The following is a 60,948-nucleotide window of genomic DNA, read 5'->3' as shown; positions in this document are numbered from 1 at the left end:
CCCCCCACCCCCCCACACGACCCCAGGCTATCTGTCTGACAGTCAGCAATTAGAACTTCAGCAGTAACTACCCCAGAGCCTCATTACCAGTTCATTAAATCTGGTCTATCAGGAATTATCAGGAGGAACACCGGAGGAGAGTGGCAGCAGAGCTTTCGTTCGAGTGATTCCCCAAACTTCTGATCATGCTCCATCTCTGAGCCTTTGTTCCCCATGCTGAAGACTAACCACCTAAATATGAAATCTATGGGACACATGACCTCCCAGCATGACCAGGAAGCAAACAGAGACATGTTTCACAATCATAATATACAGTTTTTATTCCAAAGAGCAGCGTGTACAAGCAGAAGCTTATACACATTCAAATTCAAACAGCAAAAAGGTTAAAATCCTCCATAATTTAAATTCATCTCGGAAAAATAACATCCATTTATTCATCCTTAAAACAGGTAATAAAAGCTACAAAATGACTAGAGATCTATGCACAGAAATAAAAAGATAGAAAAGTCAGAGTGGACTCCATCTGCTCCTCCTCTTCATCACCTTCAGGTGAACTTATATGTGGGCCTGTCAAGGAAACTCACTGTGTCTTCTGAATGTGATGAAAAGGTGTCAGAAGAATGTCTTCATTCACAGTAAGGCAGGATTCTTCATATCACAAATATGCTGTCTACATCACTATATACTCAGTATATAGTACATACTGTGGACATATTCAGGATCAAAGTGGATCATTAGGAAGCATCATGTGACATGCAAACAGAATAAATCAAATGTCAATGGAAGTCACAATATTGACTAGTGTGTATTATGTGCAAATATCATTCTGCAGGAAGTATTGTGGAGCTGCAGTGATCCAGATCCATATTCAACTGACTAAACAAATCATCTGTATTTGGTACAGATCCTCTTCAATCATAAGAATAATGGATCTGTGTGTGTGTGTGTGTGTGTGTGTGTGTGTGTGTGTGTGTGTGTGTGTGTGTGTGTGTGTGTGTGTGTGTGTGTGTGTGTGTGCTTCAGGGCTATAAAGCAGTGCTTCTCAAAGTGTGGTCCGCGGACCACTGGTGGTCCATGAGTGCCCCCTAGTGGTCCGTGAGTATATTGGTAACATTTCACATTTTAAATAAATAAATAAATGTAAGCTATCCGCACTCTCGCGGGAATATCTCTGCAATGGAGCGAGCTTAACTTTCACTTCCGATTGCATGATATAGCCCAGCGCAACACCTTCATCAAACATGTTGCCACTTGTTTGTACCATTTTCAGGCGATTTGTAATCTGTTCTAGAAAAACGATGTGATTTTGGATATTTGTGGAGTTAGGTGGTCCGCGAGTGTTTTTTTTATTGGTTAAGTGGTCCTTGGTATGAAAAAGTTTGAGAAACACTGCTATAAAGGATATGAGTCGTAGTCCAGCTTCTGGGTGAGGACTCCGGTCAGGATGAACTCAGCGTTGTGGACGTCTGGAACAGAGACAGCAGAGACACAACTTCACACACAATGCTGCTGACCATGTGTCACACAAACACTACCCCTCCTCACGCCATCACTACCAATGACAGTGTGTGTGTGAGCAGCTGTGCTTCTACTCCATAAAGGCATAGTGTGCATGCCCACCATAAATTCCTCTTATATGCGCACTGCAAATACCAGTGCTCCTGCCGGTAACACTACTTAAGGCAGGGGTGTCAAACATGTAAACATTTTAGAGAAGACATTACCTGCAGCTTTCACATCTTTGATGGATTTGCAGAGGTGGGACCAAGTCATTGTTTTGCAAGTCCAAGTCAAGTCTCAAGTCTTTGCGCTCAAGTCCAAGTCAAGTCTCAAGTCAGGATGGGCAAGTTCAAGTCAAGTCCAAGTCCTAAACTTTGACAAAACGAGTCTTAAACAAGTCCTTATGTGCTTTTCACCAAATGTAATGACATCGATCAACAGAATAATACTTAATAATTAGGGATGCACGATATTGGTTTTTTGAAACCGATACGGATACCGATAACTTCCTGCTTCTCAAGACCGATACCGATAACCGATAATAATATAATATATATATTAAATGTACCTGTAGTTTTTGCACACCTGGTGTGCCTGGAGTCGTCTCTGGCAAACTTCTTGCCTTTTTCAAAAGCCTCGTCGATAGGTAAAAGCCCCGGTGCCTTTGCAGCTGGCTTTGGATTCGCCGCTAGTTTAGCAGCGCAGGCGTCTTCGTACGCTTTTAACACGCCATCGTAGCGATGGCGATGTTTCAGGTGACTGATCAGGTTGGAAGTATTATAGCTCGTTGCCTTTTTCCCTCCTCGTGGAACTTCTGCATTTGTTAATACAAATAGCAAGCGAACTATCTAACTCTGAAACTTTGAAATAGTCCCATACTACTGACGACATGTTTGTTTACTGTCCTGGCTTCACGGCCGCACACCATTTACGTCACAGCCAGGCATGAGTTAGGGAGCGCTGGATTTGTGAAGAACTCCCCTCTTCCTAAACCACTAATACCACAGTACTGGCAAAACGGGAGGAGCCGAGTGAAAAACAAGCGCCCCTCATCCCAATCCACCCACACCGCAGTATTTTTTTCTTTTTTTTACCCAAAAAATATATTGTATATTATCGGGGCTATTAATACTTTTATCGGGTTTATCGGGATGACGTCATAATTCCTAATATAATTATCGTGCACCACTATTAATAATCAAACCGCTCTTTATTAGTCACATTAATAATTTAGTAATCCATTTTCTCTCTGCTGGTAAAGTAACGTGTTTTTTTCTAATTTAAGAGGGATCGGTAAGGTAAGGCTACCGTGACGGTTTGATTCAGAAGGAGTTTAATGTATAAGACCCCTGATGTTAAGGTGACCAAAATGTTTATTTCCACTGTGTACAACATGTTATAAGGAACCCACAATCTATCTTTATGCAAGGGATAATGTGCAGCGAGGCGGTCTCTATGGGGAAGAGAACACCTGAATCTAGATCCCTCTGCAGGTGGTACTTTAACTATATTTTGATGATAATACTTTTCTACTTTTACTTGTAACATTTTGAATGCAGGACTTTTTATTGTAACCGAGTATTCCTACACTCTGGTACTTTTACTCAAGTACAGGTTCTGAACTTCTCCCACCTCTGACAATACATCCTGAGTAGTTACCAAAAAGAAAACCTGCTCTGAAGGTTATTTTCATTTTAGAAATCCTGCACTCAGCTTTGCTTTCTCCAATATCATTGAAAAGCAGCCAGATGCTGCTTATTTTTTCGGTTTTCGCTCATTTCTTGAATTTTTCCGACGCGCTTGCATTTAAATCCGTCTCCCCGTCGCTCTGTGCAGCTGGCCTGTACCACTACAGCTGCTGTGCCCCCCACCCTTCTTTCACATAATGGTATGATCCTAGTGTGTCCTCGCATATGATTGGCCACATGGTCGCACAGCTAAATAAAGACCCGCCCCTGCCTGCATGGATTCACAGCAAGAGTAGAAGCAGCTGAAGATTCTGCTCTCCCCGACGGGAGTCTGCTCTTCTAGCTGCAGCTCGCGATCGGCGTGTTGGAGACCTCTGAATTAAAGTATCAAGTCACCTCAAGTCAGAAGGCTCAAGTCCAAGTCAAGTCCCGAGTCATTGGTGTTCAAGTCCAAGTCGAGTCACAAGCCTGTTGCGATTTTGTCAAGTCGAGTCTCAAGTCATCAAATTGGTGACTCGAGTCCAAGTCATGTGACTCGAGTCCACACCTCTGGTATTTTGTATGTATACATTTGATAAATTAGCAAGGCAAGGGATAAGTTAACCTTCTTCTTTAATAGTTCCCACTTTAGCTTGTATGGTGATGTGTCAGGATTACTACACACAGGGTTCCTGCAGGTTTCGCCAACTCAAATGTAAGACCAGTTAAGACCTTTTTAAGACCACTTTGAATAGAATTTAAGACCTGTTTCACGGCAAGAAAGTATGAAGGAAAATTGCTAAGAAAGAAGAAATACATCCCATAATCACTTACAAAGTAAATGTATTCATGTTCAACATAAGAACAATGACTGAACATAACAGCATAACAGTACAGAACTGTGTTAGCGTGTTAGACAAAAAGTGTGTATGTGTCTCTGTGTGTGTGTGTGTGTGTGTGTGTGTGTGTGTGTGTGTGTGTGTGTGTGTTCGGGCTGTGCAATTAATCATATTTTAATCGCAATTACGATTTTGGCCTGCCACAATTACGAAAACAACATAATCGGGGAAAAAAAGATTATTTTGCTTTGCTAGGTTGTGACAGTGCACTACAACATATCTCATTAATTTTAGTCTAATTAATTTTTATTTATCATATTTATATATGTTTAGTAGCTTGTGGAAGTGCGTTCCAAAATATTTGTTGATCTTGTTTATTGGTATTTATTATTTTGATACTATTTATTTAAATGTATCATTTATTTAATTTATTTTTGTATTGGTTTTTCAGTTGAATTATACGTTCAGGGTAATCAACAGTTAAAAAGATACTGTTCAAATTGTTATTTGTTTTAAAGTTCAATACATGGATATTTTTATTTAATAATCATGATATTAATTATTGACCAAAATAATCGTGATTATGATTTTTGCCATAATCGAGCAGCCCTAGTGTGTGTGTGTGTGTGTGTGTGTGTGTGTGTGTGTGTGTGTGTGTGTGTGTGTGTGTGTGTGTGTGTGTGTGTGTGTGTGTGTGTGTCTTACCAATGTTTTTCAAGAAGTACTCTCTACAGAGGTGCAGGTCGTTGTCGCAGGAGATTAAGATGATCTCTGGGAGGTTCTGAACAACACACCAACGTGGAGTTTGTGAATAAAAGAAGTCCAATAATCTTTATGAATAAAATGCTTATTACTATATTATTATATTCTACCTTATATGAAAATGAAATGCATTATCATGATTCCTTCATAACATCCCTACCACCCAGTAAGGACTTTATATCATGTGATGAAAGTGTGTGAGCACCTTGTTCTGTTTGTGCTCCATGATCTTCCTGTAGGACGGCTGTTTGGCCAGCAGCTTCCCTCCTGCACTCTCCAGGATGGGCTTCATGGTGCTGAGGCTGGGGCACATTCCCGGGGTGAGGTAGAAATACTTCCCCTGCACCCCCATCAGACAGACAGACAGATGGTGGAGGACAGGGACACACTCATTAGAACCAATCCATGCCCATCAAAGCATTCCCCACTGTGTTTAAACTCTGGAGTAACCAGACCAATGGCAGACTTGTTGTCTCACCTTGAAGAGCGGTGCATTGTGAGCCCTCTTCAGTGAATCTTCCAGACTGAAGCCAAACAACACCTCTGCCTCTGCATCTCTCAGGGTGTAGCTATGCTCATCTACAACACACACAAACTTTTTTTGTTAAATTGCATACATCCTTATTCTTTTCAGTAAGAAAATGTGTAGCCTTAATGTAAAAACATACCCACAAACTTCTGGCTCCTCCAGCTCTCCTCCAGCCACTCGGGGCTGACGATGTGTTTCACCACAGACATGGCGCTGAGGAACTTGACGGTACGAGTCACCTTACAGGCCACCAGGTGAGAGACCTTCTGACTGCCGTCTGCTACCTCCCCCCCTAAAGCATGTAACCTCTGCAGGGGGAGAGAACTGTTAGCAGCAGGAGACAGAGGAGCTAATGCTAAAAGGAAATATCACTTTCTTTTTGTTTATAGTCCTATATCTGCCTCCCCTGTTTTTGTACTGCTTTTGGGTCGCGCATCCCGACCCACCCCGTAACAGCTTTTGGGTCGCGTAACCCAACCCACCCCGTAACAGCTTTTGGGTCGCGCAACCCGACCCACCCCGTAACAGCTTTTGGGTCGCGCAACCCGACCCACCCCGTAACAGCTTTTGGGTCGCGCAACCCGACCCACCCCGTAACAGCTTTTGGGTCGCGCAACCCGACCCACCCCGTTACAGCTTTTGGGTCGCGCAACCCGACCCACCCCGTTACAGCTTTTGGGTCGCGCAACCCGACCCACCCCGTTACAGCTTTTGGGTCGCGCAACCTGACCCACCCCGTAACAGCTTTTGGGTCGCGCAACCTGACCCACCCCGTTACAGCTTTTGGGTCGCGCAACCTGACCCACCCCGTTACAGCTTTTGGGTCGCGCAACCTGACCCACCCCGTTACAGCTTTTGGGTCGCGCAACCTGACCCACCCCGTTACAGCTTTTGGGTCGCGCAACCTGACCCACCCCGTTACAGCTTTTGGGTCGCGCATCCTGACCCACCCCGTTACAGATTTTGGGTCGCGCAACCTGACCCACCCCGTTACAGCTTTTGGGTCGCGCAACCTGACCCACCCCGTTACAGCTTTTGGGTCGCGCAACCTGACCCACCCCGTTACAGCTTTTGGGTCGCGCATCCTGACCCACCCCGTTACAGCTTTTGGGTCGCGCATCCTGACCCACCCCGTTACAGCTTTTGGGTCGCGCAACCTGACCCACCCCGTTACAGCTTTTGGGTCGCGCATCCTTACCCACCCCGTTACAGCTTTTGGGTCGCGCATCCTTACCCACCCCGTTACAGCTTTTGGGTCGCGCATCCTGACCCACCCCGTTACAGCTTTTGGGTCGCGCATCCTGACCCACCCCGTTACAGCTTTTGGGTCGCGCATCCTGACCCACCCCGACCCACCCCGTTACAGCGTTACCTTAGTTTGCTTATTATGTTTAGGATACAGTTTGTTTAATGAAACCATTCAGTTGATAACTTTTACTTTACTTGTATATGACTTGTGACATATTAAACCCATATCATTTTGTTCGCATCTGGATATTCCTATTTTTATAAAACAAGTGTCAATTGACAGATGAGTGGATCAGAGAGATTGCACTCTCATTGGTTGAGGCTCATGCTTTATCAGCTGGGAGAACTGAGTCTCCACTGACCGCACAATGTCTGACGGAGATAGCTGGCTAGTGCTGCCATCCAGTGGAGACTCAGACAAAAGGTTTCCTCCCCTCTTACACATACGCAGGGTGTTTCTCAATCTCGAGTATGCTTGCTTGGTAGCACATGTCTTCCGAGCGTCTTGTTTCAGAAGCGAGGCAAGAATACAAAGAGTGGAACAGGCGAGCAAGTGTGGAGGTGTGCGTCATATGAGAGGCCCCGCCTTACATTTTCCGCCACAGATTTGGGGAAATTGGTCCGTGCGCAAAGGATTGTGGGGATTTTAAGACCACGGAGTCTACACATGTGCAGCATCGGAATTTCTCGCTACGAAGTACGCCGGCCTCGGTAGAATTCCAAGTATCCTGGACATTGGAACAGTACTTCGGCGGCACTCTATGATGTAGTATGCTTGAAATAGTGGCTCTGGAGCAGCCTTCCTCGACATTGAGAAACACCCAGCGACCTACAACAGGCTCTAGATGTTTAACAGCAAACTGTAAGGTCAGCATCCTGTCTGAAGGTCACTGTCACATAGCATCCTGTCTGAAGGTCACTGTCACTGTCACATACAGCTGTGTGAAGTCTCATGCTTATTTAACCTGTTAAGCCCCAAGGTCCCCGCCGGCGGGTACCCTTGTTTTTTTTCCTCACAACACTGTGTCTCAGGGGATCTTAATATTTAAGAACCTATTAATGTGTTATACCAGATTAACGGGAATAATCTCAGCTAACTGACGATACAAACCATTTTTACCAAAACAAAACACAAGTCTCATAAGAAGCATCTAAATGACCCCTGAGCGAAAAATGCTAACCTATTACTGCACCGATAATCACTCCTAGCTCCCTTATTACTTATCCTAGGTGCACATCCAACACATCGTTTATGATCGCAAGGAGACACAGAAAGATACAAACTCGCGACGTTATCAACAAAAACGTACATCAAAACAAGTGGCGCTAGGTAGCCCACAACGCTAACATGGCTTACCTTCGTCTTTGTCTGGTCTAAACTGATCTTCAATGGCATTAAAACGATAAAAAACTATGGTGTAGTTAATCCATAGGTTAATCCAATGTGTCTGTGTCACTTTGAATGATTTCTGATAATCCATGAGCAATAAATCTGCTTTTCGGTTTTGAGATGTCAGACCTAGAGACAGCTTCACTCTGGAGCAAAACGGTTCCCGCGAAGCCCCCACCTTTTCGTTTTGCCATGTGTGTGTGTGTGGGGAGATTCCCCTTCGATTCTCTTGGCTCTAACGGTCAGAAAGAGATGTCACATGTCAAAATCGAAGAAGGGAGGCCAGAGATAAGGAAAATCCACCCAAATGGCCCCAGAAGAGTTTTTTTTTGCTAAATCTGTCTAAAAAGGTCAAATGTCACTTGTTTTGCATCAATCTTGATACAGGGTACTTATTATATGTTGTACTTTGGATTCCTAAAGCTTTTAGTGTACCTTACCTTCATCCAAGGGTGGTTTTCACTATAAGTACAAAATATTTTTTGGACAGACGCTATAATTTACAGTTTTTTACCATGTTCAATCTGAATTATTTTCTTTAAAATAAAAAACATCTATATTGATTCTGACTTTTCTACATCCAACTCACAGGTTTATCATTACTTTGAGAAAAAAGATTATTAATTTTCCCCTTTTAGAAGGGAAGATATGGTCATTTGTTCTGGGAATGTCATTTTTGAGCCTGAGACCTGAAAAACAGGCTCAGGGCTTAAAAGGTTAAATGCATGTGGTTTGTGTGTGTGTGCTTGCATGTGTGTGTGTGTGTGTGTGTGTGTGTGTGTGTGTGTGTGTGTGTGTGTGTGTGTGTGTGTGTGTGTGTGTGTGTGTGTGTGTGTGTGTGTGTGTGTGTGTGTGTGTGTGTGTGTGTGTGTGTGTGTCTGTGTGTCCAGCCAACCTTACCTTTGTGTACTGCTGCACTTGTGCCGGCTCAAAGCCTGTGAACATGACTCGGGGAGTGGACTCTAGAGGAAGCTTCTTATTGGGCGACTGGATGTCTTCCAGCCTGCACACACACCATTTAGCCACAAAATGACACATCATAACACGGTACTCTGCAAAGCTCCAACTGTGTGAGTGTGTGTGATACAGAGTGCACTGACCTGGCCTTCTTGTTGGTGGGCTGGCTGCTGGAATCGCTCATCTTCTGCTTGTGGAGCAGCTGCAGGCTCTACACAGCACACATTAGGACAGAACCACACTCAGATGAGCCAACATACACACTCAAACAAGCAGAGCAGCATCTACCATCCACTGTTTGCTCTTTTCTTTCTGTAATAATAATAATAATATATTAATTTTATATAGCGCTTTTCTGGACCCAAAGACGCTTTACATTTGGGAGGGGGGGTATACAAACAAAACAACAACAACAACAAAAAACAAAAAAACAGAGACAAAGCCAAAAAGAAACAAAACACAACAGAAAAGCAGTCAGGAGGAAGTTGATTAAGAGGGGGGGGGGGCTTATAGATAAAGAGTTGAAGAGGTGGGTTTTGAGGCGGGACTGGAACAGGGTGTGGGACTCAGACTCACGGAGGTCTTGGGGGAGTGAGTTCCAGAGCTTCGGGGCTGCCACAGAGAAGGCTCTGTCCCCGAAGCTCCGGAGTTTGGCCTTGGGGATTGAAAGCAAACCGGCTGAGGTGGATCTGAGGGACCGGGGTGGTTGGTAGAGGGTGAGGAGGTCAGTGAGGTAGGGGGGGGCAGATGGTGGAGGGCTTTATAAGTGAGGACCAGGAGTTTGTAATTGATGCGGTGTGTAACGGGGAGCCAGTGGAGTTCTTTGAGGACCGGGGTGATGTGATGCCATGATTTGGTGTGGGTGAGGAGTCTGGCGGCTGCGTTCTGGACACGCTGGAGTCTACTGAGGGAGGTGGAGCTGATGCCGTAGAGGAGGGAGTTGCAATAGTCAAGGCGGGAGGAGATGAAGGCGTGAATGAGTCGCTCAGCTGCAGGGCGGGTGAGAGAGGGCCGGAGTTTGGCAATATTGCGGAGGTGGAAAAATGAGATTTTGACAACATGACGGATGTGGGGCTCGAGGGAGAGGGTGGGGTCAAATATCACGCCAAGGTTGCGTGCCTGGGTGGAGGGGGAAACAGGGGTGCCATCAATGGTGATTGTCAGGTTGGGGGTTTTGCTGAGGGTGGATTTTGATCCGATGAGGAGGAGTTCAGTTTTATTGCTGTTGAGTTTGAGGAAGTTGTGTTGCATCCAGGATTTTAATTTTAATTTTCTGTGCTGACATCTTTCACATTGAGATAAATGTGAAACACTACAGAGCATTGCATCACATCAAAGAAGAAGTAGGCAATAGTGTAAAACACGTCATCATAGACTTGCAATTAATAAAGGGTAAATAGAATGATTTAGGGTAGCATTACAAACATATCATTATAATGTCGTTGAACTTGATAAAAGCCATTTTATTTTGTATTTTTCTTTGAATTATTCTCCAAAAGCCCAGCCAGCCTGATTTGACTGTAAGGCTGCTCCTGTGTGAGTCAATGTGCAGCAACAAGGCAAACACAAAGAGTCAAATCGTCAGACTCACCGCCACAGCCTCAGGAGACACTTTGATTGGCGCTCTCCAGGCGCCTGCAGAGGGAAACACAGAGGTCAATGCAGATCATAATCTTTCCTGAGATAGAATATTCACAAAATGTAGACATACATACATTTCACTGCAAGTCCATACACTTTAAAAGCACCGATTACAGGGCTGATCCACAAGGAGCAGTGCTGTTATTAAAGGAACGCACTCCAACAGAGGAGTGTGTGTGATAACTGCCTCGCTTATTGTAAGATGACCCAGATATTATCTTTAAGGAGTGTGAAATAAGGCCTGCAGGATTTGTGAAGAAAAAGTATTCGCTCCATGACTAATGGTATTAGAGGGATTAAACAACATAAACAATTCTTATTCTTATTATGATTGAAGATGATCTGTAACAAATGGGGATGCTCCGATCGCCAATTTCGGGGCCGATCGCCGGAATCAGTATCGGCCGATACCGATCGCCGATCCGATCGAGTGGGCGGGGCCTAAATGGAAGATTTAAACATCACTTTAAATCTTCATTTAAAGTGATGTTTAAAACTCAGTTAATGGGGCTCATTCACTGGAGCTTCCACAAACAACAATCAACTTAATTATTACATTCAAATGATGTACATTATTCAAGTTTACATTAACTTTGGAGAATAACACGGGAGAAATTAGCCGAAGCGCTCTCTTTTCCTCTCTCTCTCTCTCTCTCTCTCTCTCCTGACAGCCTGTCAGCATCTCATGCAGCTCACTGATCCAGTAATGAGTGACCCGACAGTGAAGAATAAATATATTTATAATAACTAGTTTAGCTTGTTCCAGAGGTAGATCAAATAGCTAAGTGTGTTAGGTCTAACTCTTGTGTGTCGCTCCGCTCACCGGTCCGTCACAGCGGGTGGAGCTGCAGGAGTTCTGCTTCACACACGTTGCATACCGCTATTTTACTGTCTTTTTCGGACACCTTAAAATAATGCCAGACCGGTGAAGCCATTTTGGCGAGCTTGTTTTGCCGCACACAGAGAAAAGTGTCATGTATTTTACGTCATGCGATCGGCTCTCGATTCGGCATGTTTAGAGAGCACCGATCGATCGGTAGAGAGTGAGTATCGGCCGATCTCCATCGGTGACCGATCGATCGGAGCATCCCTTGTAACAAATATTGATGTTTTATTTAGTCACAAGAATATGATTTGTAAACGGATCACTGCTTCCTGCAGAATGACATTTACACATATTCTACCTGTGAGGAATATTGCGCTTCCTGGCATTTGGATATTGCACTAGTCCATATTGTGATTTCCATTGACATTTGATAGTGTGATCCTTTCTGTGTCTCACAATTTGATTTAGATTTTTGGAGCCAAGATTTGTCTTTTAATTCAAAATGAATCCCGCTCCTGCTGTGTGCTAATAAAGACGGTGAGGCATACTATGGCATGAAAGCAGGGTTAAGTGTGCAAAAGATTATGGCGTGTTTCAACAATAAAGATATATATTGAAATAATAAAACACACCCAAGCAAACCCTAGAACAAAGGTAACATTAATAAATGCAAGCCTTTTTTGGGTGGATTTCTGAATTCTCAGTTACTAAATAAATAAAATAGGTAGGCCCAGGCTAGCTCACAAAAATGCTTGACATTGATGTTACTTTGAATAGGTGACCTTTCTGTTTTTTTATTTCCCCATTATTTTACCATTTGCCAATTTCTCCATTAAAATAACACTCATTATCCAAGATAAAACGTGTGTGTGTGTTTATGACAGTATCCATTTACTCACCCAGCAGGTTCTGGACCAGCTGTGTGTTGGGCACCAGGGGCTCGGGGTGTGTGTACATGCAGTATCTGCTGTGCTGGACCTGCCGCAGGGCTTCAAAGTTGCCAAGCAGGATGTCACACAGCCACTGCGCGTTCACACACGGGATCTTCCACTCCTTAGCCTTCTCATATTTCAGCCCACTGGGTCTGAGGAGAGATCAGCAAGATGACCATATGACTCACACGGTTCTGCTAATAAGTGCTACACAACACATAGGTTTTGCCTTCTTACATTTAGCAGTCCTTTATCACTTATTAATGTAACAAAATCAAACTCGACGGCAGCGGGGACATTTCTATCCAGGTATTTGTTTGTGTTTTTACAAAGTTAGGAAAGGACAGTTTGAGGTAAGCTTGCTGTATCCTTATGGATGAAATAAGTTAGCTCAGTCTCCTAACTCAGTGGTTCCCAACCTTTTTGGTCTGGTGTACCCCTTGAGCTGGTCTCCATTCTATAAGTACCCTTTCACTCATCTGTGATGATTCGCCTGGATTTGTTCTTGTTTTAAACCCTTTGTAATCGTATTCAACCCAACTGCTCCTTAGATGAAAGTTACTTGTCTAACTCACCCTTAAGCCCCTGAACCTGATTTTCAGGTTTCAGGTTCGAAAATGACTATATCCTCACTTCTAAAAGGGGTAAATTAATCATCTTCTTTCTCAAAGCAATGATAAACCTGTGAGTTGGATATAGAAAAGTCAGAATCAATATAGATGTTTTTATTTTAAAGTAAATTTAGATTTAACATAGTAAAAAAATGTAAATTATAGTGTCCGTCCAAAAAGAAAACCTTACTTATAGTGAAAACCACCCTTGAATGATGGGATAGTAGACTAAAAGCTTTAGGAATCCAAACTATAACATATAATAATTACCCTGTATCAAGATTGATGCAAAAAAAGTGACATTTGACCTTTTTAGAGAGATTTAGCAGAAGAAACCCACTTCTGGGGTCATTTGGGTGGATTTGCCATATCTCTGGAACCCATTGGTCGATTTTGATGATTGACACCTCTTTTGAACCGTTAGAGCCAATAGAATGGAGAGGGAGTTCCTAAATCCACCTACACGTTACCATTGAGGAGTGAGAGTGATGCGCACACAGTTTGCCCAAAACCGAAAGCTATGTTATGCTCTGAAAACTGAAAACTAGGCTGAAGTTGAATAGTCCATTTAGCTTAGGAACCTTCCTAACGGAGTGAAATGACCCGGAAGTCCCTCAGTGGCAGCCATGATAAGTGCCGTTCCAATTCTCGATGATAGGAAAGGAGGTTTCAAGCTTCCTTTATAACCTCCTTTAGCTTAGGAACCACTGGACCTCCCTAACCGAAAGGAGAGGAGAAAATGCTGCCCCACAATGCCTTGCAGCCGCAGCATTTGCCGTCACACAACAGTCGGCCGTTCACGGAAACAACCGATTATGACCGAGAAATGATATCATGAAAGTTATGGTGCTTATTAAGCTTTTTAAAACGTATGTGGTAAGTTGCCAAAGTGCTTTGTTTTGAACGTTCATCAGTATTATAATCAAAAAGAGAAATATGAACGTTAGTTTTTACTGAAATGATCAAATAAAGTCAACATTTCACTGAGCTGTGTGGGGTTTGTTCAACTTTTAAAAGATCTTTGAATGGTGATATACAGAGTGATAGATGTTAAGGACTAATGTTTATAATAAATACATCTGTATTGATTTTAAGATCTTTTCATACAATCATACGTATTGGGATCATTTGTATTAATGTGGACCGGAGGGAGAGGGTGACGAGCATAAGTTTCACTTTCATTTTTTATTTCAATTCCAACTTTGGTCATGAAGAATATGTTTCTCTGTTGTCCACGTTCATAAAGCATAAAACAACAGCATCAGAGCACGGTGCAGAGTCTCTAGATGAGTTTACAGTAGTCCCTCGTTCTTATTAAACATCCATGTTGTAGTCCGCTGTATAGAAAACTGTAGTTTCCATACTTTCCCCACAGCAGCAGACGCACATTCATGACGTCCGCTGGCGCATCATAAACACGTCGGATAGTGAAAGTGCAGTCGATTCTCTAAAGTACCGCAGTCTCTTCTCCTAAGTCCTTTTGAATTCTCCTATCCACTATCCCTTAACCCCGTGACCTTAAACTCAGAGGTCAAGGAATAGACGATAGGGTTAGACGTTAGGAGCTGATTTTTGGATTATCCGACCGCAGCCCTGGACTTATTGCCATAAATATGATGGATTATCAGTAATAATTTCAAAGTGACACAGAGACATTGGATTAACCTTCAGCAGCGTTTATCTGCGTTTTAATGTCCTTGAACACAACTTTTGATCAGAAAACAGCAAAGGTAAGACGTATTTTCTGTTTTGGCTCAGTAAAGTGAAGTTGTGTGTTATCTTTGCTGGCTTTCGCTGCCCTGAGTTTTGGTCGCGCAGTGATGATACTTATACCATTGGAATCCGTGGAATCTCAGCTTTCAGATGATATCTTGTTTATGATCGATCCGATGAAGTATACAATATTTATACCGTGAGTTATGTGCCAAGTGTGTTAGCACTCTTTCGCTTAGTGCTAATTCAGAGGCTTGGCGTTAGACTTGTGTTTTGTTTCGGTAAAAATGGTTCATATCGTCAGGTAGCTGAGTTTCTTCCCGTTAAGTGGGTATGACACATTCATAGTTTGTTAAATGTTAAGAAGCATTTAAACTTGATACTTACACTTATTGTCAGTGAAAATAATAATAGCAGTTTCTACATCTGTTGTTAAGACTTATTAAGTCTTCAGGCTTAAGTGTTAAGGCTTTTGAAGGAGATTTGCGGTTGCTTGTCTTTCATAATCTTTGATAGTTCTGGGAGCAGGACACCAGGCTTATGAACATTGATTTAGTGGTTTTTTTTGTAGAAATATATTGTAATCCCCAATCCTTCAGCACTGTAGCCAGGCTGACAGAGAGCCACAGCTCGATTGAGCCTTCTATTCCCATAGCACTCAGTAGTAATGATTTTATGTGCTTTTTTAATGATAAAATTGTTACTCTTAGAAACAAAATTAATAACCTCTTGCCTTTGACCAGTATAGTGTTATCAACAGCTCCCGGAAACGTAAGTTCTAATATTACACTAGATAGTAAACTAGAATGCTTTTCAGCCATAAACCTTGAACAATTAAATTCAATGATTCTCTCTTCCAAACCATCAACGTAACGTGCATGTTAGACCCAATTCCAACTAAGCTGTTGAAGGAAGTGTTTCCATTAATTAGCACTTCTTTATTAAATATTATGAATATGTCTTTATTATCAGGCTATGTTCCACAATCATTCAAAGTAGCAGTGATAAAACCGCTTCTTAAAAAGCACAACCTCGATCCAGAGGTTTTAGCCAATTATAGACCTATTTCCAATCTTCCGTTCCTCTCAACAATTCTTGAGAAAGCGGTCGCAAAACAGCTGTGTGATTACTTAAAAAACAATGATTTATTTGAAGATTTTCAGTCTGGCTTTAGAACACATCATAGCACAGAGACAGCTCTGGTTAAAGTCACAAATGACATTCTAATAGCCTCTGACAAGGGACGTGTCTCTATTCTTGTTTTGCTCGATCTCAGTGCTGCATTTGATACTATCGACCATGATATCCTATTGCAAAGACTACAGCACTTATGGCGCGTTTCCACTGCAGCGGGTAGCTCGCTTTAAGCGTGCCGAGCCGTGCGGGGCCCGTTTTTGGTTGCGTTTCCACTTGGCCTAGTTTTGGCCCGGGGCTACTTTTTCACCTTTTTTCTGGCCCGACTAAATCGTGGTTCTAGGGCCAGGAACAACCAGGCTGAGTCGGGCTGAGTATGCTAAACTAGAGAGAGAATCGCTGGCAAGGGGGCTACAACTACAACAAGATGAACATATTTGACCGTGATTTAATTGCAATACACGTTTCAAAATGATGCCGAAGTAACAACATACTGATACCGGTTAGTAAAAACCATGAATTAATGCTTTGACAAGTCTGCAGACAGACGGCAGGCGAAAAACCCTTTTAAAATGCGTGCTTTCTAAATGGAGCTTGGCTAAGCTAACGTTATATATACAGACATAAATAAACCAGCGACTGTATTCGCCATGACACAGGCAGTCTGTGGTTTGTACTTGTTTAACTTTTGTCTAGTTTCTGAACAGATATGAAGAGCTGTGAGCTCTGAGTGCTAAGAGCTAACGGCTGTGTTGTTTTTTGGGGTGCTCATTGAAGATGACGTCACGGGTCCGCCTACACTGCGTTACTATAGTAACTACCCCAGTTCCTAAATTATAATGGAAGCGCAGCATTAAAGTGAGCCGGGCCTAATAAGGCCTAACCAAACCGAGCGAGGCCGAGCGAGGCCTGCAGTGGAAACGCGCCATTAGTTGGCATACAGGGAACTGCTTTAGGCTGGTTTAGGTCCTATCTATCTGAACGCTCTCAGTTTGTACGTGTCAACGATGAATCTTCCATGCAAACCAAAGTGAGCCATGGAGTGCCACAGGGCTCAGTGCTCAGGACCTATTTTGTTCACATTATATATGCTTCCGTTAGGCAATATTATAAGGAATCATTCTGTAAATTTCCACTGTTATGCGGATGATACTCAACTATATTTATCAATCAAGCCTGATGAAACCAATCACCTAAATATAATTCAAGACTGCCTCAAGGACTTAAAAACGTGGATGACCTTAAATGTTTTGATGTTAAACACGGCTAAAACTGAAGTTATTGTACTCGGCCCAAAGAATCTACGAAACAAACTATCTAAAGATATAGAGATATAAAGATATAAGATATATGGATGGCATTTATTTGGCCTCCAGTGAGACTGTAAGGAATCTTGGTGTTATATTTGATCAGGATTTTTCCTTTAACGCCCACATAAAATCAATTTCAAGGACCGCCTACTTCCATCTACGTAACATTGCAAAAATCAGGCATATCTTGCCTCAAAACGATGCAGAGAAACTAGTCCATGCATTTGTTACTTCACGGCTGGATTATTGTAACTCCTTATTATCAGGGTGTACCAAGAAGTCAGTCAAGTCGCTTCAGCTGATTCAAAATGCTGCAGCTCGTGTACTAACCAGAGTTAGGAAAGGGACCACATTACTCCTGTTCTGGCTGCCTTACACTGGCTCCCTATAGCACACAGGATAGAATTTAAAATTATTCTTCTCGCCTACAAAGCCGTTAATGGGCAGGCGCCATCTTACCTTAAAGAACTCATTATACCCTACTGTCCTACTAGGGCATTGCGTTCCAAGAATGCAGGGTTGTTGGTTGTTCCTAGAGTCTCTAAAAGTACAATGGGAGCCAGAGCCTTTCTTATCAAGCTCCACATTTGTGGAATCAGCTTCCAGTTTGTGTTCGGGCGGCAGACAGCCTATCCGTTTTTAAGAGTACGCTTAAGACCTTCCTTTTTGATAAAGCTTATAGTGATAAAATAATCTAATAAGAGTGCATTGACGTAGATACGTTGTGCCTCTTCACCTATACATTTTAGTTCTTGCTCTTTCACTTAAATCCTAAAAACTTAGATCTTATATTTAAAACTTTATCCAAAACCTTTCCCCTCTCTGACCTCTCGAGGTTCTATTAGAGGGTAACAGGTTGCAGAGATGCCTATTCCGGCCGGGGAGTGTGGAACGTAGTCACAGACCTACTCCTCACCTCTCACCAATTCCAATTCAGGTTCCAGTGGGGACCTTTCTCCCTGCGTGTGCCTCTCCACCTCCGTTTCTTACTTCTTACTTGCTACCCTTTTCCCTCAACCTATCCTAAGGGAGTGCATGTACGTAGACACGTTACTTTAGCTGCTATAGGCTTGGACTGTTGGGGGGGGGGACCTTACTCCGTCTTTCTGTCTGTTTGTACCTGTGTACTCTCATGTTCCGATTAACCCAGTTTCCCCCAAATCTCTTTTTTGTGTCTACATATACGCCGGGATCCTGAGTTGAGGCTAATCCTGTTGCTGTGGTCGTGTGTCCTGGATCCTCTATCCTGAGTACTGGATCGGAGTCCTGGAATTCGAGTCGTGCTGAACCTGTCTCTGTGGTCCTGCCTGACTCTCATCATACTACTTCCCTGATGGCTCCCACAGGACTGCTGACATCCTTGTGGATTCATCTTCTTATTATAGACACATGCATTTCCAAACATTTGGTCTTTTCAAACATTTGGTCTACCTACGCTGTAAAATGTATTATCTCTTCGATTTACACACGGCATCTATTGCACGTCTGTCCGTCCTGGGAGAGGGATCCCTCCTCTGTTGCTCTCCCTGAGGTTTCTCCCATGTTCCCTTTAAACTGTGGGTTTTCTCCGGAAGTTTTTCCTTGTACGATGTGAGGGTCTAAGGACAGAGGGTCTAAGGACAGAGGGTGTTGTATTGTCATACTGATATTCTGTACAAACTGTGAAGTCCACTGAGACAAATGTAACATTTGTGATATTGGGCTATATAAATAAACATTGATTGATGGATTGATGGATTGATTGATTGATTGATTGATTGATTGATTGATTGATTGATTGATGGATTGAATCCTCTCAAGTACCCCAGGGGTCCTCAAACCCCCGGTTGGGAACCACTGTCCTAACACAGTTGGCAACAAGTGATAAATAAACTCGCATAAATGGTCAACCACCAACTACGGATGGACGGGTACCCAGAGCCCAGGTATCAGCATGACATCGACTGAAAGTGTATGATCAGAGCTACAATTGACACCTGCAGCAACCCCCCCCCTCCCCTCACTCTTTGCAGATGAGGACGGTGTTACTGCGACATAGATATCCTGTGTATCTGGCACCAGCCAGGTAGGCCATCAGCTTCAGGTCGTCCCTGTCAGCGTCCACAAAACCCGTCACTGAGATTATCTGATGGAGAGGACAGGCAGACAGCATCAGACATACAATAGTAATATACATAAGACACTGACAATGGCAGAAATGAGCAGAAAGTGAAATAATAAATTAGTATTACTTATTGTCTTAGCCTACAATGCCAAAAAGAAAAAAGGCACTTCCTTGTGTTGCTATATCCAGTACACCATCAGATAACACTCATGAATGATAGCAGCAGACATGTGTCGGCTGGACCTACGTGCTGAGAGCAGGGTTTGGCCCCAGGGGGGAAGGCGAAGGGCAGATGTAACGTTCGATGAGGAGGAACCATCCTCTTCCTCTTCAGGACGGTGTTGAGCCAGTGGGCAGTTACACAGCGCTTCCCCTCTCTGAGAGCCTGCCACAGAAAACAACATAATCATCAACGACACGGACAAAGATGGACAAAAGCGTGAACTGTGGGCTCGCCGGAGCATCGCAGCGGGGGTAGTACGCAGGCTACTGTCCCGCAGCTGCTGCCTCTCTGTTGGACTCCGGTACTGCACATTACTGACGAGACGTTTCTCAGTGAAACATTCGGGGCTTTTCAGAAAACATCCGGGGCTTGAGCCCAAGTAGCCACCCCCTAGCGCCCCCACTGTCACCGATTAACATCTGAAACTTCTATGTGTTTTAAAAACTCTGGACGGCTAACATCTCGCTGTTACTTAGCCGCCTTTAGCTTAGTAGTGGTGATATTTGCGACCGTGATGTAGATTATTTATAGCCTAAGGCAGAAATGTGTGAGACACAGAGCTCATTTCCTGCAATTATTTATTTTGGGTCTGCCTACAGAAAAAGTCATCACTGCACCACTCTACTAATGCAAAATGAATGTACACATTACATTGAAGGAAAGTCTCTCGGGAATCGGGTTACATTAATGCAGAGTTTCTGGACAATTTAGACTTTTTGCACATTACACAATATTCATACCATGCACATTCTTTAAACTTTGTTGTATAGCTCTTTTGTGTTTAAAAAATATATTCAACAAATATCACCAGATTGTTTTCTCTTACTATGTTTACTGTGACTGGTATGCACCTAAACACCAAGAAAAACTTGGGATTCTGATTGGTTCGGACGGTCTGCAGTGTTTAACTTTGGTAGAGTTCTGTTCTGATAGCACACATTACCTGAACATACATGCTGCTGACTTGACTCTCACACAGCAGGTGTGTGCAGCGGCTGGTCAGGGTGGGGTCTACAGCACCCCCACATGCCTGGATCACCTGAGGAAGGGGTTTGGCAAACATGAAATAATCCACAGCAGAATTAAAAACAATTCTCCATCTTTGCTTATTGGCACTATTTTAAAACACATGTTAGATGCATTAATGTCTTACTCTCTTCCATGTAGCAAGGAGTTGTTTGTCAGCCATCTGTTCTGGGTAGTCAGCAATAGCAAACACACAGCCGAGCAGGAAGCCATCCTGTGGAACTGAGAGTTGGAATAGTAAGAAAGTGAATCTGCAGGTTCTTGTTCTAGTCCTCAATTCATGCGATTAGTTCAGTGCATGACATTAAAGAGCCTGTGACACGAGTTTCCCCCATCATCCAAACACATCAATTTGAGTAAATATTGTCCCCTTGAAAACCGTTATTGAACTGATTTTGGATATTTGTACTTTGATAACCATTAATCTGCCCTTCAATGTTGACCATTTCCTGGATCTTCTCGGGGATTCTTCAAGTCCCGCCAAATTACGTGTGACGTCATTGCGGGCACAGCGCTCCAGCTGCACCGTTCAGGATCCCAGCATCTGCATGCAAACGCACGATGGTGCACACAGCAGCAAGCTCAGACAGCGATGACAGTTTAATGTTGAACGTGTCTGAGAGCTCATATGAGGCTGAAGGATCGCTTTATGTTGTATCTGTTAGAAGTTTAGGAATTAGGTGCGTCAATATGGGCGATCATACAGTCATGTAGCCAGTGGTGGAATGGGACTAAAAATCATCCCGGGACTCTCGACCGGCCCACTTCGGTACCGCTAGTAAGTTGTCAACCGGGGGAGTGGGGGATGTCAGGGGCGGCGGGTGCTGTAGATAGTACATGTAAATATTTAAATATTTGTGTCACTGCATCCTGGTAAAATACAAATATAATGCAATGTGTGTGTCTTTGACATTAGCGCTGCCAGCCACCTGTGCCCTGTACTACGAAGCCAGTTCAACATACCCTGGATATGTTTGAGTAACAAACTAACTAACAACAACAAACTAACAAACGAGATCTCGCTAAGCGGTCCTACGACGCTGGTTATCAACTCGGTAAATCAAGCCAGGGTTTCTCTCACCAGCTGAGAGCGCGTTCACGTCTAAGACACGAGTGGATCTGACTTTAATTACATTTGACTCGAGTGTTTCGTCAACATAATGTGTTGCTAAAAATAATACTTCTGCATACAGTATGTGACACTGTAAGTGTTGCACGGCCAGACACGGCAGATAAGGAAATATATGATATATTATGATTAGGGCCGGGACTTTAACGCGTTAATTAAGATTAATTAATTACACAAAAATTAACGCGTTAAAAAAATTAACGCATTTTAATCGCACTTATTTTTGCACCGCGGAACGTTTCTCACTGGATGAGTTTCAGGCGTACCGATTATACTGGAGCACCAACTAACGTTCATGACTTCAGACAACAACAAACCACAGTGAACAACAGTGGGAAATGTTGTTTTAAAAAACGGACGGATGGAAGCGTCGATAAGAGCACGGTTGTGTGCAAATTATGCAAAAAGGAATTCGCATATCACCGCAGCACATCAAGCCTCAAGTATCACCTCAATGCAAAAACATATAGCAGCTAGCGTGGAAGCTAGCGTGGACGTTAGCCTCTTTTATCGCGTTCACACCAAAAAGAGCCGGTACTAAAATTAGTTCATGAGAACCTTTTTACCCCCACGAAAGTCCCTGCTAGAGAGCAGAGAGCTGCTAGAGAGCAGGGACTTTCGTACGGATCTCTTGTGAGAAAAGAGCTATATGTCTGATTGGCTGGGTGGATTGCAAACCACGCCCCGTAAAACTCCCAAAAAGTTTTGTGAAGCCGCCATTTTATTATCCTCGCATTAGCATTATTAGCATTAGCCCAGCGCAGAAACGCGGAGAGACTAACTTATGGCAACACAAAATAAAACATGGGAGCGGTGGAGATGAGGAGGTGTCGGCGTTCTGGCGATTTACTCGGAAGGCTTCTCACTGTTCTCAGGTCAAATATGTATATGCGATTAAAAATGCGATTAATTTCGATTAATTAATTACAAAGCCTCTAATTAATTAGATTAATTTTTTTAATCGAGTCCCGGCCCTAATTATGATATTATATGATCGATGATCTGATTGATGATGTAATATGAATGATAAGTGCGACACGTCGGCGTCTTCTCTGCATACGGCAGTTTAAACTGTATTTCCTTTATCCTGTAATATGACTTGAGAGATTTAAACTCCGCACACTGAGTTGATCTCTTTTCTATAGACGCCGGAGGCGGGCAGCGTCAGGTAAAAAAAGTTATTTAGCCTTCCCAAACCTGAGCCTCACGCGCCGCCTATGGGGGATGTGCTAGTGACTTATCCGACCGGCCCACTTCGGTACCGGCCCATCGGGATTCGTCCCGATGGCCAGTCCGCCACTGCACCCAGCCCACGTAAACTGTCAACGGGGGGAGCCTCGCTGCGGGTAAACGGTGGACCTGGTGTCCCGATCGGAGTGGGAATAATCATAATAATAATCCGTGCATTTTATCCATGAATTTCCCCAACATTGTGGTGAAAAAAACACACGTTTAATCCATGTTGGTGTACTACAACTACAAAAAGCATCGGTTTGTTTTCTCATCAGGAAATGCAGACCGGCTCAAACAAACTATTTGTAATCATCATCCTCACGATCATTTAATGTATCATATGTTCGCCGAATTGACATGAAAGCACTAATACATGTAGTTTCATCCACTTGAGTTTACAACTACAAAAATAATCGATTTGTTTTTATATCACATCCTACGGGAGAAAATTCAGTAGCTCTCACTACCGATTTTTAATCCTAATGTAATCATCATCTTCACCACGATCATTTATGTTTATGTTCGCCGAATTGACATGAAAGCACTGACAAATATGAATATACTGTAGTCAACTTCATTAAAACGTTATTAACGTGCCTAAACTCAGTAATTCACCATTTCTACGCATGACAACACACTTTGTCCGTGTTTGGCTCTCTCGCCGCACAGTGAAGCGTTCCCGCATTGACGTCACTTCCGGCTTCCCCCAAAACTTCAAAATGAGTCGAAGGAATTTCCCCGCGATGTTCGAAATTATTGATATTTATCGGAACGGTATCGCTTTTTCTTTTTTAAACTGACAGTTCGAGATTACTAGTAGCCCAATATTTCATTGCACAACAGTTGTTGGGATGCTGTCACAGGCTCTTTAAGGATTTTGGGAGATGGCCCTATGGGCCGTCTAAGCTAATTTAAAGATGGCCCTGAGCCCAATAGAGATTGCCCTGAAAAATGCGCGCGGACGAAATGACGCACGAAGGGTTTGGGGGGGCCTCCCCCTAGAACATTTAGATTTGTGCAGGTCTTAGATGCTGTCTGGTGCATTCTCTAGACTGAATTATAAGATGAACCACCACAATATTATATTGTACAAAGAATTTTTATTCTTCATTTCACTTGTTTGTTTGTTTGTTTGTGTTTGCTCGCTTGCATGCCCTGCATAGCTATAAGAAACAATTAAGTTGTTGGTCAAGACACTTTCCATCTGATGAAGGCAAATGGCTTCCCAGATGTAAAAAAGTAGAAAACATTACATTCAGTTATTAATGCCAAAACAAACATTATTTACACTATTAAAAATGTTTGTAATGTTATCTACTGTAAGTTGGTCGAACGAATGCCCCTTCATCCGGAAGCTGACGGAGCAGACCCGAGCAGTAGTCGAGAGGAGCCGAGCGCATCCGCGAAGCACACAAAATGGCGACGTCAGAGTTCCCGTTAGCCGGCAAATCTAAATCTCTTCGTTCAAAATAATTTCCCTTTAGCGCAATACCGCTTCAGTTGCGCCACTTATGTGACAGACCAGAAGAGTATGTGACAGACGAGAATAGTCAATTCTAATGTCTAACACTTAATGTGGAGAAAGAGATGTCCTGTGTGGGTTGATTGTGCGTTGATCTGTTGGTAATGCCTCGGGGTTCCGGTGGGCATGTAAACAAATGCATAATGCTGCGCTATACTTTGTGGTCTCACCCAGTTGCATAGCGACACTTATTGTTTAGGTGTCTTTTAATAAGCAGGTAGTCCTATCATTAGCTAGAACTAGCTGGATCTGATCGATATGGACATAAACGCGAGTGAAGTCTAATCTGACGGGAGAGAGAGATCAGCTGCTGCTGACGAGTTGATACGCAGCTCTGCATGATCAGCGGTGAGCGGACAAAACACACACTTCAGGTTAGAATATCACACGTAGCTATTTTAATGACCTCTCAAACTACCTAAACTAGTTATAGATATGTTTAGTTTTACTGTCGGGTCACTCATTACTGGATCCGCGAGCTGCATGATACTGGCATAATAGATTGCCCGATGGGGCAACCAGCAGGTGAGGCTTCATTGCCCGAGCTAAATACTAGATGGCCCCGGGCCATCGGGCAGCCCTTAATGTGGAGCCCTGGTGTTTTATATATTTTAAGTGTGAGTTTCTAGAAAAGCGTTGTATAAATAAAATGTATTATTATTCATGTTATTACTCACTTTCTTGACCGGGCTCGTGTCCGAACAGCTGGGAGATGTGTGGAGCCTGCTGTAGCTGCGGCTGCAGGGCAGTCTGCTGCTGGGTCTGCTGGGTCAGCTGGGTCTGCTGTTGCAGAGCCTGCTGCTGCTGCTGATGATTCTGTAGGTGCTGCTGCTGCTGCTGGATCTGCTGCATGTGTTGCTGCTGCTGCAGGAAATGCTGCTGCTGCTGCTGCTGCTGCAGATGCTGTTGGTGTAGCTGCTGATGATTCTGCTGCTGCTGCTGCTGCTGCTGCTGCTGCTGCTGCTGCTGCTGCTGCAACATCTGCATGCGTTGCTGTTGTTGGAACTGCTGCAGCTGCTGTTGCAGAGCCTGTTGCTGCTGCAGCTGCTGCAGCCCAGGCCGGAGGAGCTGCTGGGGCCGGAGCTGCTGCTGGGAGAATGCATGTTGTTGCTGCTGCTGTTGTTGTTGTTGTTGTTGTTGTTGTTGTTGTTGCTGCGTAATCATCTGCTGTTGGTGAATTTGTTGCTGCTGTTGTTGCAAAAACTGTTGCTGCTGTTGGGGTAACTGTGCAAACCCTTGTTGAGGGACCTGTGGCTGTTGCTGCTGTTGGTGGTGGAGCTGCATCATTTGATGCTGCTGCTGCTGCTGCTGCTGCTGGAGGTGCATAATGGGATGTTGCGGTTGCTGTGGTAACTGTTGCTGCTCAGCTGCCTGGTGTGACTGTTGCAGTAACTGCTGCTGCTCTGCTGTAAGGGGCTGGCCGGCCGGTTTAGACGGGAAGAGAAGAGGGTTGGTACTGTTAGGGGTTTGAGCATGGCTCTGATTGGTCTGTTGCTCCAATGGCTTTGTCTGATTGGCTGTCAGATTCTGGATGATCTGCAACAGAGGAGGACAAGGGAGAATTAGCAATGTAGAAAGGTCCCAATGATATCAGTGTGGTAATTTGGTGTCATTGTTTGTTTACATTCATTAAATTGTACAATTACAGCAGGCAGGGATTTTTTTACATGTGCTACGTTGGCAGGTCGATTGGCTGGCTGCATGTCAGAGTTGTTGGTTATGTTGCGGAGGGTTCTAGCAGCTGGGCTCCACCCAGGGACGCCCTCTGGAACTGGTACACCTAAATATCAGACAGAGGTGAAACGTTAATTTACAGCATACTGGGTTAGAAATATGTAATGCCTTCAATAAAAAAGTCCTGCCATTGAACCCATTAACATTCTGGAATAGGAGGTGGAGAAAGTGGAGAAATCTGCCAGTAGACTGGACTGAAAAACTTCAAAGACATTCATCACAAAATCTGAAATCATGGTCTGACAGAGTGAGGCCTCTTTGAGCTGTCAATGTTACTTTGGCCCAATCCAAAACCACACCCTACACCCTACTAGGGATGCCAGTGATTATTCGATTATTCAAATATTCGTTACAGTCTCCATAATCGAATATTATTTTTAAAAATCGATTTTATTTATATATTTTTTTATTATTATTTATGTATTTTCTATTTTGTTTTGGCTTAGTTTCAACCAAAATATAGACTAATGCTAATAGTCAATAGTGGTGGTCACACCACCAGTTTGTTTTACTGTAAATTTGGAGGAAGCCTGCGTGCAGAGCAGACTGCTAGATCTGATGGATATAAACATAAACTCGAGTGAAGTCACAGCTGCTGCTGACGGAGACACACGCTCTACATGATCACCTGCAGCGGTGAGCGGAGCAAAAACACACACTAAGAGTTAGAACATCACGCTTAGCTATTTGATCTACTCTGGAACTAGCTCAACTAGTTATAAATATGTTTATTCTTTACTGTCGGGTCACTTATTACAGGTTCTTCAGCGAGCTGCACGAGACTGACGGGCTGTCAGGAGAGGGAGAGGAAAAGAGAGCACCCCGTTTATTTTTCCCATTTTATTATCCAGAGTTTCTGTAAACCTTTGAATAAAGTAGTTCATCTACTATTAGTAGTTTGTTTAAATGCATTAATTATTTTGTTTTTTCATTAACATAAAATAAATCTCACGTACCCCCTGCAGTACTCCAACGTACCCCTAGGGGTCCGCGTACCCCCATTTGAGAACCACTGGTGTAGACCAGTGTTTCTCAAAGTGTGGTCCGCGGACCACTGGTGGTCCGTGAGCGCCCCCTAGTGGTCCGTGAGTATATCGGTAAAATGTCACATTTGAAATTAATTAATTAATTAAAGTTTTTCGCACTCTCGCGGGAATATCTCCGCAATGGAGAGAGCTTAAGTTTCACTTTCGATTGCATGATATAGCCCAGATAAACACCTTCGTCACACATGTGGCCACTTGTTTGTACCATTTTCAGGCAATTTGTAAAAACCGATGTGTTTTTGGACATTTGTGGAGTTAGGTGGTCCGCGAGTGTTTTTTTATTGGTTAAGTGGTCCTTGGTATGAAAAAGTTTGAGAAACACTGGTGTAGACTGACCTGGCTGTATGGCGTGAGTGATGGCGGCGGCAGCAGCAGAGCGAGCCTCAGCAGGCGTAGCAGCTGCGCTGCCGGGGACCGGAGGCACAGTGGCACACAGGTTGATCAACCCACTGCCTGTGGACGGCGCTGGTTCTTTGTTGCCGGGTGGCCCCCCTCGCCGCCTGGCTGTGCCGCTGGAAATAGGGGGCGTCGGGGTGACGACCTCTGCAGGTGTCCAGTTCAGGTTGGGGCCTTCCTTTTCTGTGGAGGAGTCGTCGTCGGAGTCATCGAACATGCGCTCGCTGCGGCGGTCAGTTTTGCGGGGGGAGCTCGGGGAGACGGAGTTCAGTCTTTTGGGTCCCGGCCGTCGGCGGGGGCTGGACTCCTCACCAGACGAGCCGCCACTAGACATCCTGGAACGCCGGGGGCTGAAGCTTCCGTCTGAATGGTAGCGCTGGTCATATGAGTCAGCTTCACTGTCCTCCTCCTCAGGCTCTATGTATGTGAGTCTGGGGTGATACAGCAACTCATCCTTTCTGATTTTTTCTGTGAAGGAGGAAAAAGGAGAGTTGTCACAATTATAGTTCATCATTTCAAGTCTTGTAGTGTTCAGCTGCAGATTGAAATGAGCTTTAAAGATCTCCCATCATGTTATTTTTAGGCATATATTATGGGTCTCAAGATATATCAAAATATATAAAAACATGTCTATGATGTGTTTTGCTGAAAATACCCTCTATTCCAGCCCTGTTAGAGAAACGCAGATTGTGGGTCCTTAGCTATAAAAAATAAAAAAGAGGAGGCGGAGCTAATGCCTGCTCACAATTACCCGGCAGGTATAGTTAAATTCTGCCGTGATTAAACGCCATCATGTTCCAAACTACTTCAAGGATTCAAGAAACCGTATGGAGCTCAAACTCTTTTTCTCTCTCAGGTTTACCACAAGGTGAGTTCCTTTTTTTATTTCCTGCTTTTTTACACATACTCTCTCCAGTACAGGTTAGCTCTGAGTGTTAGCGATGCTTGCTAATGTAAACAAAGACCATATTACGTCCAAAACACGTCAGGCATTGTTTCTGATAGCAACTTTCTGATAGTGCCGTGGGTCCGCATGTCCAATATGACGTAAATCACGTCATATTGGACATTACCCACGGCAAATCTGGATCAGCTCCGTTGTACCTCCGTTTTTAGAGATTTGGGTACGGAGGGAAAGAGTGTGTGTTTTCTTTTCTGACACTTTGTGAGTTCCCTGACACACATATTTATGTATAAAAGACATCAAAATGTGCATTTTGCATGATAGGTCGCCTTTAAGCTATGGTCAGGCATATAGCATCTTCTCCCTTTTTTAGATTCATGTATTTTAACGCAAAAAATACATAAATATATAAGTTTAAATATATTAAAAGACTGGATTATACTTGACAAAAGTGATGATTAGCAACATTATGTTGAAAATATATATTATTATACTTGCATTTTAAGTTCACTTGTTCTTGCACCTTTAAAATAAAAGGATGTGTCCTTATACCTTGAGACTGAAAGGCCATTTTTATATATATATATATATCTTTTTAGTTCATTTTATTTAATCTTTGAATTCTGTAATAGAAAAGTAATCATATTAAAGGTTTGGACTGTTGGTGGTTCAAAACAAGTAACCCGAGTACATGACCTTGGGAAGTGGGAAACTATAACAGGCATATCATCGAATCTTTGAATGAATGCATTGATACAGCAGACACAGCATTACCATCACCTTTAACAGAATGTGTGATCCAGTCTGGGGTGACAATCTTGATGCCCGGGTGTTTCAGGGCACACTCAAACTTGGCCTGAAAGACGAGAAATATACAACCACTGAGTGCCTACAACATGACCAAAACAACTGTATTTCTATGACAGACATTCTTAGCAATAACATGCATGGTGAATATGCAAAATGGTAGAGTACACAGAGCTGGACCTTACCCCCTTCGGTTCCTTCACTACTAAGTGGGTGACCTTCTTGTTGAGGTTAAGTTGACATGCTCCTCCATAAAAGGTTATGTAAGCCCAGAACGCATTGAGATCATCTGGAAGCTACACACAACACACACACACACACACACACACACACACTGAAGTCTTTCAAAGGTAACTCCTGTCAGGTCAGCAAAAGGCCACAGTTACCAAATATAAGTTTAGCTTTTTCAAAATAATGTTGAAGAATAGACAACATTTATCAACCTTTGTGAAATCCATGTCTTAACTAGAATAATTCAAGAGTCTCACACACACAACTCACACTCTTACACACACTTACCTTAGGAAGACAAGCCGTCACACCAAAGAATATTTGTCCTGATTCTGGGGAGAACCCTGTAACACTGGTGCTCATAGTTAGGGAGAAAAAAAGAACATTTCTTTGGGCGAATAAACCCTATTTTTTTCATATCTGGAATCCTAAACATTATTTTTCTCTAGTCATTGCCACTGTTATTTTACATTTTTAAATGACACCACTTGGAGGTATTTTGGACTTGATGGTGGAAGGATACGGTAACAGGTCTCCACATCTGACCGAGAGGATCACCCAGGATGGCTGAAAAACATAGATTAAAGCAAGTTGATATCAACTGCTTTCTCTTTGTTACACTATTTTAAAGCTTACCAAGGTTTTTTTAAAGATGTTTTTAGTTACAGTGATGCAAACACAGGTATGGTGAAAAAAGAGAGCACTATTCGAAGCAGGAAAAAAACAGCGTAATATACCATCTGACAAAGGCCTGTGCTAATAATGCTTCAATTAACTATTCTTTATAATATACTCAGATCAATAGGAGACAGAGATGTTAAGTTATAAATCAAGGGTTTTTATTATTATTTACAGCAGGGGTGGGGAACCTTTTTCCTTTCAATTTTACAACATCCTCCGAGGGCCGTACAAATGATTGAGCTCAACCTCTGCTTAAAAAAACTAAAATCACAGCCCATTCATTTGGCCTTTCTTTCATGCTGTGCAAAGAACAAGCAACTTCTGAATCCAGATATCTTACCATGACTCACGCATCAAATCAAATCAAGTTTTATTTATATAGCACATTTATAAACTATTTTTGGTCGAGCCAAAGTGCTGTACATATAATAAAAATAGCCTACAGTAGAGACACTTTACAGCAAATACAACAGCACAGATTGTTCAGAATATCAGTATGACAATACGACACCCTCTGTCCTTAGACCCTCACATCGTACAAGGAAACACTTCCAGAGAAAACCCACAGTTTAAAGGGAAAATGGGAGAAACCTCAGGGAGAGCAACAGAGGAGGGATCCCTCTCCCAGGACAGACAGACTTGCAATAGATGCCGTGTGTAAATTGAAAAGATAATACATTTTACAGCATATAGACCGAATGTTAGGAAATGCATGTGTCTGTAATAAGAAGATGAATCCACGAGGATGTCAGCTACAATCCTGTGGAAGCCATCAGGGAAGCAGCATGATGAGACCCAAGGCAGGACCGCAGAGACAGCATGCATGCACGTGCACGGTGTGGCATGACCACCAAAACAGAAAGATATGGACACAAGATGTGTGCAAATGTATTTAGTTTCCTATCCATGTGAACATGATTTAAGTGGGGGGGGACCTAACCTCCTCTAGGGGGGTCCGGGGGCATGCTCCCCCGGGAAGATTTGTTTTAAAATATTGAAGTTAAAAGCATCAATCTAGTACACTTTGAGAGCAACATTAAGAGATCTATGGATACATCTCTCAACACCCATATGAAACAGAACTGTAAGCATATTTTTCTTTTTGGATATTTTACAAATCACTCCCCTTTAAAACTCTATTCTTGTTATTGTTAACAACTTTTTTGTTACTGTCATATAGTATTTTATACCTGTTTTTCATTTAGTCTCATTAATAACTATAATGATCATATCAAGGTGTGCCTTAACCTCACTGAGCTGAGGTTATTTGAGCCTCTCAGGAGAGAGCTCTCTTCCACCTGGTTGTAGAAAAGCTCTTTAAATTCGTTAGCATAGCTAGCTAACCAGATGCTAATAACAACAGATCGCCACTGTGCTTACAACTAAAGAAAGACACAGCCACGCAAACACTGCGGCATGTGTACGGCTCCTTATGGGTATTGCAATATTTGAAGAGCTGGAGCGGCGTTCCGGTGCTCTCTGTCAGCACTCCTTTCAGACGAGACATATACCACGTGAAGACACGTTACGCTCGTGTTGTGTTCAAGGAACCTGTCCTTGGCCAGGAAAAACAGGCACTGGCTTGTTTAATTATTTTGCGATCTAGATTTCTTCTTCTTTTTTGAAGTGAGAAGTTGTCCGTCAGTCGGACTGACGGACGGACTCCCCCCCCCAAAACGAAAACGAACTCTTCGGTTCTCCACGAATTACACAAGTCACCCAAATCAGCGTTAAAAAAGCGGGAGGCGCCGAAAAGCGACTAATTTGCATCACTGTAGTTAGAGGTCTGAAATAAGGTCTGTGGTTAACACTAGATTCAAAGATTTTAAGGTTTTGTTCTACAACATAAAATCTGTCAGTCAATACCACACTGCTGAATGCCCTAAGACTCTAAGTGTTATAAAAATGGCGTGTGCAGACAAGTGTCTAAATGAGACAAAAAAACATAATGCCGAACATAAGCCACCTTCAGCTTAGAATCAGAATCGGTTTTATTACAAAGTAGGCTTACACATACGAGGAATTGGCTTTGGTATGTATGTATGTATGTATGTATGTATGTATGTATGTATGTGTGTATGTATGTATGTATGTATGTATGTATGTATGTATGTATGTATGTATGTGTGTATGTATGTATGTATGTATGTATATTAGCTGTGGTGACGTGAAGTCATGCCACCAATGTAGTTCCTTTATAGCCTCACGCAATATTAGAAACCCCAATGTAAAAATCCCATTGTTTTTTTACGAGGGAGCCCTTGCAATGCTAACTTCCGGATCTGCGTACAGTAACATGTCATCACTGCATGGCGCTTGAGCGGTACATGCAAAAATAAAACCAAGCTTAACTTTGTTTAGTATGAACACACTGTGGCACAGGCCTTACCTTGACCACAGGCAGGTCAAACACCTCTCTGGACTCGCCCACCTCGGGGTTGTCCCCGTCCTCTGCGATGATGTGAGTGGCCAAAGCATTGTAGGACACCTCCTTCCCCTTCCCCGCCTTCAGCAGCTGCACCACCTGAAACACCAGCACACCGTTCAGTTCAGATCATCTCACTGCAGACTGCAGCCCAGACTGGCTTCAGCAATGACATCAACATCAGAGCTGCAACCATTCGATGAAGTCAACATGTATTCAGCCTCTCAAACGTGGAGACTTCCTGCTTCTCTCTGTTTTTAAAAAGGTTATTATCTTTTGGTTCTTTAAAACAAGATATATAAAACATCCCCTTGGACTGGGATGGACATGTTTCACTACTTTTTCAAATGGTTTAGTTCAACAGTTAATCGAGAAAGATATTCAGAAGATAAATCTTCTTTATTAGCAGACGTAACTAACAGTTTAAAGAGTGGCCAAAGATCAACAACATGAAATGAAGAGAGTATGAGAGGAGGCAATTGCCGAGTTCAGTTAATAGCAATATTTTTGGAATAAACAAGTCACTAGTACAGAGCTGCGGTTCAGTGAGCTCTTCTATAAACACACAACATGCTGCTGTGAACAATAAGCATTAAGCAAGGAAAAGTCTCTCTTTTGGGATCATTTAGTAGTTGACCTTTTCCCAACTGATTTCCCCCCGCGTACTTATAAGACCAGAAGAAATGATTTTATAGAAGCTTGAATACAGTAAATGTCAAACATATGTGTTTATTATATCTTATTAGTAATGTTTAAAATGTTTAGCTCTTAATGCTTATGTGTAATACATGAGCTCTCTACAATTAAAGATGTGTTAGGAATATATAATTGCATAAAGTTGCCGTTTAGTGGCTGGGCCCCTGCTCTAAAGCTTAGGAAAGCCATTTCCATCTCAATTATGTTTTATGATTGTACACATGAATGTGTCACTGAATAAAAAAAAACCTTAAAGGAACTCAAAGGCTCTATGGAAAAAGGTGCTATGGAAAACGACTTTACTGAAACCTTGTGTTTTCATGTCACAGGGTGTTGTATAACTTGCCAACAATGTGCATATCATTTTTTAACACAATCACATTACCTAATTTGATACACAACCCCATACATCGCATATTCTGTATATAAACACGCTGAAGGAGAGGTGCGACAAGTAGAGCCGGTGACACCAGCAGAATCAATAAAGTGATCAGGAAAGCTGGGTCTGTCATCGGCATCAAGCTGGACCCCTTTGAAGCTGTGGTGGAGAGGAGGACACTGAACAGGCTGTTGACCATCATGGATAACCCAGGGTTTCCCACACATAGACTTTACTTGGGCGGGTCGCCCAGGTATATTCATGTAATTGTGAACGCAACGCTGCACAAATGTGGGTCTACCTCACACAGGGTGACTGGCTGTCCACATGATGTGGTCTGCCTCACACAGGGTGACTGGCTGTCCACATGATGTGGTCTGCCTCACAGGGTGACTGGCTGTCCACATGATGTGGTCTGCCTCACAGGGTGACTGGCTGTCCACATGATGTGGTCTGCCTCACACAGGGTGACTGGCTGTCCACATGATGTGGTCTGCCTCACACAGGGTGACTGGCTGTCCACATAATGTGGTCTGCCTCACACAGGGTGACTGGCTGTCTACATGATGTGGTCTGCCTCACACAGGGTGACTGGCTGTCTACATGATGTGGTCTGCCTCACACAGGGTGACTGGCTGTCCACATGATGTGGTCTGCCTCACACAGGGTGACTGGCTGTCCACATGATGTGGTCTGCCTCACACAGGGGGACTGGCTGTCTACATGATGTGGGTCTGCCTCACACAGGGTGACTGGCTGTCTACATGATGTGGTCTGCCTCACACAGGGTGACTGGCTGTCCACATGATGTGGTCTGCCTCACAGGGTGACTGGCTGTCCACATGATGTGGTCTGCCTCACACAGGGTGACTGGCTGTCTACATGATGTGGTCTGCCTCACACAGGGTGACTGGCTGTCTACATGATGTGGTCTGCCTCACAGGGTGACTGGCTGTCCACATGATGTGGTCTGCCTCACACAGGGTGACTGGCTGTCCACATGATGTGGTCTGCCTCACAGGGTGACTGGCTGTCTACATGATGTGGTCTGCCTCACACAGGGTGACTGGCTGTCCACATGATGTGGTCTGCCTCACACAGGGGACTGGCTGTCTACATGATGTGGTCTGCCTCACACAGGGTGACTGGCTGTCCACATGATGTGGCTCTGCCTCACACAGGGTGACTGGCTGTCTACATGATGTGGTCTGCCTCACACAGGGTGACTGGCTGTCCTACATGATGTGGTCTGCCTCAACAGGGTGACTGGCTGTCTACATGATGTGGTCTGCCTCACAAGGGTGACTGGCTGTCCACATGATGTGGTCTGCCTCACACAGGGTGACTGGCTGTCCACATGCTGTGGTCTGCTCACACAGGGTGACTGGCTGTCCACATGATGTGGGTCTGCCTCACAGGGTGACTGGCTGTCTACATGATGTGGTCTGCCTCACACAGGGTTGACTGGCTGTCCACATGATGTGGTCTGCCTCACACAGGGTGACTGGCTGTCCACATGATGTGGTCCTGCCTACACAGGGTGACTGGCTGTCCACATGATGTGGTCTGCCTCACACAGGGTGACTGGCTGTCTACATGATGTGGTCTGCCTCACACAGGGTGACTGGCTGTCTACATGATGTGGTCTGCCTCACACAGGGTGACTGGCTGTCTACATGATGTGGTCTGCCTCACACAGGGTGACTGGCTGTCCACATGATGTGGTCTGCCTCACACAGGGTGACTGGCTGTCTACATGATGTGGTCTGCCTCACACAGGGTGACTGGCTGTCTACATGATGTGGTCTGCCTCACAGGGTGACTGGCTGTCTACATGATGTGGTCTGCCTCACACAGGTGACTGGCTGTCCACATGATGTGGTCTGCCTCACACAGGGTGACTGGCTGTCTACATGATGTGGTCTGCCTCACACAGGGTGACTGGCTGTCCACATGATGTGGTCTGCCTCACACAGGGTGACTGGCTGTCTACATGATGTGGTCTGCTCCACAGGGTGACTGGCTGTCCTACATGATGTGGTCTGCCTCACACAGGGGGACTGGCTGTCTACATGATGTGGTCTGCCTCACACAGGGTGACTGGCTGTCTACATGATGTGGTCTGCCTCACACAGGGTGACTGGCTGTCTACATGATGTGGTCCTGCCTCACACAGGGTGACTGGCTGTCTACATGATGTGGTCTGCCTCACACAGGGTGACTGGCTGTCTACATGATGTGGTCTGCCTCACACAGGGTGACTGGCTGTCTACATGATGTGGTCTGCCTCACACAGGGTGACTGGCTGTCCACATGATGTGGTCTGCCTCACACAGGGTGACTGGCTGTCTACATGATGTGGTCTGCCTCACAGGGTGACTGGCTGTCCACATGATGTGGTCTGCCTCACACAGGGTGACTGGCTGTCTACATGATGTGGTCTGCCTCACACAGGGTGACTGGCTGTCTACATGATGTGGTCTGCCTCCACAGGGTGGACTGGCTGTCACATGATGTGGTCTGCCTCACACAGGGTGACTGGCTGTCTACATGATGTGGTCTGCCTCAACAGGGTGACTGGCTGTCCTACATGATGTGGTCTGCCTCACACAGGGGACTGGCTGTCTACATGATGTGGTCTGCCTCACAGGGTGACTGGCTGTCCACATGATGTGGTCTGCCTCACACAGGGTGACTGGCTGTCTACATGATGTGGGTCTGCCTCACACAGGGTGACTGGCTGTCCACATGATGTGGTCTGCCTCACACAGGGTGACTGGCTGTCTACATGATGTGGGTCTGCCTCACACAGGGTGACTGGCTGTCCACATGATGTGGTCTGCCTCACAGGGTGACTGGCTGTCTACATGATGTGGTCTGCCTCACACAGGGTGACTGGCTGTCCACATGATGTGGTCTGCCTCACAGGGTGACTGGCTGTCTACATGATGTGGTCTGCCTCACACAGGGTGACTGGCTGTCTACATGATGTGGTCTGCCTCACACAGGGTGACTGGCTGTCTACATGATGTGGTCTGCCTCACACAGGGTGACACAGGGTGACTGGCTAGTCTACATGATGTGGTCTGCCTCACACAGGGTGACTGGCTGTCTACATGATGTGGGTCTGCTCACACAGGGTGACTGGCTGTTCCACATGATGTGGTCTGCCTCACAGGGTGACTGGCTGTCTACATGATGGTGGTCTGCCTCACACAGGGTGACTGGCTGTCACATGATGTGGTCTGCCTCAACAGGGTGACTGGCTGTCTACATGATGTGGTCTGCCTCACACAGGGTGACTGGCTGTCTACATGATGTGGTCTGCCTCACAGGGTGACTGGCTGTCTACATGATGTGGTCTGCCTCACACAGGGTGACTGGCTGTCTACATGATGTGGGTCTGCCTCACACAGGGTGACTGGCTGTCTACATGATGTGGTCTGCCTCACAGGGTGACTGGCTGTCTACATGATGTGGGTCTGCCTCACAGGGTGACTGGCTGTCCACATGATGTGGCCTGCCAACATGGCCACTGTCATACAGATCATAAATCAAAGCCCTTGATTGGTCTCTGTGTGTCATTCAAGCTCGGGATAACCTCAGCTCAGGTGAGGTAAAGGACTCTCTGAGTGTTTAGATAGTTAACTTAGTCTAAGTTCTCAGTGGGTCTCAAACGGGTTGGTCACCATTTATGTAAACGCATATTTCCATTTGAGAGGGGAGTGATCAGTGTTGGGCAAGTTACTTACAAAATGTAATACATTACAATATTACTGTCTCTGAAATGTAATGAGTTACAATACTTTTATATTACTTTTGAGTTACTTTCACCAAAATAACCGCAAAATAATGGCTAGGTATTTTAAATGCTAAAATGTAGTTTAGTGCAGCAACTGTGTATGCCCTTAAAGAGCCTGTGACACGAGTTTCCCCCCACCTCCAAACCCATCAATTTGAGTAAATATTGTCCCCTTGAAAATCGTTACTGAACTGATTTTGGATATTTGTACTTTGATAACCATTAATCTGCCCTTCAATGTTGACCATTTTCTGGATCTTCTCGAGGATTCTTCAAGTCCCGTCAAATGATGTGTGACGTCATTGCGGGCACAGCGCTCCAGCTGCACCGTTCAGGATCCCAGCATCTGCATGTAAACGCACGATGGAGCACACAGCAGCAAGCTCAGACAGCGCAGACAGTTTAATGTTGAACGTGTCTGAGAGCTCATATGAGGCTGAAGGATCGGTTTATGTTGTATCTGTTAGAAGTTTAGGAATTAGGTGCGTCAATATGGGCGATCATACGGTCATGTAGCCAGTGGTGGACTGGGACTAAAAATCATCCCGGGACTCTCGACCGGCCCACTTCGGTACCGCTAGTAAGTTGTCAACCGGGGGAGTGGGGGATGTCAGGGGCGGCGGGTGCTGTAGATAGTAAATGTAAATATTTGTGTCACTGCATCCTGGTAAAATACAAATATAATGCAATGTGTGTGTCTTTGACATTAGCGCTGCCAGCCACCTGTGCCCTGTACTACGAAGCCAGTTCAACAGACCCTGGATATGTTTGAGTAACAAACTAACTAACAACAACAAACTAACAAACGAGATCTTGCTAAGCGGTCCTACGACGCTGGTTATCAACTCGGTAAATCAAGCCAGGGTTTCTCTCTCCAGCTGAGAGCGCGTTCACGTCTAAGACACGAGTGGATCTGACTTTAATTACATTTGACTGTGTTTCGTCAACATAATGTGTTGCTAAAAATAATACTTCTGAATACAGTATGTGACACTGTAAGTGTTGCACGGCCAGACACGGCAGATAAGGAAATATATGATATATTATGATATTATATGATCGATGATCTGATTGATGATGTGATATGAATGATAAGTGCGACACGTCGGCGTCTTCTCTGCATACGGCAGTTTAAACTGTATTTCCTTTATCCTGTAATATGACTTGAGAGATTTAAACTCCGCACACTGAGTTGATCTCTTTTCTATAGACGACGGAGGCGGGCAGGAGTCAGGTAAAAAAAAGTTATTTAGCCTTCCCAAACCTGAGCCTCACGCGCCGCCTATGGGGGATGTGCTAGTGACTTATCCGACCGGCCCACTTCGGTACCAGCCCATCGAGATTCGTCCCGATGGCCAGTCCGCCACTGCACCCAGCCCACGTAAACTGTCAACGGGGGGAGCCTCGCTGCGGGTAAACGGTGGACCTAGTGTCCCGATCGGAGTGGGAATAATAATAATAACAATCCGTGCATTTTATCCATTAATTTCCCCAACATTGTGGTGAAAAAAACACACGTTTAATCCATGTTGGTGTACTACAACTACAAAAAGCATCGGTTTGTTTTCTCATCAGGAAATGCAGACCGGCTCAAACAAACGATTTGTAATCATCATTCTCACGATCATTTAATCTATCATATGTTCGCCGAATTGACATGAAAGCACTAATACATGTAGTTTCATCCACTTGAGTTTACAACTACAAAAATAATCGATTTGTTTTTATATCACATCCCACGGGAGGAAATTCAGTCGCTCTCACTACCGATTTTTAATCCTAATGTAATCATCATCTTCACCACGATCATTTATGTTTATGTTCGCCGAATTGACATGAAAGCACTGACAAATATGAATATACTGTAGTCAACTTCATTACAACGTTATTAACGTGCCTAAACTCAGTAATTCACCATTTCTACGCATGACAACACACTTTGTCCGTGTTTGGCTCTCTCGCCGCACAGTGAAGCGTTCCCGCATTGACGTCACTTCCGGCTTCCCCCAAAACTCCAAAATGAGTCGAAGGAATTTCCCCGCGATGTTCGAAATTATTGATATTTATCGGAACGCTATCGCTTTTTCTTTTTTAAACTGACGGTTCGAGATTACTAGTAGCCCAATATTTCATTGCACAACAGTTGTTGGGATGCTCTCACAGGCTCTTTAAGGCTACTAACAACTTTTATTACAAGCCTTAGTTGAATACTCGATTCTGATTGGTCAATTCCGTTGCTAAGGAGGATCAAGAAAGAGAAAGTAAAAGAGGGTAAAAGACGAGCGCTGGACGTCAGATAAATGAACAGAAGAAGGCAGAGAGGAAGTGAACACTAACAGGAACACGGTAAGGGCTCTGCAGTGTTTGAGGACTTGTTAGTGGATCAGAAACTGTGAACAGAGTTGGACAGTGCTGTCCTAAAGTTGTTGTTGTCGCAGTTCCAGCCGTTGGATAAATAAACCAGTTTCAGTGTTTTTTCATATTGGATTACGGTATGTTATTGGTTATGGCCATGATTTTATGATTATTGAAATGTATACAGTTCGGTTTCATACGGGTGTTCTGTTCTCATAGATCTAGTCTCTTTATTTCCCCTCAAAGTAAACCAGATTGATGCATTTAACTCCAATGCATGCCCCCGGACCCCCCCAGAGGATTTGAGGTCCACCCCCACTTAAAATCACATGGACAGGTTCCTAAATACATTTAAAATTGTATTTAAATAGTAACCCTTGTCCATATATTTATTTGTGGGTAGTAGATTTAAACTATAGTTGCCTGGCTGGGTGTATAATTTCCTGACTTATTGTCTCGGTCCGGCCCTGGCTGTACCTGTTCGCTCTGCCATCGCGTGAAGGGTCTGCTCAAGTATATTTCAGATCTGTGGGAAACACTGATAACCCCACCGATCCTCTCCACCTACAGCTGCACAGCTCCAACAGACTGCTGCAGCTCCGCGGTCACAAGGACCGATACAGGAACACATTCCTGCCCACTGCAATAACTCTGTACAACAAATCACCTCTGGCTGGAAGAGAACTCTCTGCTCCGTAGTTTCTCTCGGAATAAAACCACATTGTACATTTTACATTTAAATAATACCTTGTATTCAACATGTATTTTGTTTTACTTTCTTGTTTATTTCTAGTCTTTGAATTTGTATTGTATGCCTAGTCTTTTTATGCTGCTGCAACACAACAATTTCCCAAATTGGGATCAATAAAGTACCATCTTATCTTATTTTATTTGAGTCACTATTTGGCAGGAAGTGCAGCTCCGTGCCACAGGTCACCAGCACAACGAGGGAACAAGCAGTGACACATGCGCAATAAGGACGCACAATTGAGCAAGATGTTGATGGTCACAGGTTGATGCAGAATAACACCGAGCCTAATCCTGAGCACCTAGCTGTTCCATCAGAGCCAGATCCGCAGACATGCTGAGCACTCTTGCTTTACAGAAAACAAACTAATACATGCCAGCTTTTTCTGTGAAAGATCAACCAAAGGCATTAGGCTAGCAGCTAACCATCTGTGCAACTACGAAACTCATAGCTAAGGAGCCGCATGAAAGTGTAGTGCTGGGTGATTAAGCCTCTTGACATAATATTCAGTGAAGCCGGGTTTCAGGAGCACAATCTCACATATAAATGACTGGATACTATAGGGATCACCCAGTACTGTATGTGAGGGTCCAAAGAGCAACTTCACTCATTTAGCATGTCAGCTAGTTAGCTTGCTGGTTAGCTTCTCCTGGAGAACATCATTTGGATTGAATGCTGCTAGCAACTTAGCATGCTAAACAATTTAGCTACAAGAAGCTATCGTTTTTGTGTCCAGAGCCTCACCTTTTCGTCAATGTCCCCTACCACGTAGAATTTGACATCTTTGAAAAGTTCGTCGGAAACCTTATTTTCTTCTTCAGACATGATTGTCCATGAATGTCATAACAATATTTATAAAAAACCCAGTCAAAAGGTTAAAAGAGAAAAAAGTCTATGTTACGGCAGCTGGGTTAGAGTGTACAGTAAACCGGAGACTAGCGCCAAATCGCTGAGCGCGCCTTGGACTACTACATTCTGAAATACGTAGGGGGGGTTTGTGATATATTATCCTTCGTACAAACATGTATTTGTCCTTTATTGCTCTCCAATCCATTATATCACCGCTTCTAAGATTGCATAGAAAGAATACGATGAAGAGCGCTGATAAAACAGATGTACAGGGTCGAATTGTTTATTTAAGAGACATTCAATCACCCTGTCATATGAAAGTTTATGTTTTTATCCAAACATGTAACCTAGATTATTTTAATCAGACAGTGGAGTGAGGACATTTTTTATGTTTTTGTATTGTTTACAGACAACGTCTAAAACTTTAAATCATAGTGAAGCCATCAAAAAAGGCTTTGATGATGCTGTCCATATTGTATAACTCTGCTTTCAAATGTATATTTCTTGATTGAAATCATTTTTTCTTTCAATGTGCGTTGAATATAAGTTTTTCTAAAATGAACAGTGTATAGTGCAAATGTAAATGAATACAACTGTTTATTTCTTCTGTAAATGTCTGTTATATTCTTATAATAACCTTGTCTTGACTCTTGTGTAATAACATTTTGAATACTAGTGTTTAAATGAATAAAAAGTCAGGGTTAAATGTCCATGGCTCTTACCATTTACATCATTCTTGTAGGCTCTACACCAGGGGTGTCAAACTCAATGTAATCGCGGGCAACATCAACATTAGGGCTGCACTCAAAGGGCCGGTTGTAACTTTAAGACCAAATACATATATAAAATAATGTATTATATTACATTATTGCCTCTGCATTGGATTATTATCAGATAGGGTAATCACTTCATAATTAACTACCTCTGAAAGCAGAAGTCTGGGGCAAATAATTGCAAGTCTCTTCAGTGAGAATGTCACAAAATGATTTAAAAAGAAAAGCCAAATTCTGGAAAAAAAGTCAAAATTAATAAAAGGAAGTGACATTTTAAAAAAAGAGTCACATTTGGAGAAAAGGGCACATTCTAAGAAAAAATGCATATTTAGAAGAAAAAAAGTCAAATTCTGAGAAAAAAGTATAATTTGAGATGCATTGTGGGATGTAGTTTATGGGCAACGCGCATCTGTAAATCATCATGTAACCATATAATAAACATATAATATTCTTTGCAAGCTCTTGTGGGGCCACAGAAAATGAAGTCACGGGCCGGATTTGGCCCCCGGGCCTTGAGTTTGACACCCCTGCTCTAGACAAACAGCCAAACCACATTATTATTGATTTTTAGGTTTTAGTAAGTAACAGTTTTAAGAGATATGTTTCATGTGAACACAATATATTTTATTCAAATATTGAATTATTAATTATAATTAAAATACAGGTTGTATGTAAATCAAATCAAAGAAATGATGAAAAAAATAATGCTGTACGGTGGCCATCAGAGCAGTAGTGTTTAATGGGGTTCAGGGGTGGTAAAGATGTGCAGATAAGCTATAATGTGATGTCAATGTGTGCATGGAACTTTCTTTGTACATAAAGTAATAGAAAACATGCATACCCATAACTGCTCTGTCTCCTGAACCTTTACAGCTGAGCTAACATTAACTTTGACAAATATAAATGTATTGCAACCGCAAACATACCATATATTAAATCATATAATAATAATAATTCCTTACATTTATTATAGCGCTTTTTCAATGACTCAACGCGCTTTACATATGGTCAGATACTGTGGACAATACCCACAGGAGCAAGTTCAGGTGAAGTGTCTTGCCCAAGGACACACCGGCTTTACAGACGCAGCAGCGGCGGGTTTCACCCCTTGATCTGATGATCATTGCACAGCGCACTGCGCCACACCGTCCATCTTCACGCCTCGAAGACATCGAGGCGCTTTTACAAGTACACATTGGTATTATACATGTACTGTGGACAATACCCACAGGAGCAAATCCGGGCGAAGCGTCTTGCCCAAGGACACAACGGCCTGACGCAGTGGCGGCAGGAGCGGGTTTCGAACTGGAGTTCCCCAGCACTCCCCCTTAATCTGATGATCGGATGCACAGACCACTGGGCCACCCCACATATACTGATGAGACAATAAGTCTGATGTTTAGGTTACAGAATAAACAGGTCCATGTCTTTCCATATTTAGGGCATGGACTTCTGCAGAACAAGCCGCTGTTAGGCATCCCTGCATGGAACACAACACCAATGTCCGCGCAGATGAGACATACTTCAGAGGTAGTGTAAAAGGGTTTTTAAACAAAGCAACTATTTATATTACCAAAGTCAGATCCTCAGCTTTAATATACAGGGCTCAACGCAAACTTTTAAAAGCAACCCGGTATCACGGCAAGACGTGAACATGTGACGATTTACCATGCTGGGAGACGTGAAGATGTCACGGTTTCGTCCCCTTCAAACGTGACAGTTACACGGTATTGTTAACCCATGTTAATCAGTGGAGAAATAAAATAATACAATTCAATAACGTGCTTTGACCACCAGGTGTCCCTTTCTATCAGCTGTGCACGGTTATGGTTTAAATACAGCCTATCTACCAATTGGATCAAATATAAAAGAGAATTACGGCAGATATGTAATATTTAATGCAGCCGAACCGTGTATTACAATGCCGTTATGTGATGACTTTCAAAGAGAAAAGCAAGCACACTCGGAATGAAGTATTATTGTATTTTTAAAAAACGTTTTCAGATTTCACATCACATAAACACCAAATCCCAGCATACATTGCGGATAACCATCCAATCATCGAGCTGAGGATCTTGCCTACGTCTGTTTCCGGTTTTGTTTAATGACCGATGTATTTTGTTATACACACATTCCTTCACATTTACATTTTAATGTGCATTAAAGTATTTCGTGAGGCCTTCTAACATGTTTTTAAATATAACTACGGTTGTAGTTGAAGAGTTTGTAAATTAACATGAACCGAAGCTGTTGCTTGGCAACTCAATCGCACAACGTCACGTCCGTTAATTCCACATCCACACGCATGGATTAACATCGATTTAATACATTAATGTAGCCTTTGTTTATGCTAAAAGAGGTGTCGACCAGCTGGGGCAACAAGAAAATCGCTGTAATCGAGTGTGACTATTACAAAATAAATCATTACGTCGGGGTAGCATTTGCTTGGTATTTCCGGTTATTTCTCCACTGGTTAACATGGGTTAACAATACCGTGTCGCTGTCACGTTTGAAGGGGACGAAACCGTGACATCTTCACGTCTCCCAGCATGGTAAATCGTCACATGTTCACGTCTTGCCGTGATACCGGGTTGTTTTAAAGTGGTTGCCAGGCTGCAGGCATCAGCTTTTGGTTGCCAAAACTGAAAATACGGTTGCCATTTTTAGTTACCTTATATTTTAAATAATTAAGATACTATACAGTTATACATCAACTTAATAATGAACATGTGACACAAAAGAATGTTCAAATGCTTTACAATAAGTAATTAACACAATTATTTGAAACTAAAGTGGTAGTAAACTTGTCCACCCTCAATTGCTGGTATACAAAATACCACTAGTGCGGTTGTTCTTCACAGATCCCTCACAAATGAATTGAGCAAGTCCTTGGTCATCCGTTGTCTCCCTTTCATATGTGGGTTTTCTTGACCTTTGTGCTGACCCCCACCATAGATCCACTGGCCCTTCAGCATTGAAATCTTGGATTGGCCAGACTAATACATTTCTAATGTTAAATAAATGAAAACCATTCACAGTTAAGAATTAGATATGAATTATTAATGCTGTAAATTACCTTTAATATGTCTAACTATATTTAAAATGTGTTACCTTTTTATAGAAGTGATTATATTTGTATGCCAATATTTTCTATGGTAAAGTTTCGTTTAGCACTTTTATTTTGGTAGTAATAAGATTGGGACTCTTATTTTGAAGGAACTTTTACCGGAAGTGAATGCACCAACGGAGCAGAATGTACACAGCGCCATATAGATATCTATATATAATATCTATATATCTAGCCTATATATCTATATATACACCTATATGGCGGTGAATGCATGGCCGTTTCTTCCTATAGGCGGACTATGCGGGGGCATAGGGCCCCCGCGGCCACTAGGGGGCCCCCAAGCTGAAAGTATTTTTTTTTCGTATTCATCCGAAAAACAAATAAAGTTTAATTCATACACACAAAGATGAACAAAATTAGTATAAACGGGAGGGCTGAAGCATAGCTTCTGGAAAGTAGCCCTCCCGTGCATCATCCTAATACAGCGGCATTATTGCGTCAAAAACGTATAGAAATGAAGGAGTACAAAGAAATAAAGAAAACAGGAGAAAAAATTAAATAAAAGTTAGGGCAGGAAAACAATAAATGCATATATACGAAAACTAGATATAGGGTCATTTTCAACTATCAACTATAACTACCTCTTCTTCATGTCTCTTCTTCATCAACATGTGTCCCCTCTTCTTCATGTCTCTTCTACATCAACATGTGTCCCCTCTTCTTCATGTCTCTTCTACATCAACATGTGTCCCCTCTTCTTCATGTCTCTTCTTCATCAACATGTGTCCCCTCTTCTTCATGTCTCTTCTACATCAAACATGTGTCCCCTCTTCTTCATGTCTCTTCTACATCAACATGTGTCCCCCTCTTCTTCATGTCTCTTCTACCATCAACATGTGTCCCCTCTTCTTCATGTCTCTTCTACATCAACATGTGTCCCCTCTTCTTCATGTCTCTTCTACATCAACATGTGTCCCCTCTTCTTCATGTCTCTTCTACATCAACATGTGTCCCCTCTTCTTCATGTCTCTTCTACATCAACATGTGTCCCCTCTTCTTCATGTCTCTTCTACATCAACATGTGTCCCCTCTTCTTCATGTCTCTTCTACATCAACATGTGTCCCCTCTTCTTCATGTCTCTTCTACATCAACATGTGTCCCCTCTTCTATCAATGGTCCCTCTTCTCATGTATCTTCTTCATCAACATGTGTCCCCTCTTCTTCATGTCTCTTCTACATCAACATGTGTCCCCTCTTCTCCATGTCTCTTCTACATCAACATGTGTCCCCTCTTCTTCATGTCTCTCCTACATCAACATGTGTCCCCTCTTCTTCATGTCTCTTCTACATCAACATGTGTCCCCTCTTCTTCATGTCTCTTCTACATCAACATGTGTCTCCTCTTCTTCATGTCTCTTCTACATCAACATGTGTCCCCTCTTCTTCATGTCTCCTCTACATCAACATGTGTCCCCTCTTCTTCATGTCTCTTCTACATCAACATGTGTCCCCTCTTCTTCATGTCTCTTCTACATCAACATGGTCCCCTCTTCTCCATGTCTCTTCTACATCAACATGTGTCCCCTCTTCTTCATGTCTCTTCTACATCAACATGTGTCCCCTCTTCTTCATGTCTCTTCTACATCACATGTGTCCCCTCTTCTTCATGTCTCTTCTACATCAACATGTGTCCCCCTCTTCCATGTCTCTTCTACATACCATGTGTCCCCTCTTCTTCATGTCTATTCTACATCAACATGTGTCCCCTCTTCTCATGTCTCTTTACATCACATGTGTCCCCTCTTCTTCATGTCTCTTCTACATCACCATGTGTCCCCTCTTCTCCATGTCTCTTCTACATCAACATGTGTCCCCTCTTCTCATGTCTCTTCTACATAACCATGTGTCCCCTCTTCTTCATGTCTTCTTCATCAACATGTGTCCCCTCTTTCATGTCTCTTCTACATCAACATGTGTCCCCTCTTCTTCATGTCTCTTCTACATCAACATGTGTCCCCTCTTCTTCATGTCTCTTCTACATCAACATGTGTCCCCTCTTCTTCCATGTCTCTTCTACATCAACATGTGTCCCCTCTTCTCCATGTCTCTTCTACATCAACATGTGTCCCCTCTTCTTCATGTCTCTTCTACATCACATGTGTCCCTCTTCTTCATGTCTCTTCTACATCAACATGTGTCCCCTCTTTTCATGTCTCTTCTACATCAACATGTGTCCCCTCTTCTTCATGTCTCTTCTACATCAACATGTGTCCCCTCTTCTTCATGTCTCTTCTACATCAACATGTGTCCCCTCTTCTTCATGTCTCTTCTACATCAACCTGTGTCCCCTCTTCTCATGTCTCTTCTACATCAACATGTGTCCCCTCTTCTTCATGTCTTTCTACATCAACATGTGTCCCCTCTTCTTCATGTCTCTTCTACATCCATGTGTCCCCTCTTCTTCATGTCTCTTCTACATCAACATGTGTCCCCTCTTCGCCATGTCTCTTCTACATCAACATGTGTCCCCTCTTCTTCCATGTCTCTTCTACATCAACATGTGTCCCCTCTTCTTCATGTCTCTTCTACATCAACATGTGTCCCCTCTTCTTCATGTCTTCTTCTACATCACCATGTGGTCCCCTCTTCTTCATGTCTCTTCTACATCAACATGTGTCCCCTCTTCTCCATGTCTCTTCTACATTACATGTGTCCCCCTCTTTCTTCATTGTCTATTCTACATCAAACATGTGTCCCCTCTTCTCCATGTCTCTTCTACATCAACATGTGTCCCTCTTCTTCATGTCTCTTCTACATCACCATGTGTCCTCTTCTCCATGTCTCTCCATCAATGTGGTCCCACTATCTTCATGTCTCTTCTACATCAACATGTGTCCCCTCTTCTCCATGTCTCTTCTACATCAACATGTGTCCCCTCTCTTCATGTCCTCTTTTCCATCACATGTGTCCCCTCTTCTTCATGTCTCTTCTACATCAACATGTGTCCCCCTCTTCTTCATGTCTCTTCTACATCAACATGTGTCCCCATCTTCTCCATGTCTCTTCTACATCAACATGTGTCCCCTCTTCTCTCATGTCTCTTCTACATCAACATGTGTCCCTCTTCTTCATGTCTCTTCTACATCAACATGTGTCCCCTCTTCTTCATGTCTCTTCTACATCAACATGTGTCCCCTCTTCTTCATGTCTCTTCTACATCAACATGTGTCCCCGTCTTCTTCATGTCTCTTCTACATAACCATGTGTCCCCTCTTCTTCATGTCTCTTTCTAATCAACATGTGTCCCCTCTTCTCCATGTCTCTTCTACATCAACATGTGTCCCCCCTCTTCTCATGTCTCTTCTACATCACCGATGTGTCCCTTCTTCTTCATGTCTATTCTACATCAACATGTGTCCCCTCTTCTTCATGTCTCTTCTACATCACCATGTGTCCCCTCTTCTTCATGTCTCTCTTACCATCAACATGTGTCCCCTTCTTCCATGTCTCTTCTACATTCACATGTGTCCCCTCTTCTTCATGTCATTCTACATCAACATGTGTCCCCTCTTTCATGTCTCTTCTACATCAACATGTGTCCCCTCTTCTTCATGTCTCTTCTACATCAACATGTGTCCCCTCTTCTTCATGTCTTCTACATCAACATGTGTCCCCTCTTCTCATGTCTCTTCTACATCAACATGTGTCCCTCTTCTTCATGTCTCTTCTACATCACACATGTGTCCCCTCTTCCATGTCTTCTACATACATGTGTCCCCTCTTCTTCATGTCTATTCTACATCAACATGTGTCCCCTCTTCTTCATGTCTCTTCTACATCAACATGTGTCCCCTCTTCTTCATGTCTCTTCTACATCACCATGTGTCCCCTCTTCTCCATGTCTCTTCTACATCAACATGTGTCCCCTCTTCTTCATGTCTCTTCTACATCAACATGTGTCCCCTCTTCTTCATGTCTCTCTACATCAACATGTGTCCCCTCTTCTTCATGTCTCTTCTACATCAACATGTGCCCCTCTTCTTCATGTCTCTTCTACATCAACATGTGTCCCCTCTTCTTCATGTCTCTCTACACAACATGTGTCCCCTCTTCTTCATGTCTCTTCTACATCAACATGTGTCCCCTCTTCTTCATGTCTATCTACATCAACATGTGTCCCCTCTTCTTCATGTCTCTTCTACATCAACATGTGCCCCTCTTCTCATGTCTCTTCTACATCAACATGTGTCCCCTCTTCTTCATGTCTCTTCTACATCAACATGTGTCCCCTCTTCGCCATGTCTCTTCTACATCAACATGTGTCCCCTCTTCGCCATGTCTCTTCTACATCAACATGTGTCCCCTCTTTGCCATGTCTCTTCTACATCAACATGTGTCCCCTCTTCTTCATGTCTCTTCTACATCAACATGTGTCCCCTCTTCGCCATGTCTCTTCTACATCAACATGTGTCCCCTCTTCGCCATGTCTCTTCTACATCAACATGTGTCCCCTCTTCGCCATGTCTCTTCTACATCAACATGTGTCCCCTCTTTGCCATGAGACAACTCAAAATCAAGTTTCCAAAATCCGACACTGAGGTGGTCTTAACGCACCGGCAGATGACAGCGCTGACAAAGTGTGTTTCCCGCAGCGAGACGCTACAATACTAATTGTGGGCTTATCATGTTGATTCGGCCACAACAGAGAAAATAAAAACAAACTCTCGCTCTCTCCAGAGGGGCAGGTCAGCCAAACGGACCGTTGCCCGGGCAACATTAGCCCATACCTGTGCACGTCCCTGCTTTTATGCATGTTTTTTTATGAATCTGAAATTCCATTGCGTTCCTTTCTTTTGTCTTATTGTGTGTTAATATTGATGTAAAGCACTTTGAATTGCCTCTGTGTCTGAAAATGTGCAATAAACGTACCTTACCTTACCCTATGGAGTTAGCACAATACGTTTCAAACAAAAAATCACTCACTTGAGGAAAACACAACTAAACTATTTGTTAACCCAAATGTACACTTGAGGAAAGCTAAATACAAGGACGAGGCACTGAGCAAATCAATCAAGTAAACCTGGTTTGGAAATAATGCTGGTTGTCTGAATCACACGCAAGAAGAACTGGCACAAGACAAAGGGAGACTAGCACAATATATACTCCTGGTAAGGGGGCACAGGTGGACACAATCAGGGCAGGGTATCACAGACAGGGGAGGGGAGCACAGAGACCTGAAACGAGAGGGAGAGTTACTCTTCAAAATAAAACAGGAAGGCACGATACAACACAAAGACAGGACAACAACTAATTGAAATGTAAAATAACTGAGAGCAGAGCCAAGAGGTAGGTGTGTATTCATAGCATCGCTATTTCTTTTAAAGGACATGATGACTCTATTTACCATGAACATCAGCAACAGATCCTTCCTGTCACACACCACCTGACAGCTTCATGCTTTTCTACTGATGGATGTGTAATTCAAATTTTCTAAGATGTCGTTTCTTCTACAATTTGTTCCTGCGGTAGTTAATTCATTCATTCATTAAAAGGTGTCAGGCCGACTGTCAAGCCCGTACACACAGTTAGGTCTGCGTGCATTTAGACACGCAGACACACACGCACACTGCACGGTGAATGTTCGATGCATATAGTGCTAAAGAGCCTTGACAAACCAGTAATTGGAGAAGCTTTCTGACAGCTATGATGATGTTGATGGTCACCTCTTGACCTTGTAGCTATGAAATGTAGACATTACTTTAGACACACCACCTGTCATTAAGCACCGTGTTGGTCTTGGTCTTTATTTCCGTCCCCCTTTACCCTCCCCCTTCCGATCAAAGTGAGACAGCCGTAGGAGCAGTGATTGGCTGAGCCGTCTGACAGCTACATTACTGCTGAGGCTGCTCACCTGGTGACACACACCATTAGATTTAGACACATCTCGTTAGGCTCTTTATTTTTCTATTAAATTAAATTAAAGACATTTAATAACAAATTAACAAAAGAAGAAGAAAAATACTTTTGCAAAAACACTTTATTTACATCAACAATTGTACATATACTTCAAATAAAGTGCAAAGTATCGATTTACTTAAAATAAATCATTAAAAAACGATCTAATAAAAACTTGTGCAAAGTGCAATTCATCACTTAAAACCGAACAAATAAGCACCAACGCTGTTTCAAAGTGTCTAGATCCCCAATGTGTTTCTAAAACCCATGCTCCAGCCAGAGTCTGGCTCTCATGTTGCACAGCAGATTGTGTTTGCCTCTTGCCCTTTTCTGTTCTCCACTCTGTTTTTTCTGCTTGAATAAATTGCCATTTTTGCCTCACCTGAGAGGTAGTTCACCTTTCCTTGACATTTGTTGAGAACAGTAGGAATAATAACATAAATGAAAGAATTGAGGTTTGTATAAAATCCTCCACCCAGTCTGGTGCTCCACACAGTGGAGGCCCATGTCTTTCAGTCCATTTCTAATGATGCTTTTCTCAATGTTCATGTATAGTGTTTTCTTGTTTGTGACCTTGAGCAGGGGGCCGGTCAGCTCTCCGAGCCCTGAACTCAGGTAGATCTCTGGGAAAGGGTCTGCCGGATTGGCTTTTCCGTGGCCATAACACATTAAAAGGCTCTTCCTCCAGAGTTGAAGGATCCTCTGGGCCACCCGGGCAGAGTTTAGACCCTCGTCACAGAACCCCTCTGACACTGTCTCTTCCTCCTCATATTCGCTTCCCCTCCTCTCTCCCCGGTTCCCCTCCTCTCTCCTCGGTTCCCCTCCTCAGTCCTCCGCTTGCATCTCCTGTGGGCGGGACTAAGTCTCGGGGATAGGAGTCGAGGAGGGGAAATTAGAGAATTGAGAAGCCTTTATTGTTACAGATGCAGGTTCAAAGGTGAATTAGGTTCAAAGGTGAGTTATTGCGTCATTGCGTCACCGTTTGCGTCATGATGTAACCGTTTGCGTCATGATGTAACCGTTTACGAGCCTTCTTATGACCCACACAGCGTTTTACGTCGCTTATTTTCTCCGCAACACCGCTCATAACAACATCAATAGAGGACTGCGTTGGGTAGTTTTTAATCATACGAAGCCAGATTAAATTAAACAACTACTTCTCCAACCTTATACCTTTCTCCAGAGTGGCGTGGTGCATTGTTTATTAATGTAGTTCAGCGGGATTAGTTGTAAAGTCTTCACTGTCCGACTGTCACACAAGCAGCTGAAAAATATCCCCCATCCCCATCAGTGAATGTGTTCAGTATGAATTGACGCTGTTTGGCATCACAACGCTGTTCTCTGGCATTCTACAGGTGATGTTAGCATAGCAACCGAAGCTAATCAGACTATCTCAAATACTTGTTGCTATCATATTGTGAAATAAACCGTTTTCTACACAAAATAAACAATCACACTAAGCTGGTTAGTGTTGCCTGACTTTATATAAGTGTTTTTTACAAGTGTGTGGTCGCATTCTAGTCACTTTTCTCAGCGCTACTCAGTTACAACTTGTATTTGCTGTACTGAACTAACCGTGAACTGTTATTGCTCAGGTTAATCTTGACCCCCTCCAATGTAAGCGTGACGTATCTGGTTCTTAGATCTTGCGGGTTGCAGACTCCAGCAAAGGTCATTTGTGTCTAGAGTGCGCCATCTAGTGGGATCAACTGAAATGCCGGGTATTGCAGGAAAAAGGCTAAATGAATGCGGTCTTTACTATAATTTGGACAATTTTGTACCAATATTCGGCGGGCCGGATTAAAAAGCCCAACGGGCCGTATTTGGCCCGCGGGCCTTAGTTTGCCCATGCCTGGATTAAAGCCTTCTTCATACAGTATAATTGATTAGCTATACCATATGATATCGCCCGAGGAAGTCGTCATACTTATAGATATATAAATAAAGATATATGTGTCAAAGCTCTAATCAAATTAACAGTTGTATTAATTATACTTGTATATGTATATATATATATATATATGTATGTATATATATGTGTGTATATATATATGTGTATATTAGGGATGCACGATATTGGTTTTTTGAAACCGATACCGATACCGATAACTTCCTACTTCTCAAGACCGATACCGATAACAAAAAAAAATGTACGCCACTAATTATTTTAACGCGATTAACGCATGTGTATTTTTTTCCTTGGCCGCCCCGTAGTTTCAGAGCGTATCGAGTTTAAAATACCATCTACAAGCTGATGCTGACAGCCCCGCTCCTGCCGCCCGCTTGTGGCAGACCACACTTCCACGCTCACCGGCAGGCACCGACTGGCCATCTGGAGGACCGGGAGGGTGTGTGTATGTGTGGCCCGAGCGAGCCAGAGACCTTACGTGCATTGTTGTTGTTAGCATCTGGTGCTAGCTAGCTGCGCTAACGGATATAAGGAGATGTTTAAATGAAAACAGAGGAGCGACATTTCGCCACAACTGCGCCGAGCACTTGACTTTATGCAGGAAGCCAGACAGTGGGACATTGTACGAAAAGTCAGCACACTCAGCACGGATAGTGCGCAACATGATTGCAGCGTCCTGGCAGCTCCGATTCGAGCATATGCCTTGAGTTGCACATAGCTCCAACGCCCATACCACTGACGACATGTTTGTTTACTGTCCTGGCTTCACGGCCGCACACCATTTACGTCACAGCCAGGCATGAGTTAGGGAGCGCTGGATTTGTGAAGAACTCCCCTCTTCCTAAACCACTAATACCACAGTACTGGCAAAACGGGAGGAGCCGAGTGAAAAACAAGCGCCCCTCATCCCAATCCACCCACACCGCAGTATTTTTCTTTTTTTTTACCCAAAAAATATATTGTATATTATCGGGTTTATCGGGATGACGTCATAATTCCTATTATCGGGCCGATAATTATCGTGCATCCCTAATATATATATATATATATAGCCTGTGTATATTTATACACACAAATGAACAACCTTGTGTGTGTCAAATAACAAGTTGTATTTTAGTGTTTATTTTAGTGTTGTTTTATGCTTATCCACATCTTGATTTCAGAGCACAGGAGAATGCTGGGCACAACATAAAGGTCAACAGTGAAGCTGGCAATGCTGAACAAAACCATTTAGAGTTATAATATTTATTCAGCATTTCAGGTAGAAATCAGCATTTTATATAGAAATTCACAAAAATAAGAAATGAAACCTAAAAGAGATTAACACAGTTAACACATGTATACCTCTGATGGCTGGCATAGGTGGAACAAATAGTGACAACAAATGTAAATACAATCGATATAGATTAAAAGGTAATATATATAATATTGATTGCAATTATTATATTAAAAAATCCACCAAACATGATCAACAGGAAAGCCCTCTGAAGGCATTTTATGGTTTGGAAAAAAAAGTTGAGGATGGGGTCCAGACAGTTCAATCAGACTTCATTGTGTTTAAAGAACATTTATTGACACATGCCATAAATGTTAAGTCTTTGGCGATTAGACCCCGATCTTGAAATCTTATATCTAAAGGGGAAAATGCAGCCGTGAGCATATAGGGAACCCCCCGGGGTCTAGACACTGGTGATGATGATGAAGATCTGGATTTGATGAGGTCTTTGGATTAGCTCTCCTGGCACTGAATGTGATGAAAGGAGGTGGGTGGAGATGAGGCGGGCAGCAGCATGAACGCCTGAAATTACAGCTGACTGCAGGAGAGAGGAGAACCATTTTAAAGTTTGGCTAGAGCTCGTGATTGGCTGCTGGAGAATGAGGTGAATGTAATAGGTTAAAGACAGCGCCCGTGATGAGCTGATTATAAGCAGCTGCGGAGTGAATGTATACAGTCTTCCTGAAAGAACTTGTGCTGAGCTTCAGTGAGTCAGACTCATGCTGGTTGGGAGGCTCAGTTCTTCCTGTTGACAGAAAATGGCACTTTTCTGAGAGGGAGCCAGAGCTAGCAGCCGCTAGCTGCCGCGGCCGCCTCGTTATCTATGCTCGTTATTCGTTAATATCAAATCCATCATAACAATCCAGAACGCGCAGTGCTGTTACGTGTACGCAAATTGACGGGCTTGATGTGAACGAGCCTTTTGGGGGGGGCGTGGTTAAAGTTGCGCATGCTCTATGAGCGCACATACGTACTTCTCAGGCATGCTGGGTAATCTGTGACGTTTCACTCTCTTAAAAATTGGGCCATTTTGTCATCATGCGCCAATGACTAACTCTCATATGAATGAATGAGGCCCCGCCTTCCACGCTGTATCCAGTTCTTATTATACATCCATGGGTATGATAGGCACAATATTAGCATAGCATTAGCACTATTAGCATTTCAATAATATGAACAATTATGAACTCAGACCAGCATTTCACATACTTATACAAGCAGAATACACTTCAAATGTAAGCCAAACTAGTGCACTGGAGTTACACACCTAGTAACATAGTAGTTTGAGCCTTACATTATTCAAGGAGCGATAGCCTGTGCTAAAGAAGCTAGCGGACGCCATTAGCCACTGTAGTGGAGCCGAACTAGCTCACAGAATGACATTAAACTACACATAAAGAACAGTTTCAAACACACTTCTTAGATCGAAATATGACATAATCTCTGTACACACTACTAACCTGTTGAACAGGAGAAATGAATGAAGCAGAGGGAAAGTTGCTGCCATTCTAGCCAGAATGCCAAGTCTGCGGCAGACACATAATAACAACACGTATACTTTACGGCATGCGCTCAGCAACACATTCCCTTTTACGGCATGCCCACTGAGGCCTTTCCGTGTCCTATACTGCCCTCTGCTGTTTGTAATGATATACAATATTTAACATAAACATGCCTTGGAGAATATAACTTAATTTATACAAGACAATATACATTGAAAATGTGAACACATATTTCTACGGTCATCAGAATCATATTTCTACCCCTTATATTTGAAAATATATGATTAAATACGTAAACTATGCGCACTTCGACGCTGCACTGCGTGGGTGGACTCCAGATGTATATCTTTCCAACTGAATCACCTACAATCTTATGTAGAGTAATGGTCTAGGTGTGGGTCAAATGTCTGGGAGGGCTGGGTTCGAGTCTCACTCGGTGAGGAAATGTTTTCTCTCCAGCTTTTTTTATTACATCTTTCCAATCACTTATAATCTTTGCATTTAATGCAATTTATTGCAATGTTTCACAGCAAAGAAATGGGAATTTATCAGCCTCAGATGTATTAGTGTTGCACCAGCTGAAAAGTATATCCAATTAATAGAACCACAAAGTGGTTCTCAGACTTATTCAGAAATGTATACAAAGTGTCATTGCAAACAGTGCAGCATTTTCTGCTTCTATTTCATTGTATGCTTCAGAATAGTATTATATATTGATATATAGTGCTTGTGAAGGACACATATATACTAATGCTGTCAAAATTATCGCATTAACGGCGGTAATACATTTTTTGAATTAATTGCGTTAAAATATTGAACGCATTTAGCACATGCGCAGAATGGCCCGCCCCATACATCCCACCAGTGGCAGCGCCAGGGTATAGCTGGGGTAGGCTACACCCATACCAAGAAATAGCTTAGCCCCACCTTGAAAAATGATGTTAAAGTAAGCAAAATAAAGTCCACCAACTCGCGCGGAGTAAATTGCACAGACAGCAGTTAGTAAGATTGATTTTAGTAGCCACGGTTTTGAAAACTTTTGTCACGTAGTGATCGTCTTCTCAATAGAACATCTTTGATAATGTCTTCTGGCCAATCAAGGCAAGGCAAGGCAAGACAAGTTTATTTATATAGCACTTTTCAACACAAGGCAATTCAAAGTGCTTTACAAAAAAAGAAAGACATTCAGTAAATGGCATTCAAAATCAGTCATTAAAAAGAAAAACTAATAAAATAAACATTAAAAGAAAAAGTACATGGATAAAAGATACAGTGCAGTCTAAGATGTGAATAGTTCAATTAAAAGCAGCGACAAAAAGAAAAGTCTTCAGCCTGGATTTAAAAGTAGTCAGAGTTGCAGCGGACCTGCAGGTTTCTGGGAGTTTGTTCCAGATATTTGGAGCATAATAACTGAACGCTGCTTTACCGTGTTTAGTTCTGACTCTGGGGACAGAAAGCTGACCAGTCCCTGAAGACCTGAGAGATCTGGATGGTTCATAATTTAGCAGGAGGTCAGAAATGTATTTTGGGCCTAAACCATTCAGTGCTTTATAAACCAGCAGCAGTATTTTGAAATATATTCTTTGACACACAGGAAGCCAGTGTAAAGACTTCAGAACAGGAGTGATGTGATCCACTTTCTTAGTGTTAGTGAGGACTCGAGCAGCAGCGTTCTGAATCAGCTGCAGCTTTCTAATAGATTTTTTAGTGAGACCTGTGAAGACACCATTGCAGTAGTCGAGTCTACTGAAGATAAAAGCATGGACAAGTTTTTCCAAATCCTGCTGTGACATTAGTCTTTTAATCCTAGATATGTTCTTTAGGTGATAGTAGGCTGATTTAGTAACAGTTTTAATGTGACTGTTGAAACTCAGGTCAGAGTCCATGACTACACCTAGATTTCTGGCTTTATCTGTTGTTTTGAACATTGCACACTGAAGCTCAGCGGTAACTAATACGTTCTGACTTGGCTCCAAAAACCATTACCTCAGTTTTATCTTTGTTTAATTGGAGAAAGTTCTGACACATCCAGTCATTGATTTGTTCAATGCACTTACTCAGTGTTTGAATTGGAGCATAGTCTCCTGGTGAAATTGTTACATAAATGTGTGTGTCATCCGCATAGCTATGGTAACTTATTTTGTTGTTCTTCATTATCTGAGCCAGTGGTAGCATGTAGATGTTAAAGAGAAGAGGCCCCCAGATGGAGCCTTGAGGAACCCCACATGTCATATTTGTCAACTCAGATGTGTATTTACCTATAGAAACAAAGTTGTTTCTGTCCTTCAAGTAGGATTCAAACCAATTTAGAACTGTTGCCGAAAGTCCCACCCAGTTTTCCAGTCGGTCTAGTAATATGCTGTGGTCAACAGTGTCAAACGCAGCACTGAGATCTAATAATACTAACACTGAAGTTCTGCCACTGTCTGTGTTTAAGTGGATGTCATTAAAGACCTTTACAAGAGCAGTCTCAGTGCTGTGGTTTGGACGAAAGCCTGACTGGAACACATCGAAACAGTTATTTAAATGCAAGAAATTACTCAACTGTTGAAAAACAACTTTTTCAATGATTTTACCTAGAAATGGGAGGTTTGATATGGGCCTGTAATTGTTCATTACTGAAGCATCTAGATTATTCTTTTTTAAGAGTGGTTTAATGACTGCAGTTTTCAGGGCCTGTGGAAAAAATACCTGAGTGAAGAGATTTGTTTACTATATGAAGTAGATCTGAGGCCATGCAAGGCAAAACATCTTTGAAAAATCCTGTTGGAATAATATCAAGGCAGCAGGAGGAGGATTCCAGAAGTTGTATAATGTCCTCTAGGTTTTATCATTAATCTGATGGAATTGTGTCATGTCAGAATCAAGATAACGGCGTGGTGTTGTTGCAGGAAGTCCCGACGGAGAATACTTTTGCTGTAGTAGGCCTACATCTCTATATTAATGCTGTCAAAATTATCGCGTTAACGGCGGCAATTAATTTTTTGAATTAATTGCGTTAAAATATTTAACGCATTTAACGCATGTGCAGAATGGCCCGCCCCATACATCCCACCAGTGGCAGCGCCAGGGTATGGCTGGGGTAGGCTACACCAATACCAAGAAATGGCTTAGCCCCACCATGAAAAATGATGTTAAAGTAAGCAAAATAAAGTCCGCCAACTCGCGCGGAGTAAATTGCACAGACAGCAGTTAGTAAGATTGATTTCAGTAGCCACTTGTCTGGAAATACCAAAGACCAGAAACGGTTTTGAAAACTTTTGTCACATAGTGATCGTCTTCTCAATAGAACATCTTTGATAATGTCTTCTGGCCAATCAGAATCACGATAACGGGGTGATGTTGTTGCAGGAAGTCCCGACAGAGAATACTTTTGCTGTAGTACATCTCTATGCAGTGCTTCTCAAAGTGTGGTCCGCGGACCACTGGTGGTCCGTGAGCGCCCCCTAGTGGTCCGTGAGTATATTGGTAACATTTCACATTTGAAATTAATTAATTAATTAGAGTTTTCCGCACTCTCGCGGGAATATCTCCGCAATGGAGTGAGCTTAAGTTTCACTTTCAATTGCATGATATAGCCCAGCGCAACACCTTCATCACACATGTTGCCACTGGTTTGTACCATATTCAGGCGATTTGTAATCTGTTCTAGAAAAACGATGTGATTTTGGATATTTGTGAAGTTAGGTGGTCCGCGAGTGTTTTTTTATTGGTTAAGTGGTCCTTGGTTTGAAAAAGTTTGAGAAACACTGCTATATAGCCTACATCGATACAACATTGTGTTGATAGAAATCAACACGTAATGAAATAAGACCCCACGGTTTGATGATTGATATGTGTGTGGGCTGTCTTTCATTTTGACACACAGAACAATGTTATAATAAACATACATAGGCCTACTGTATGTTAAATGGATATATCCGCCTTCTTTCATTTATCTTTCCATTCCCACAACAATATACATAAATAAATGGCATATTTTGGACATACAGTAGTTCGAATGGTGATTAATCATGATTAATTAATTTTTAAGCTGTGATTAATCTGATTAATATAATACATAATACATAATATCACAAAACAATTAATGATGATTATTTATTTCGGTATATTGTATAGCAGCCATATGTATAATAGTGTTAATATCTATGAGATTTAAAGTAATAATAATAATTCCCTGCAAAAGCACTAATAATAATAAAATAATGGCAAAAATTGCAATTCGATATATACAAATCAATCATTGTCATGTGAAGCAAGGAGTGGACCCAAATGCAGAGACTGGAGACAGCAGAACATTTTCCAAAAAAAAATATATTTAACAGGCAGAACAGGAACTCAAGTAACAACAATCAACACGGAAAAAACAGAACTTCATGACATAGACAAACAAGGAGCCGACAAGAACAGGACAGAAAACCAGGACTAATATACAAACAGCACCCAGCACCCTAACCCTAAACGTATGTTTATGGGTATGTTTGTGCGTATGTTTGTGCATATTTTCGCCCATATTTTCGCGTAGGTCCGTATGTTCGGCCGTTTTTACAAAAGAACGGGCGAAACATACGCGCGTATTACTTTGGGCTTTCCATAAAAGTTATCCTAGTAGCAGGGGTAGTTAGTGGAGACACGGAAATGAACGTTTCATTAACAACGATCCCGGTCTTCACTACCCGGTTCGCTTTCTCTTCCGTGTCCACAAATATCACCACCATGGCGTACATCCGAGCCGCAGATCTGATGCTGCTGTGCCCCACTATGGCCCCCACAGCCAGGCTGCACTGCTCCACCATCGGAAACATTTTAAAACCATGTTTGTGTCTCAGCCGGGCATAATCCATGCCGCAGCTGCGTCACACACACACACACAACCACACACACCACACCACACACACACACACACACACACACACACACACACACACACACACACACACACACACACACACACACACACACACACACACACACACACACACACACACAACACACACAACACACACACACACACACACACACACAGAGAGAGAGTCACAGAGTCACAGACACACAGAGACACAGAGTCACAGAGACACAGAGACACAGAGACACATAGAGACACACAGAGACA

The 60,948-nt window shown here is 43.0% G+C and overlaps 1 protein-coding gene across 2 annotated transcripts; it reads right to left on the bottom strand.

Moving 5' to 3' along the window:
* Window positions 1–292: 292 nt before the first annotated feature.
* On the bottom strand, window positions 293–41,441 carry paxip1 (PAX interacting (with transcription-activation domain) protein 1). Of its 2 annotated transcripts, none has more exons than XM_034206387.1 (23): window positions 41,245–41,441; window positions 32,485–32,619; window positions 29,938–29,981; window positions 29,703–29,766; window positions 29,369–29,479; window positions 29,157–29,232; window positions 27,413–27,940; window positions 25,964–26,076; window positions 24,974–25,832; window positions 20,540–20,634; window positions 20,330–20,425; window positions 19,411–19,548; window positions 19,063–19,184; window positions 12,259–12,443; window positions 10,484–10,527; window positions 9,036–9,103; window positions 8,836–8,938; window positions 5,437–5,605; window positions 5,247–5,350; window positions 4,974–5,108; window positions 4,712–4,787; window positions 1,406–1,466; window positions 293–561 (listed from the first exon to the last, which is right to left on the bottom strand). In XM_034206387.1, exons 1-23 carry the CDS (start codon window positions 41,323–41,325, stop codon window positions 546–548), a joined length of 3,423 nt encoding a protein of 1,140 aa, XP_034062278.1. In that variant the 5' UTR covers window positions 41,326–41,441; the 3' UTR covers window positions 293–545. The 2 variants fall into 2 exon arrangements, with proteins under 2 accessions (XP_034062278.1, XP_034062279.1); XM_034206388.1 differs by having other exon boundaries at window positions 5,247–5,347.
* Between the last annotated feature and the right edge of the window lie 19,507 nt (window positions 41,442–60,948).

This window comes from Gymnodraco acuticeps, unplaced genomic scaffold (genome assembly GCF_902827175.1).
Source record: "Gymnodraco acuticeps unplaced genomic scaffold, fGymAcu1.1, whole genome shotgun sequence".
Taxonomy (NCBI): Eukaryota; Metazoa; Chordata; class Actinopteri; order Perciformes; family Bathydraconidae; genus Gymnodraco; species Gymnodraco acuticeps.
This window is presented reverse-complemented; position numbering and strand designations above follow the sequence as displayed.

Excerpts from the sequence above, each read along its gene's own strand:
- paxip1 (XM_034206387.1), bottom strand. The coding sequence starts at position 41,325 with ATGTCTGAAGAAGAAAATAAGGTTTCCGACGAACTTTTCAAAGATGTC. Across the intron at positions 25,833-25,963 it reads GACCTGCCAACGTAGCACAT|ATCATCCAGAATCTGACAGC; the intron begins GTAAAAAAATCC and ends CCTCTGTTGCAG. Across the intron at positions 19,185-19,410 it reads CCAAACCCTGCTCTCAGCAC|ATAATCTCAGTGACGGGTTT; the intron begins GTAGGTCCAGCC and ends CCTCTCCATCAG.